This window comes from Quercus lobata, chromosome 9 (genome assembly GCF_001633185.2).
Source record: "Quercus lobata isolate SW786 chromosome 9, ValleyOak3.0 Primary Assembly, whole genome shotgun sequence".
NCBI classification, from domain to species: domain Eukaryota; kingdom Viridiplantae; phylum Streptophyta; class Magnoliopsida; order Fagales; family Fagaceae; genus Quercus; species Quercus lobata.
This window is the reverse complement of record NC_044912.1, coordinates 32,791,280-32,863,368: the sequence shown is the minus strand read 5'-3', so window position 1 is coordinate 32,863,368 and position 72,089 is coordinate 32,791,280. Positions and strand designations below refer to the sequence as shown.

The window sequence follows — 72,089 nt, the reverse complement described above, 5'->3', positions numbered from 1 at the left end:
ATGGAGGTTGAGAGATTAGCGCAGATTGGCAATGGAGGTTGAGATCTTGGTGCAGATCGGCGATGATGGAGGTTAAGAGCTCGGCGTAGATCGGCGATGATGGAGGTTGAAAGCTTGGCGATGTTGAGATATCAGTGTAGATCAGCACATGTTGGAGATGTTAAGAGATCGAGAGAGTGAGAGAGAGAGCCTTTAGATTGAGAAAGAATGAGACCGTGAGAGAACTGAGAACTAACTAAGCACTGAAGGTTATATATCACGGTCGGGTCGGGTGGATCGGGTTTTGGAAGGGAAGACCTGCCACTCGACCCGTCGGAATAAGTTTAGGATAGCAAGAACCCATCGCCGACCACCAAGTAGTCGGGTCGGATGGTGGACGGTTCGGGTGTGGTCAGTTTGGCCAGGTGGTTTGGGTCTTTGATTTGGTTGGACAGGTGGAACTGCTGGTCGTAGCTTGGGGTTTTGGGCAGGGAGGAAACTAGGATTTTAAGCTAACGGGAGCTGGAGTATTTAAAATAAAATAAATAAATAATAAAATAAAAAAACTCCAAATATACATCTATATAATATTAAAAAATTATAAATACACAAAATCGTTATTTCTAAATACATTAAGATGCAATTATCTACCAATAAAGACAAAAACATAAACAAAATGATGTTTTTTTAATACTATGCTAACCAGAATTTTTTTTTTTTTTTTTTTTTTTTTAAGTTAGAATATTTACAATGGTGGTGCTAAAAATTGTAGTTTTTTGTACATCAAAAAATTACTTTATCTATTTTACCATCTCACTTTACAATACACTCAATATCAAATGTTCTATTTTTTTATCATTTCATTTAAAATAATAAGGAAAAGAAAGAATTTAAATTTTTTTAATTGAAGGATGAGATATAATCTTAATAAAATATTGTATATTATTTTTAACAACTTGCTACAGTTAGTTGGTATTTATACAAGTTTACTATAGTTGCAAAAAATTTAGCTTTAACTTCTCCAACAACACATGATTTTTTGTTCTTTGGCAGTAAAATAATTTTTTTCTTTTTGGCTAAAATACAATCACCATTGTGAATATTTTTATTATTTTTGTTAAGTTTTTGGGTTAGATAGTTGCTATTTAAGTTAGGCTAGCTGGACTGATTGGAGAGAAGGGGGACCCAACTACAAAAATGAAATATAGAATGACTAAAAAAAAAAAATTGGACCTAGGGGGGCTTGGGCCCCACCTAGGTTTGTCCCTAGTTTTAAGGTCAGGGAGGCATTGCGAGATGGTTGGATTTGCTTAGGGATTTTTTTTCCCATTGCTGGTGTGTAGAAAATATATTATTTTAGTGAGATGTATTGCAAAATATTAATATGATGTAGGATGTGCTTTAAAAGTGAGTAATTAAAGTAGAAGATATGACTTTTTGATGGACTAAAAAAAATGTCCAATCTAATTAGGAAAGCTCTAAGAAGCAGAGTACATTTTGAATAGTACTAGATGAATGAAAGTTTGATCATAAGAGCATTCACATCAAGAATCTCAAAAAATTTGGCATTTAGCATCTTAAAAACCTACTTTATTTATTTTAATAACTTACTTTACAATACATCCAACATTAAATGTTTTATATTTTTTACCACTTCATTAAAATATTATTATTTTTAATTATTTTTTATTCTTAATCTCATCTCTTACACTACCCACAATCCCAAAAACCCACTATCATGCCCACACCTACTGCCACCAGCCACCACCACCCACAACCTTAACCCCAACCGCCAAAATCACAAAAAAAAAAAAAAAAAAAAAACCCAAAACCAAAACACAAACCCATCTCTCCCCCTCATCTCTGAACCAAGATCATCAATAAAGTCACACTTCTTTCTTCTCAACTTAGCCAACCCACAATCACCACCAACTACCATCACCCACCCACTTGCCACCACTGTAAACCCTAACCCAAAAAAAACCCACCACTAGTCACCACCACAACAAACCATACCTACCCACCATCAACCACCATAAATCAAAACCCACCCACCCGCCCACCTCACTTGACACCACCATAAACCCCACCCCAAAATTAACCCACCACTAGCCACCATCACCATAAACCATACCCACCCACCATCAACCACCATAAACCAAAACCCACTTACCCACCCACCTGCCACCACCGTGAACCCCAACCCAAAATCAACCCACCAATAGCCACCACCACCACAAACCATACCCACCCACAACCAGCACCCAAAGCCACCTCGATCAACCCACGAACCCAGCCACCAAAATCAAAAACCCATCAAAATCAATCAAACCCACCAAACCCAACCCAGCCACACCAAAATCAACCCATGATCCATGAACCACCGCATCCTAGCCACTCCCAGCATTGCAACTCAGCCACACCTAGCATCATAGAGACGCATGAACTCAAGAGGGAATTTGGCAAAGAGAAACGGAAATGGAAAAGCAAAGAGAAAGTGAAAAAGAGAGGAGACTAAGAGCACGAGAGAGAGAGAGAGAGAGAGAGAGAGAGAGAGAGTGTGTGTGTGTGTGTGTGTGTGTGTGAAAGAACGAAAGGAAAAAAAAAATAGTAGCAGCTTGCTTAAGTAGGGTGTTAGTAATAGGACCTTACTATTGCAAGTTGCTAAAATTTTTAAAAGTTGGCACCCTTGATAAAGATGAGTTTTTGGTGTTTTTGTTGCTATTTTTAAGATTTAGCATTTATCACATCTTTGGTGTGAATACTCTAACTGTTAAATATTGGATAGTATTGGATGGATGGGGAGTTGGATAAACTGTTAAATATTTGATGAATGGGAGATGGATAACTGGTAAATAGAATCAATTCTTTTGTGAACATAATTTTTGTTCCATTGAAGAAGTGGTTGACTGTGAGCATTGAATATATAGTCACTTCACTTTCACCTCAGTTCACTACTTTTTTTTTCTTAAAACTTGTAAAAAATATATTAATAAAACCTAAATTAATATAAAAATTATATTAGCAATTTGTGCATCTCAAAAAAACAAGAATAGTTTAAACAAAATGAAATATAAAAAGTTTAATGAAGAATATGTAATTATTTAAATATTAAAGAAATACACAAAAATTTTATTCTTCTTAGCCCTCAAAATATATTGAATCGGCCCAGACTAGATCCCAATAAGGGTTCATGCTTCAATACCATATCGACAAACTACCATATTGCACAGTGGTTGATGTAAATGTTAGACATTTTTTTTTTTAGAGAATAAATGTTTGAATTCCATATTGCACAATGGTTGATGTAAATGATAGTATTTTTTATAGAGAGAATGTGAATGTTAGAACTAGAACATTTTTTTTTTTTGGGGGCAAAAGAACTAGATCATTTCAAACGCTTAGGCCTTGTTTGGTTGCTGAGTGGTAGGTAACTCATCACTCATCACTCGTCACCCTATCACTCATTTTTCATAAATTAAAAATTCCCAAAACACTCCCACCCTTGTTTGGCAACTAAACCCAGTTCAGTTTTTTGCCTACAAACTCAAAAAAAAAAACTCACCTTTTTGTGGAACCCACTGGTTAACTACAATGCAGTGCACACAGAACAGTTACCCGCGGAGAGCCCTTCATTTTTTGCTTTGCACTTTCATCCCTCAAACACATTTCCCTTTCACACTTCAGCTCTCAAACCCCAAACCCGCCAACCACCCATGACCTCAGCTCCTTCATCGTCACCCAACTACGCCTCCGCCATAGGGCCCATGTATGTCAGCTTCCCCTTTTCTCGTCCCTGACACCGAACCCAGCTTCCTTAATACTACTTGCAGAGAACCTAACTTCCCCCTACACCTCTGTCCTCCGCAACACCTCCGCCCCTGAAACCGAGCCTCGTCCCTGAAACCGAGCCCAGACATCCACAATCACTCCTTTGCTCCTAAAGGCTGATCAGCGGTGGGTAAAGGCATGACGAATCCACTTCATCACTCATCACTTGCAACACCACTGTATGTCAATTTTTCCCCCATTTCATCTGCAATTTTAGGAAATATCAAAATAAATTTGTGAAAATCTACCATGGTGTTGAATACATTTATTACGGATTTATTGTTGCAAGATTGTTTATGTGTCTTTGAAGGGGTATATGCACTTGTGAACTCATTGGTAGAGGTGAACAAATTCTGTGTTTTGAATGAGAAACTCACTTTCAGGGGTGTAGTTAGGAATAATTACTTGGGGGGGGGGGGGTGCCGGGTTGTAGTAGAAATATACTAAATATAATTCATAAGTCTATTGAATACAAAATTATCAACTTTCATATATCGTCCTATTCTTGTACATTAATAAACATGAAAAACTGTCTAGTTCAATGTAGACATACAAAAAAGAACATTCACATCAAATCATGCCTGGCGATGATTTTTCAGGGAATAAAATTCATCCATTATCATCTCTACAGTGAAATTCCCTGCAATTCCCTTCTCTATATAAACTATCATATTATCTGCCAAAAGCTCTTCCTCCATTCTATTGTGAAGTCTTGTTTTTAACAGCTTTATAACTAACTTGGGAGAGAGATATAATAAATCATCATATAAAATTCCTTCTTACATGAATTATAATATAAATACACCTTTAGTTAAGTAATGACCTTTTAGGATAAAAAAAATAAATAAATAAACAAATCAATCAAAAATATAAACAAACAACATAAACAAAATACACAGACTCATGGCCCTCACCTCAATTGCCTTCCATAGATTTTTTTTTTTTTTCATTTATAATTTACTTACTTTACTACCTAGTTACACAATCCAAGCCCCACCCTGCCCCAGCTGAACAGACAAACAACATAAAAGCCAAAATTCATAGAGCCAGTGGAGTCAGTAGGTCAAGAATAAAGAATACAATAACAATAAACACAAAAAAAAAAAAAGTCAAATAAGCATAAATTGCTTTGCTGGCAAAGGGATATTCACATATTCACATACAAATATTTGATATTTCTATTCTGCTATTTAGACTTCAGTATTTAGTACAGTTGTGGAGAAAAAAAGAGAGAAGTGAGATGAGAATGAGATACCTTGAGGAATTGAGATTGAGATGAGGGCTTGAGAGGTGATGAACAAATCAGCGGGCTAGTGGAGTTTGCGACGTCACGACAAGCAGACGAGGTCTAAGGAGATTGTTTCTAAGGAGAGGCATCAGGCATGACACTATGGAGACGTGAATTGAGAACGAAAGGGAAAAAAAACAAGGCATAGGCATGACAATCAGATTGTTTTCTCCTATTTTCTAACGGTGAGGATTAAAATTTGAAGATGCCTTTGTTTTGTTTGATTAGGCATTTTAGATTTGGGGTTGGGTTGGGTTGGAAGTTTGTTTAGTTTAAAGGAGAAAAATTTTGTTTTATTAGGGATTTGGGGCTGGATGTGGGCCAAGGTTCTTCTTTTATTTGAAATTGCATTGGACTCGAACTCTAGAAGAATGGTTGAAATAATTTGGGGGCCCGGATATTTAGTTTTGGGGGGGCCCATGTCAATTTTTTATATACATACCCTAATGGACATTAGAAAAATTTTGGGGGGGCCATGGAGCCAAGTGGCTCCGCCCCTGCTCACTATAGAGAACTCTAGATGGCAATTATGAGAAAACTCAAGGACATGCTCACGGTCTCAAGGGAAACTGTAGATGGAATTCTTTTTTCTTTTTTTTTAGTCCATGAATGGCATCTGGTTAGGGTCCATTGATGAAAGTTGGATAGTTGATGTGTGTTAGAGTTTGGATGGGAAATTTCAAGGGGAAGTATTGATGATGGATTTCTAGTTCTAGGGGATGAAGTTAGTTTCAATTGGGCATCTCTAATTGTCCATCAAATCTAACTCTACTTCTATTCACTCTGCTTTTGTTTGAGTTGGTTCGAATTTCTATATTATGTGTTCTGTTCTGCTTTATGGGTCATAATCTATATTATCATATGGATTCTATTATGATATTGTTATGAGAGATAAATATATATATATATATATATATATTTTAAGCACTCTTTGTTTTTGTTTTTGTTTTTTAAAATATTAGTGCTCTCATCTCATGCATTGTTATTCATCATTTCATGTTGAAGATTTAATAAGCAATTTCAATTTTACTAATGCGAACAAAATCAGAAGATAACAAGATGTCTATCTAGTTTACTCCTTGTAGCTATGTTTAAGTGATTTCATCTACAAATAATCTCAACAATATCTATAAAAGATAAAATTGGATGAGTCCCAGTCAACTAAGATGGGACGACACAAACCCTATCTCAAATGACCTTACCATAGTTTCATCATCATCCAAACCATTAATTTATGGTCGCTCAACCCAACAGAATTTGTGAGTACTGGACCCTTGATTGATCATGCAAGTTATTGGTTGTCTTTGACAAAGAATAAAAAATTGTGTTAGTAATAATCAATTATATATCAACCAACTTTCATCTTAATGGAATTGTGAAGGTGGTTTTCATTTAGTACCAGGGCAATCCAAACAAAGGTCTTCAACAAATAGTTATAGCTCCACTTCTACTCAACATATGTGCGACATGGACCATTGTGTGCTTAGGACATCTTTATCTCCCCGTAATTTCTGAAGGAGGTTTTATGGATGTCAACATTGGTCGCTGGTATGTATCAAAATTATTTGCTCTTCTAACAATTTTGTATGTGAACTTCTGAATCTATCTAATTTCATTGTCGTTTATATGGTATGAATTTTGTTGCAGGACTCCAATCAGGCTTGTAAGTTCTTTAGGTGGTTGGACAAGGGCCCATGCCCTTGTGGCCGTGCAACAGCCCCAATTGTGTGGGAAAGGTTTACGAGACTGGCAGTTGAGGCGGAAGCTGCCAAAAATGAGAGGGATAATGTGCGATGAATGGAAACAAAAGCACTAGAGCGGGAACAGATAGCCAAGCATAGTGCTGAAAAGTCTAGAGTCGCAGTCTGAACTGCTGAGGAGAAAGTGCACAAGTATAGGATTGCTTTGATTACGCCATGGCTTATAATTGGGTTGTATTTTGTTTTTACACCCATGTTTGGAGGCAATGGACAGAGGCAATTGTGCCTACCATGAGTTTGTATACTTATATAAGAAAACATATGTAAGCCCTATTATTTGCTGCCAGACATGTTTTATGTAGCTACAATGGACAATGTTTTGTTCTGTTGTTTTATGTTGGTTGGTACACATTGATTAACTAAGAATACCGCTGTTTTGTAAGGACAAAACTTGTGTTCATTGCCTGCATCATTTATATAATCTGTTTTAGCAAAGTGAAGTAAGGGAAAAACTTTTGTTCACAGGAACTATTCATAATGGTTAAATACTTTATCCAACAGCTTGGTTGCATAGTTCATACATATGCACCTCATATATATTTTGTTCCAAAATTTATGAAATAACACCACAGCAATACCTAAGATAAATTTCATACAACATAATCCTCTTATATATTTAGGTTTCAAAATATTTGAAATAACACCACAACATTACCTAATATAAATTTCATGCAACATAATCCTCATATATATTTAGGTTCCAAAATATTTGAAATAACGCTATAACATTACCTACGAAAAATTCCATATAACATAATCCTCCTATATATATGTTATTCCAAACTATTTGAAATAATGCTACAACATTACGTAAGATAAATTCCATACAACATAATAATGTGGTGAATCAATGCCGATGGGCCATGTAATCAGCCCATATAAGGTCAGTGATATTATCCCTAAACTGGGTCATGAGTCTTTTTGCTGCATCTGACATTTCTGCCACATGCCTTTGGGTTGCAGTACTATTGGATGCTCTGGTGTTACCACTAGCTTGGCTTCGGGTGGAAGTTCCTTCAACCCTCGAGGGTGCCCAAGTGTGGAATAGTTCATCACCTCGGTCATTAATGCGTAAGAAATTGTGAAGAGCACAACATGCAACAATCACATAATGCTGCCTAATACGCTTGAAGTTTGGCATTAAATTGAGAATGGGAAAAAGAGCCTTCAGCACTCCAAACCATCCGCAATGATGAGTGCCTATAATTGTACAACTCTTTCTTTGTTGTTGGTTGTCTATTGCTTGAACAAAACTCCTAAACATGGTACCTAGTTGACTTGTGCGGTGGAAGGAAACTAGTGCCAATAGGGAAGCCTGAATCCACAAAGTAGTATAACGTAACCTTACATGTGAACAACAATAAATGTTGTGGTATTCGTAACAATAATCATAACAAGTACAAATAATGGATAAAAAGAAGAGGAATTATGGTACCCATTGGTGGCCATGGGAATCCCGTGAGTCATTAGCAATACCCTCCCACCCAGCATAAACATAAGTGAACTATATGTCCATGTTACACACACATAACACATTCATGGTTATGGTAGACTTGCGGCTCCTATACACTTAAGTCGCATTTGAAGGGGGTGAGCACTGACATGGGTGCCATCAATTGCCCCAACACATTTCTATACATAAGAAATAGTAAAGCATAATAAAATAAGACACATCAACAAATGGAGCTACACAATTAATTAAGTTTGGACCTAACTCAATACTAAGTATGGGAATAATATTACTTCGAACCATGGCCAGTACTTGTTCACTTGAAGATGTTCAAGGAGGCCAACTATATTTGGATCAGGTTTAATTAGGTGTATCGCATATGAGTGAACCACTCGCAATACCCTGCAGAAGTGGCACGAGATTGTTTTAGTTGAGTGTTGATAATGCCTCAAAATGTATACTTGTTATATATTTATGTGGGTATCTCCTTATTACTATGCTTAATTTGAATAATTAAGCCATGATTTGCATTAGTCCCTATTATTTATCTTTACATAATTTCTTGAATAAGATGTCATTCATTGTGTGTAATTTTCTACTTTCAGGAAATCATGTGAGAAAGACGAGTTTACAAGAATTTGTGAGAGAATGAAGGCCAAACTAGAATTAAAGTGGAGAAAAAGGACCATGCTTAAATTTCTAAGGAGGTGCAGCTGGAGTGCTTGGATCGTCTACCATGATTGGAAGCTTCAAATAAGGAAAGAAATCAAAGAGGCAGAATCTGAAAAGGAAAAATCTGATTTGAGCACTGATCAGTATTTTGGGTGTATCTCTCTCCTCAAAAATAAAATTGACACAAGGGTAGATACGTTGGAATCGTGACTTAAATATCTACAATTTTCCAGTTTTGAGTTTTTCGAAATTCTCAATTTTCGAAGGCCAAAATTAACTCACAAGTTACAGTTGTAAACCTGGACAGAAATTAAAATAGTAAAAGTTTTATTTTCTTTGAGACACTTTTGACGTTAGGGTTTGGAAGGGAGGCTATGTAGAATGAATTTTGGAGAGAAAACCTTGTATTTTCCTTTCTCTAATAGCAGCCTAAACTCTTTGCTAGGGCTAGGGGTTATGTTTCTTCTATACGGTATGAATATTCAATGTGATTCTTTCTAGGATTTTATCAACAATATATTTGATTATTCAATTAGATTTCTTTTGATGTATTAGTTCTTTTGTGCTTTCAATAAGTTCAATCATGTTTTTCTTATTGTTTAGATGAATTTCTAATAGTTTCAAATAAAAATCAGGTTTTAAAGTGAATGGGTTTTGCTGAAAATTTTTCTAACCGCATTATTAATCTAGGTTGTCATGCGTTCTTGAATTGTCTCAGTTCAACCGAATCATAAGTATTTAATTGTATAAGAACAATCAATTATAAAATATATAATTTCATAGATCACAAAGAATTTCATATCGATATAGGGAAACACCCCGATGCCCTAGTATTTACATTATTGATTTAAATTAGTTTTTATTATTATTGTTGTTAACAATCACCAAGCAAAAGTATTTTTCTTCTTTACCCAAATTTTTGTTTAATTATATTGTCTTTGAATCTATCCTGCTCCTTGTGGTTCGACCTCGATACTTCGAGAATTATATTAGTACGATCTCCTATACTTGGGAGTGAGCAAGTGTTGAAACCTGTTTGCAACACATCTTGTTGATTATGTATTTTGTCCGCCCCTGATTTGCGTGACAGACTCTGAAAAACCCAAAATTATCATTTTATCTCCATGGGATCATGAAAACATATATAATGGTATGGTGTAACCCGTTCGGACACCAAAGCGCTCAAAGTGCATTTTTCAGCCAAAATGCCCTTAGTCAACCCTGGGTTGACCAAAGGTCAAACAAGGTCAAAATCCTCACAAAACAACAATTTTCATAGTTTTATATCAAACCCAAGCTCCTTGAAGATTTTTAGCAACTTTGACTAGTTTGACCTAGAGTTGACTCTTAGTGGGCCCCAAAAACCCTAGTTTTGATCTGGCCGTTAGAATGAGTTGAAACTAATGCCATTGTAAATATTATCAAATTCTCATTCCAACGACTATTCATGGGTCAAAATCGGAGTTAAAATGGTTGAGATATTAAGAAAACTGTGAAAAACGCATCAACACACTTCTCGAGGTCATAACTTTTGATCCAACTGTTGAAATTTTAATTTTTTTAGCTTTTTGAAAACTAAACATCTAGAGTTTCCTAAGGACACCAAGATCATCTCAATTTGAGTCTAGGAAGACCTCCAAATGCGTATCTGAAGTCAAAACTGAAAAAGTGCAACATGACGAATTTGCCGATGTCATGATGACATCAGCACAATGGCCCCTATAGGGCGCTGACCTGACCTGGCAGCCCTACAAGGTGCGCCAAGCCCCGAAAAGCATGCCAAAGGTTAAAAATAGCCCATGGCACCTAAGATTGGACTAGAACTAAAAATTTGGGTTTTTGGGAGCTGTTTTGGGCATTTTTTCTCTCTTTTTCCACCATATTTCTCTCCCAAAAAACACGAAACACATAAAAGTCTTGATTCTTCTCTCTTCACCAAAAATATAAGGTATTGTTTTTATAACCCAATCTTCTTCTCCTTGGATCTACATCTTGGATTTAGGGTTTAGGAGTGTGGATATAGCTTTCTAGCTACTATCAACACCCCTAACCTTCTAAATCTTTTTCTAGCATTGATCTTGCTCTTTTTTTTGCTTGAATAACATGATTTATCGCTTTCTTGAGCATGTTTCTTGCTTATTTTGTGTTTCTAGCTTAAATCCCTTTGCTTTTATGCCTTATATCATGTTTCATGCTTAGATTTACATCCTTACATGTTCATATATTTAGATCTACATGATTTATTCTTATGCCATGCTTTCTTATGCTTTGTTCCTCTTTTTGTTCTTGGTTGATGTTAGGGTTACATGCTCATATGCTTGTATGATGTTGTTGGCTATGCCTTGCTTGAATCTATGTGTCCATGTGTTTATTTCCATGCTATATGGTTAGATCCTTGTCTTCACATGCTTATATGCTTGGATTCATGTTCTTCCATGTCTATATGCTAAGCTTCTATGTGTTTACATGCATGTTTTTATGCCTATATGTCTAGATCTATGTTTTCAGATGCTTGTGTGCTCGGATCTATGTTCCCTACATGCTTTATGATATATTCCATGTGCTTGTGCACTCCATGCCATGTTTACGTGCCTAGACCTAGGCTATGTTTGTCATGCCATGTGCTATTGTAGCCCTTTTGTCATTTTGTCTTTCTTTCTTGAATTTTATTGGTTCAGACCTGATCTAGACCCTATGGTCTTTGTCATTGTCTGTACACCTTGGCCCATATCAGAGGGTTTGGATCACCCCTATTTGCATGTCTATGCTTGCTTGCTTCTATGCTTTATGCTTGTGTTAGCCTTTCTAGTTCTAGGCTTTACCATGCTTGATTCCCGTAGCAGGTTTATGGTTATGTGGTTATATCCGACACCTATGAGGCATTGTTTGGATGTAACCATTTGGGATGCACCACCATGATGCCGGTTGCTTCGGGCATACCTTTCCCCTTTTTCGCTCCGTGTGATGATACACTTGCCATGCTTACTTGTGCCACCGTTGGCTTTCTATGCATCTTTACACGCTTGCTTACATGTTAATGCATGAGTCTTGCTTCCTAGTTTGTTGTCCATACTTCAACACAATGAAGTTATGGACATTTTATCCAAACCTACATTTGTCCCTCATGGACACCACCTTTTGTTTTTTTGCTTGCTTGTTTGCTTGCTTTCTTGCCTTGTCGGCTTTCTTGTTTGTCCGTTTATCTTGTTGCTTGTCATGTCTCCTACCACATGTTATGCTTGCCATGTCTATCATGCTTATCTGCTTTATACCGCTTTCATATGCCCTTTGCATCTTTTCCTTCCATTGCTTGTCTGTTGGTTTCTTGTCTTTGCCTTTGCATGTACACATATAGAACGAGGACACAAGGACCTAGGGCACTGTCTCCCAGGCGTAAGCAAAAAGGGTGAAGACGCAAGAATGTAGATATAAGTCAAGCAGCAATGTCAGTAGTTGGATCACCCCTATTTGCATGTCTATGCTTGCTTGCTTCTATGCTTTATGCTTGTGTTAGCCTTTCTAGTTCTAGGCTTTACCATGCTTGATTCCCGTAGCAGGTTTATGGTTATGTGGTTATATCCGACACCTATGAGGCATTGTTTGGATGTAACCATTTGGGATGCACCACCATGATGCCGGTTGCTTCGGGCATACCTTTCCCCTTTTTCGCTCCGTGTGATGATACACTTGCCATGCTTACTTGTGCCACCGTTGGCTTTCTATGCATCTTTACACGCTTGCTTACATGTTAATGCATGAGTCTTGCTTCCTAGTTTGTTGTCCATACTTCAACACAATGAAGTTATGGACATTTTATCCAAACCTACATTTGTCCCTCATGGACACCACCTTTTGTTTTTTTGCTTGCTTGTTTGCTTGCTTTCTTGCCTTGTCGGCTTTCTTGTTTGTCCGTTTATCTTGTTGCTTGTCATGTCTCCTACCACATGTTATGCTTGCCATGTCTATCATGCTTATCTGCTTTATACCGCTTTCATATGCCCTTTGCATCTTTTCCTTCCATTGCTTGTCTGTTGGTTTCTTGTCTTTGCCTTTGCATGTACACATATAGAACGAGGACACAAGGACCTAGGGCACTGTCTCCCAGGCGTAAGCAAAAAGGGTGAAGACGCAAGAATGTAGATATAAGTCAAGCAGCAATGTCAGTAGTTTTAGGGGTCTAGCCTCTCCCATTTGGTTATGTACACTTTTAAACTCCCTTCCTTCCTCCCTCCTTTCACTCTTAGACGGGTTGTATTAGGTATATCATGTCGTGTACCATTCGTCCTCATCTCTAGAGTATGGCTTCCCCTGTTTACTTTCTCGCATCTATATTTTGGGCCATGCTCTAGAGATGTAGGCATTTATGTTCTTGCTCTGTGTGTTAGCATTATGCATGATGTATGTATATATATATCGGCTCACCCTTTCTAGTGTAATTGTCATAGTCCATGTCATCTAAGGTGAAGCGATGCCTAATTTTGATCACAAAAGTAAAGTGACATGTCGCTGGATTTTCGCAGTGGAAATTTGGTACTTTGCCCGAATGCCTTAGGAAAGTTTAGATTGGGACCACACCCATTTAAAAGCCAAACCTCAAAGCCCCCATGCATGCAAAGCCTCGAAAGCCAATGCCAAAATCATGTTTTTTATTGCTAATCTCCAAAAATTAAGATTTTATCAAAACAAAGGATTGTCCTTGGACAGACGTTGTGGGGTGCCTAACACCTTCACCACACGTAACCAAATTTTCGAACTCAAGAATCAAGATTTTTTACCATCCACATTAAATTAGAAAAAATGCCCTTTTTTCTTAGCCTAGGATTGGTAATAAAATCAACTAAAAATAGGTGACCAATCACACCCTAGAAAAACCTAATGATTGGTGGTGACTTCACTTACCTTTGGCCCAGATTCCTACCATAACACCAAAGGTAGACCTACCTTCCTCCATCGAGAGAGAGAGCACTCGGAGCTCCACGCGAACCACACCAAGTGCACCAACCAATTGAAAAGGGCCTTCAATAGGCCCCACGTGCGCAGGAGCATTGCCATGGCGGGTGGTCGAACGAAGGCCCATGACAGCGATTTTCTACCCCGATCGAGGGCGGGCGTCGACACATCTCATTCGAGTTTTGTGACCAAGTATGTACAAAAACATGGCTACCGCCTGCGTGCTATCTACATCACCCTACCCATCTCTCAAATAACCATGGTCGTGCAATTCATCCATTAAATGAAGCAGCAACAGGCATGTCATGGGAAACATATCAAAGCACTTCTTCAGATTACAGTCTTCGAGTTGTTCCATGTTTCCATTCCCCATCAAGATACTTATACGCATGAGCTGTTTATCATAATGTCGTTGCAAATAGGCAAACATCTCCTCGACCAAAGGATTCACAAAATCAAATTCTACTTCATCTTCGCTATCACACTCTGAGTCCAAGCTATCCTCGTCAGTATCTTCACAGGCAGCATCGACATTAACGTCATTGAAGTATGAACCATCAAAGTCATAATGCAGGAATGTGTCTAACTATTCAGCCCCTAACGCCATGGTCACCTACACACTGCAATAACACACTCTTCAACTATGTGATGTACACATTATGCAAAAACAAAAATAACTCAACTCAACAAAGTTCACATCAACCTGTGTGTTGTCTATATTATTTAACCATGCATACGAGAAATCCTCATAACATTTCCCAATAATAACATCAAATTGTTCAACATAGCATCCCATTATATCTAAAAATAAAAAATCGCAAGCTGTTCAAAATAGCATCCCATTATATCTAAAAATAAAAAACCACAAACTGTTCAACATAACATCCCATTCAAGCTAAAAAAAAAGGAACCCACAAACATCCATAGTTTAGAAAAGGAAAACCACACATTACACTGCCACACTGCAATAATGTCTACACTAACAAGAGAAATACATATACTATGACTACAACATAATAAAATATGAAACATGACTCAATCCTCTGAGTTAACAATATCATCCATCCATGCCTTCCTCTTATGATCCAACATGCCCATAAACACCATCCTATTATCCTTTTGTTGGAGAGCCTTTGAGATTTTCACATATGCCTTGTTCCCTAGGTCCTCATACTAATTAAGCACCTCAATAGTTTTCCCTAGAGAACAAGGATCACCTTCAGTTGCTAATTGAGCGAATCCTTCAGAGGTGCCACTTGACTTGCCCTTCTTACCGCTAAACCTTTCCCTTGTCATTGCAGTGTACTCCTTTAGAGCCATAGTCATCTCACTTATTCTATTTTCTTTCTTCGACACCTTCTTACCCTTGGCGCTTACATTTTGCATGGGACGTTTGCCAGCAGCTTAGGTTTGGCCATCAACTTCTGTTTCCTTCGCAGTCTGAGGTTTACTCTCCAAGTTGGGAGTATAACAATCATCATCAAGATGGGTGGCAGCACCATCATTGGCAAGCTTTTCCTCCAGGGCACGCTCTTCATCGTTGGTTAAGGTAGGTGTGTTTGAAGATATCTGAAAGTGCCCAGTTGCAGTACTTGGGGCAAACAACTGCTTGAGCTTGTCATGGTCTGGGCATCATTTCTTCCGCAAGTTTGTTGCGCTCTGATTTGCCTACAACAACATAAGTATGGGAACAATAATAAGGCATACGACTCGAATAATCATTCCATGATGAAAATAGAATAACCATCTGTTTTATGTTGTGTGCATTACATAGTGGGTATAAACCATACAATCAAATAGAAAAATTCCTAGGATGATTCATGAATTTGAAATAGATCCATAGGAGTAAGGAGTTACTATTGAAAGATCTAAAACTGGAAATAAATCTTATAAATTTTATGAATCTGGAATCATAGTCTAAAAAAGAAAATGTAATCATGATCTAAAAAAAAAAACATATCCATTAGAAACATAGTATAAAAAAAAATGGATTGATTGATTCGTTCTAATTCATTGATTAAATATTCTGGTATAAATATTGTAATGTAATAAAGAATAAATATTGGAAAAAGACGTGACTTCACAAAAATTAATATATATATATATATATATATATATATATCTATTTTGTTAACAGTTTTCACACAAAAAAATGCACCCCTCCCCCCCTCCCTTGCCCTTAGTAATCACAAGAATGGCAATGCATACACAATTAACATCAAACGTGAAATGCTTTAAGTAACATACCGCCACCACGTGTGCTCAAACCTCGTCTGGACCAGTAACTGTTTGGGTGGTCTCATCCTAACTCAATCCCATTTGTTTCAGTAGCTGACTCCACCTGCGTTGTTTCTGCCAGAGCCTATTATGCTTTTGGAAAACTTTATTAGACGTTAAATTTTTACCTGTTCGGTTATTAAGTTCTTGTGTCATTTTTTGCCACATTGGGCCCTTAAACACACCATTCTCCATATTACCATTTATTTGTTCCTCCAATATATTCTCAACAAATATATGTTCTACATGGGGAGACCATAGTTTGTCATCTGCATCTTGTGATTCATGTGCCATCTAATTCAAATATCTCACATGGTAAGTAGAACAATATATGCAAATGATAGGTAAATAAATGAATATGATACGCTGTTCAGTTTCTGCTGCCAAGTAAGTTACATGATTTTAAATGAACAACTAGTACATAATGTTCATACACCATAGTAACAAAAATGCCACTAGCAGATGGCTAAACATATACATTGTGACCATGTAACACACAAAAAGCCAAAAGGCTGAAGCATTGATTTACTACCTTACTAGTCACTAATACCCATTAATTAGTACATACGAAAATAGATGCTAACAATACCATACCGGTGTACAGACCATAGAGGGAACAAAATAAGTTAGCATAAACAAAAGGCATGCACTACAATGCTTCAACAATATAAATTTGTCTCTTACTAAGATGGACCACCCTCATGAGTTAGCAGGGCCCATTGGATACCCACACCTAGACCTTGCATACCTATGAACTCCCCTTACTTCGTAATACCACTTTTGGAGACAGAACCAGTTCACAACTTGCCTCTTGCCCAATACAAGTGTTGAGAGTTTGGGTGATCACATCCCACACCAGGTCACGAGGAACACCTTGCGCAAAATTACCAAGCAAGAATTCCCCAAACATAATATCACATAGTTCATCAACACAATCATCATCCCACGTTCTCAAATCCCCAGCCATCTTACACCAATCCAAGACCATGTAAGTAACACTTTTAAACAACAAAATCCAAGGTTATGTATGTAATGCTAATTTAGGTAACAAGTATATGGGATCCAATTATGATTGTGTGCAAATCATGCCTTGTTCTCCCAAATCCTAGTAAGTGAAGAGTGAAGAAAAAAAAAAAAAAACCACAGGGAACCCATTTCAATGGCAATATTAGTATAATGCAACTCTCACCAAAAGCCACAAAAAATTATCATAAAATCACACAACCATTATCCCAAATGCTTACATCATACCCTTCCCTTCGACATAAAAACATTGTATATAGAACCACAAAACAAAAGACAAGGTAAAATGCAAAAAATCTCCAATAACTATGACCCATGGATCTAAGTAGTAAGGGAAAATTTTGTATTAAACATGTGCATCTTATTTGTATTAAAGAAATGAGGGAGTTGTAAAACCCATTCCAATCATAACTATGACCCACAGATCTGGCCAAACATTCATAGCACAGAACGGAGAAAATGGAAAACAAAATAAAATGAATCCCAGCACCACAGATGAAGGAAAAAGGAGAGTGGGTACCTGTTCAACTAAAAAGGGTCTGTCTTGAGAGATTAATTAGCGTTTAGTGGGAGCAACGGTGCCTTGTAGCAGACTAAAGCAGCAGAGTTGATGAAGTGGTGGAGCTGAAGATGTTTAAAGGCCGGAGCTGGAGCTTCAAGGGTTGGGAAGGGTGATCAAGATTGGATGTTGGAGCTTGTTTCGTCGTCTAGTGTTGCCATGGGTCTGGGAGAGGAGAAGAGAAGATTTTGTTTTTGCTTTAGGTGGTCTGATGAGAGAGTGAAGAGAGTTGGTTGAGATGGGGTGCATGTGACAGTTGGGGGGAGTGAATGTTGAGCAGGTGATGTGACCAGTCACTGCTGTGGGGCCCACGCTGGTGAGAGTATTTACAACTTTGCCATAAGAACTCAGTTTTGGTGTTTTGAAAACAAGTTTTTCTCATCACTCAGTTTTGTAACTCCTATCTCAAAAAAGTGGGAAATGAGTTAAGGAAATTGGAAGAGGAAATATTGCCAAACAACATTTGGTTGCATGGGGCCCACTTGTTTTGATAAATGAGTTAAAAAAATTGAGATATAAGTGATGAAAACAACCCTGTCCAAAAACCACCTTAGAAACCGTCAAATTTTCTATTTGAAATAAATAATACAACAACAAAAATTGGATTAAGTATCCTCTAAAATTCTCAAGTATCATATTTATCTATTATAAAATGAGTTGATTAGATTTTTTTCCCATTGTTAATAATAATTTAAATAAATACCAAAATAATACTAAACAATATATATGTATATATATATTAGAGAAATAAACACACACACACACACAAGGGAGAGGAAAATGGGTTCTAACACAAAGGTACACCACAGCTCTGCTCAAAAGCCATGGTAACTTTTAAGGGAGAGTGAGGCAAATTATACTACACACAACACACTCTCTTAAGCAAAATTTGGTTAAAAGCTATGACATTAAAATCTAATTCATTCATTTCATAATAAATATATAAAATTCCAAAATTTCAATATTAGAGTCATCTTAAAAATTTTAAAAGATGCTATTGGGTTATCATAGCTTGACCTCAGTTAATTAATGCAACTACCCAAGTTGATTGATTAAGTTCAATTGCATGCAAATCGTAAAGGCACCAACAAATCACCAAATAAACTAAGTACAGTGGAAAATAAATTAGACATGGTGGTTTATTGACAAATGGGGAAAACCTCTTGCAAGGCAAAAATCTCACCGGATGAATTTAAGGTCACCACTCCCAAGAATCCACTAATCAATAATCAAGCAATTACAAGTATAAGGAATCTTACCAACTACCCTAGCCTATCCCGAAATACCAACCTACAGTTGAACTTTAGTTCCAATACCCAATTGGACTTGATCTTGTAGTAGTCTTCTTTCGCTTGATGCACAAAATCTCCAATCTATGATTACCCCCTTTCACAGATTAAAGTATGTGCTTAACTCCAGCAACTTGAATGACATTGTTGGCTGCAAAGTTCTTCACTTCATCAACAATGAAAATTTGGAAGCACTTGGTAACAAAACCCTATGACGTACAAACGTAGTAGCTTCTTACAGAGAAAATAAATCTCTTGGTCTCTGTATCCGTATGTGATGGCTTTTAAAATAAGCCTTATGTATGTCTAGGGTTGTGAGAAGAAACCCTAAACAAATCCATAAGCTTGGGCCAAAATTCAAATCTGGAAAACTGAAGATCATAGATCTCGATAGATCAAGCTTCTATCAAGCTATCTATCACGCTGCCCATTAAGTCTTGATAGTAGGCATTTGTTGAGCTATCTATCGAGACTTAATGAATGGCTTTTCTTCATTTGTTTCTTAGACCAATCTTCATGACTTTCAATATGAACACTTGATATGCTTTGAACAACATATTTCTTGATGTATCAAACCCATCTTAGATCTATCCAATTACAAGTAAAATGCATTCTGTCAAAGGATTAGCCAATTATATAAAATATGACTCTAACAATTTCCCCCTTTGGCAATCCGTGACAAAACCACAAGCATAATTATGAGAGAAGTATAATACAATAACTTCATAACTATTACAAAAGTCAAAAAGCTAAAAGTACATAAGCCTAACTAATACAATGAGCTTTTGGAAAACTTTGCAAGAAAAGAGATCATGGCATGATAGACTTGCAACCTGTCTTATCTGAAACACTTAAACAAGATTCTTCAAGGCATCAAGTGTGAAACATGGACAAGTTGTATAAAAGAAGAAACATGTGTATAAAGACAAAAATGAAACAACACATGTGAGACAAATGTGAAAAAAAAAAACATACATCATATATATATATATATATATATATCAAAGAATACAATGTATATAAAAGTGGTCACAAGACCATAGTACATGAAGTGAGAAAAGATACAACAAAACCTTACTACATCCCTCAAAGCACTCTCCCCCTAACTGGTCTAACCCTATGCTAGCTCTCCCCCTAACAAAAAGATCTACTATCATATACAAAACTACTCCCCATTTTTGTCAAAAGTGATAAAGGGTGAATCACTAAGAGGGTGTCATCTCATCCTTATACTTAGAGCTAGAAGCATCCTCATCATCATCATCTCCACCATCCGTAGAAGAATCATCAACAGGCCCGGGAGAAGGTGAAGGAGCAAAACCGCCAAGACAAGACTGTCAGTGAGCTATGCAACTGATCCTAGTGTTCATTTGACACATCTCATCAAAAATGTGGTTAAGACGACTACCAAAATCAACACGCATGTGCTGAAGCTGGTCCATGATGGTAGTAAGGGACGCCTCCACTCTAAAAGAAGAAGAAGATGGAGTAAAAGATGAAGACAGACGAGGGGTAAGGGTAGCATCATCCTCCACATGAGGCCGCTTGGCCGCTAGTTGCGCGTCGCTCCTCCTAATAGATTCCTTACTAATGGCACCCATGACATAGAAAGGAGAAGAGAGAGGAATAATGATGTGCACGTGTGAAAGAATGCATGTGATAGCTGAAGGGAAGATGAGCTTATCATGTGTAGTAGTGTCTCGATAGCTATCTATCATAGATACTATCACATGTGAGGGAAAATCTATAGAAAGATCTTTCAAGAGAGAAAGAAGAAATCGAGCATAAGGCTTGATGATAGTGTTATAGTGAGATTGTGGAGTGAGTACAAATGTTATCACCATATTAAGGATTCGCGGACCCTTAGCAAACTTGGTTGTGGAGAAATTAAGAGTATCTCCTCACACCATGGCTTTCTCACAAAAGAGTGAGGCCAACTCGTCACTTGGTATGTTATGTAGACGAGGGTGACTAGGATAGTCTGGATAAGCTACTGTAGGGACATATAGTATCTTCGAAATGAAATCTGGAGTAACTACGATACGTGTACCTTAGAATACCGTAGTAAACTTAGGTATAGAAATATCGATGGCATGCATGTTGCAGTAAAACTCCTGTATTAACACACCAGGACACCTCCTGGGTATCTCACATAGAGATGCCCAACCTCAAGAGCTAAACGCACCCGGTAAAGGAGTGTCTAGAAAGTCAAACAAAATGACCTTGGGTTTCGAATAAATCGCCCGGCCAGAAAAGTTCTCAAAGAAGTCATCCATGCCTTCTCATCATAGAACCAAACAGAATAAGGAGGGAAGGAAGCAGAAGAAGAAGAGGAAGAACCACGACGTCTTATCGAGTTCTTAGAAAGGACAGATTTTTTAGGTGCCATGAGAAGGAAACTAAAACAAGAGAGAGAGAGAGAGAGAGAGAGAGAGAGAGAGGACACAGTAGGAGCAGGAGGCATAGTTTAGAAGAAAAAGACTACGTACAATGCATGATAATGCATGAACATGTTACGTGCTAAAAAAATTGCATCATGGGTAAAAAAACCTAATCCAAACTACTGCACCCATAGCGTATAATCAAGCACATAACCTAGAATGCATGAAAACATGATTATAATGACAAAGAATGCAATGCACAAGCATGTGAGATCATATTAATAAAACCCATCCTAAAAATTTTCATAGAAACTCAAAAACTCCAAAATTTTCAAAAACCCAAAAGTTAGGTCACAAAATGCATGCAATGCATGAATAAAGAAGAAAAGATGAGATTTAGAGCACTTACCAAGGAATGGATGCTTGGACAAGGCCGAAAACTTGAAGGGAAGAGGGATTTTTGTGAAAAGAAGAGGTTTGGATCAAGAGAGAAGAGAGAAGTTTCGAGATAGTTGAGTTTGAAAAGAATCGAATCAGACCTCAGATATATATAGAAAAACATAGCTTGATAGATCGAGAAGGTATCGAGCTTCTATCGAGAACAAAAACTCGATAGATCGAGAGGTGTCGAGCATCTATCGAGCAGAAAGAGATTCCAAAAAATTGGCTCAATGGATCTGGCTATCTATTGAGAGGTATCAAGAACAAACCCAATAATCTCAGTAGAAGAGGCATGTGTCAAGGAGCTATTGAGCATCTATCAAGAAGGTATTGAGCTGCTATTGAGAAGCCTGAAATAGAGTTTTCAAGGAGGAGATGCAGTATAAGATGAATGCAAACAAGATAGACACCAAATCAAACAAACAAAGAGCATGTTAAGCATGCCAACACATATTCAACTCTAGATGCAAAGCATTCCCAGATCAAAAATACACTAAACTAGTCTAATTAATTTTATTGTAAAAACATGTTTAGACAGTTTAGAGAGTATATACTACCACATGTATTCCTTGTGATGGCCAAATCACATTGTACCTATACAATAGTATCAAGAGTAGCAAAGAGTATGCATGTTTTGTGTGAAACTTTTGCAACAAAGCATAAGAACATCATTATATGAAGAGAAATTATATAAAAGGATCAAATACATTCACACACAGTCATAACTATTTCATGGGGACCATCACCTTCGAAGTACATCATATAACTCCCACATCTCTTAGAAACATGCTTGCAACCATATTAAAAGCATTTGGATTCTTTTTACTTTTTATGTTCTTTGCATATTTTTTCTTTTAAGCATAAATTGACGAAACATGTATGGGTATATAAGAAAGAGGAAAATACCCAACAATGTAAGCCAAACATCTTGTTTTTGCTATGCAAGTGCTACACTTTACCAAGCACAACTTTTATGAATTGCACATAGATGTAATATGATTGATGAGTTTTAGTGGTGAGATGGTTATTTATGCCTTTCTCTTAGGATTTTCTAGTCCTTCCCATCAAAAAGAGTGATTTAAGGTATGAAAGATAAAAGATTAACCAATCATACAAATCACATAAATGAGCCATAAAGCTCACATTGCTTAGTTGTGCATGAAGATATTCATCTAAGCTACAAAAGATACAAAGTTAAGAATTTTATTTCAAAGGCCATCCAAAGTATACAAGTACCAGTATACACAGACACACACTGTTTTTGTATTTTTCAAAATTTTCCCTTAAAAAAAAAAAAAAAAAAAACTGAAAACAAAGTAAAGACAAAAAAACAAACAAACAAACAAACATAGCATCAAAACTAGACTGACTTAAGCCATAACACGAACCATGCATGAGATCAAAAAAGTGAAGAAATCGCTTGAAATTTTTTCCTTTCAGATGGGAGACCTAGATGGGGATCCTTTCTTTTGCATGAACTGTTGTTTAAATGGATAAGGAGAAGAGTTGAAACCATTGAAGTTTGAGAGAAGTATGAATGCCTTAAGAAGTTCTCCAAGATAGGCTAAAGAAAGTTGGAGTTGATTTTGGTTCCCAAGAGATGACACACTATTGCTTTGTTGAGTGGCTAACCAGTTATAGCAATTTGAATGAGTATACCCAGATGCTCTACAATAGTGACAAAAGTGGGCTTCTTTGGTAGAGACTTCTTGTTGTTGGAGCAATGATTATTTTGCTTAGTCTCTTTCTTACCAACCTTATGGGGTACTCCTAGAATGGATTTTCCCTTATCACTTTTATCCTCACTCACATTTTTAGTTTTAGAATCAGTTACCTCAGAGTTATCATTATTATCAGGGGGAACAAAAATAACTCTATTTAAAGCATTAGAAGAGGTACTACAAGAGGAGAGAGAATGATCATACCCGAGACCTGTTTTGTCGAATGCAGACTTCTAGAAGTTAAGCATTTCATCCAGCTTGGCACTTGAAGTCATTTCCAATTGTGCTCTTACCTGAAAGAGTTCAGCATCTAGTTTCTTAATCTTTTCAACAAGAATGTTGTTCTCAAATCTCAGTGCTCCAATGTTCTGATTAGCTTCATCAACCTTGGTGGAGAGTTCCTCATGTTCCAACTCCACTTCACTAAGCTTTCTTGCAGCCAACCTGTAGAGCTTCTCATGCTTCTCAGAGACCTTGTACAACTTAGAGTAAGTAGTGTGGATGTCATATTGTTCATCCATCTTCTCAAACTTTGATTCTATGAGCTCTTCTTCCTCATCAATTAGGCCTACTACTTCCTCAGGGGACTCAATAGTGGTTGTGAAAGCACTCACTATCCCATCTTGGTCACTTTCATCAAAATTAGCTTTTGATTAAGTATCACTCAAGGTTGCTTTTGCCAATGGATTTGAGATATGTGGGACACTCTTGTTTCATGTGTCCAAATCCTTGACATCTATAGCAATTTGGTCCAGCAGGAACACTGTTGCCTTGACCAGCATCCTTGAATTCTCTCATGACTTTTGTCTTAGGACTTGAATTGAAAGAATGCAGACTGTTTGTGATCCATGTGTGACGGCTTTTAAAATAAGCCTTATATATGTCTAGGGTTGTGAGAAAAGAAACCCTAAACAAATCCATAAGCCTGGGCTGAAATTCAAATTTGGAAAACTGAAAATCGCAGATGTCGATAGATCGAGCTTTTGTCGAGCTATCTATCACGCTGCCCATTAAGTCTCGATAGTAGGCATCTGTCGAGCTATTTGTCGAGACTTAATGAATTGCTTTTCTTCACTTGTTTCTTGGACTAATTTTCATGGTTTTCAATATGAACACTTGCTATGCTTTGAACAACGTATTTCTTGATGTATTAAACCCATCTTAGATCTACCCAATTACAAGTAAAGTGCATTTTGTCAAAGGATTAACCAATTACATAAAATATGACCCTAACAAATCCAAATCCAAAAAATATAATGCTTAATTTATATACATCTCCCTATGGTAACCCACCTTTAATATGCTTGCATGCTATTGGTATTTTAGTGGAATAATATAAAGTTGAAATATATTTTATGTTCCAAAAATTAAGTTTATTTTTCTATTTTTTTCCACAAAATTTAAGAATAATAAAATTTTGAGTATCTAACCTATCCTATAAATTCTTACTCCTCGTTCGAAGGCACTTACATGAGAAGGGAAAACTTTACCTCTAATTTATCTTCGTGCCGATTGATAAAACTATTAAGAGCATTCACATCAAGGATCTCAAAAAATATAGTATTTAGCAATTCAAAAACCTACTTTATCAAATTTAACAACTCACTTTACAATTCACCCCACATCAAAGATTCTATTTTTTTACCATTTCATTTATAACAATATAAACAAATCATTAAAATAATAAAAAACAATCACCACAAAAACCAACCACCAAAACCAATCACCAAGAAATCATTAAAAAATAATAACAAGTTGCTACAATGAGCTCTCATTTATGATAGCTCATTGTAGCAGGATGGCAAATTTTTTAAGATATGACATCTTTGATGGAGCATGATTTTTGTGGTTTAAGATGCTAAAAATAGCTTTTGAGTGGGTTTGACACCCTTGTTGTGAATGCTCTAATGTGTACTTTTAGTCATTTGGAATATTTAATAAGTCATATAATTTGCTTAAATAATTCATATGAATAGTCTTATAATGTAACGAGTTGGAGGAGATTACTCCAAGCCTAATGAATAACAGATCAATTTTTAATTTCAAATACAATTGCTGGCATAAGCTTAATTGCTGTACTTATGGTTAGCTCTTGGCTATATTTTTTAATCAAGAAAAGAAAGCTTGTTAAGCTTAAAGAACAATTTTTTCAACAAAATGGAGGGTTGATTTTGCAACAACAACTCTCCAATAAAGAAGGATCTAGTGAAACAACCAAAATTTACACTGCTAAAGAGCTAAACAAGGCCACTAAAAATTATGATGCGAGTAGGATTATGGGCCAAGAAGGTTATGGAACAGTTTATAACGGAGTTCTACTAGATCATAGGATTGTTGAAATCAAGAAGTTCAAAACAATTGATAAAAACCAAATTGAGCAATTCATTAACAAAATAGTCATTCTCTCCCAAATTAACCATAGGAATGTGGTCCAATTATTGGAGTGTTATTTAGAGACTGAAGTTCCCTTCTTAGTTTATGATTTTGTCCCTAATGGCACCCTTTTCAATCACATCTATCATGAAAGCAATGCATCCACCGTATCATGGGAAACTCATCTAAGGATAGCTGTGGAAACAACAATTGCATTGTCAAATTTGCACTCTGCAGCTCTAGTACCTATAATTCATAGAGATATCAAATCTACAAATATATTGCTCAATCAGGATTTCATTGCAAAAATCTCTAATTTTGGAACTTCAAGGTTGGTTCCACTAGATCAAATGCAAATAGCCCTTGCAGTGCAAGGAACTCTTGGATATTTGGATCCTGGATACATACAAACAAATCAATTGACGAAGAAAAGTGATGTTTATAGCTTTGGAACATGGTACTCATGGAGCTACTAACAGGACATAAGACAATTTCACTTGCAAGGCCTAAAGAGCAAAGAAGTCTAGCCATGTATTTTCTTTGCGCATTGAAAGAGGATTGATTGTCTGAAATTCTTGAAAATGGTATAATGCATGAGGGAAATGTGAAGCAAGTCAAGGAATTTGCGAAGCTTGCAACAAAGTGCTTGAGAGTAAAAGGGGATGAGAGGCCTACTATGAAGGAAGTAGCAATTAAATTAGATGGCCTAAGAAAGATGGAGAAGCATATTGTTGAATCAAACATAATGGAAGAGACTGGACACTTTTTTTTTTTTTTTGAGAAACAAGACGGTGATTTTTATTAAGAAGAAGGCAAATCTACCTGATACATTTCAAAAAAATGGGATGGAACACCCTCCATCCAAACAGAAAAACCCGTGACATGACATGCATGCCTAGTAAGGTTATGAGCTACAATATTTCCTTCTCTAATAACATGCTGAAATTTTACATGATTAAGCCATTCTACCAAGTCATGTGTCTCTTTTATTAGGAAGCCGAAGGGAGCAAAGTTTGACACCTGATCTGTGAGGCTTTTGATGACTATGGTGGAGTCGCCTTCAAAAATAATCCTGTCAAGACTGAGTTCTGTAGCAAGTTCTATTGCCTGTGTGGTTGCCAAAGCTTCCATCTCCACCATGGAGCTGGCAAGCTGAACATTCCGAGCTAAAGAAACCATTGCGAGACCTTGGCTGTCATAGATTAGCACCCCAAGACCTACTTTGCAACATCTTAGAAAATTGTTGCATCGAAATTGGCTTTGTACCAGTCCGAAGGTGGTGGTGACCACCTTGCATGTGGTCTGACTGTAGGTGCTGCTACTATTTTCTTTGGCTGTAAAGACCGATACTCCATCAAAGCCTCAAATAGTCACTACAATTTGAGATTTAGAGGGAAGCCAGGTGGAGTTGTTCTGACTTTGTTTCTTCGGTACCAAATCATCCAAATTTACATAGCGAACAACTAACTCAAAGATATGGAGGAGTAGTTAGGGAAAATCTTGGAAAACTTTTTGGTATCTAAAGCTCCATTGAGGGTCTTCATTCCACACCTATGCAAGGGTCGGGCAAGACCATAAAGCATGGATAACATCTTCATCATGTTGGGCACAAAGAGAACAGTTTGGATCATCCACCACACAATGGTGTTTTAGATTATTCAGAGTTGGGATGGCATTTTTTCAAGCTCTCTAGAGGAAGTTTCTGATCTTACATAGCACTGATAAGCTCTAGATTCTCTTCTAAAGTGATTTCATCATCTTGGCTTGGGTAGAGGTCTGTGAGGTTACCATTGTAGCTTCAGTTTTGAGAAAATAGTAACTTGACTTGATAGTGTACTGGCCAGACTGAACATATGGCCAAAAAAGAGAGTCTTCTGAGGTGGTTCGAGTCAGTGGAATTTGTGCTATTTGATCAGCTTCCATCTTGTTGAAAAGGTTAGGCAGCAAATGTAGATCCCATTGGCGAGTCGAGGGATTAATTAGAGAACTCACCATGGCATTTCGTAGTTCAGCCATGAGGGGACTTTGGAGGCTTGGGCTTCGCAATGAAGGCAGTCACTTATCACCCTAAAGCTTGATTGATTCTCCATTGCCCACTCTCCATTTCATTCCTCACCTTATGACCTCCCTACCTTTCAAAATACTCCTCCAAGCATATGACCCTCCATGACCCTCCTTAGCTTCCATAATAGAACAGTTTGAAAGAACTTGAACTTGAACACTTTGTAAAACAAAGAATGTGTAATGTGCAGCAACCTCCACATTTGTTTGGCTAAGAGGGCATCATTGAATAATGATAATTCATTGAAATTCATGCCACCTTCGGATTTTGGTTCACACATTTCCTCCCACTTAATCCAATGAATTTTCCTACGATCTCCTCTTTGTCTCCACCAAAAGCCACGAATGAGTTTTTCTATTTCATGACAAAGGCCAAGTGGTAGCTTGAAGCAACACATGGCATATGTTGGGATAGCTTGGACCACTGCCTTAATTAAAACTTCTCGCCCCGCTTGTGATAGTAGGCTTTCTTCCCATCCTTGAAGCTTCCTCCAAACCCTCTCTTTAATGTAATAAAAACTCGCCTTTTTATGCTTTCCCACAAGTGATGGCATTCCTAAATACTTATCATATTGCAAAATTTCCGGAACCCCCAAAGCTTCTTTGATTTCAATCCTCATAGCTGGAGTGGTAGATTTGCTAAAGAAGATTGATGTTTTGCCTCTATTTATTTGCTGCCCGAACATGCTTTCATAGGATGCAAGAAGATCAAGCACCTTTTGACATTCATATCTATTGGACCTGTAAAACAATAACCTATCATCTGCAAAAAGCAAATGGATTAGTTTTGGGCTTCTTCTACTCAATGCTAATCCATGTATGGAGCCCTCACTTGTTGCCTTCAAGATTAAATTATTAAGGCCTTCTATACACAACAAAAATAGAAAGGGCGATAAAGGATTGCCTTGGTGAATTCCCCTTGTAGGTATAATCAACCCCTTTGGCTCACCATTCACCAACACCAAGTATGAGTCTGTTTTAACACAAACCATCATAAGGGCTATCCATCTATCATTAAACCCCAAATTTCTCATCACTTCCTCCAAGAAACACCACTCCACTCTATTATACGCCTTACTCATGTCTAGTTTTAACGCCACTTAACCAGATTTCTTAGAATTGTGATTATTCATGCTATGCAATGTTTCAAAGTCCATTAGAATATTATCTGAGATTAATCGGTATTTTGTGAAGGCACTTTGGTGTTCGGTTATGATTAAGGGTAGGATTTTTTTTAACCTATTTGCAAGGACCTTTGAAAATTTTTTATAAAGGACATTACAAAGACTAATGGGGTGGTAATTAGTGATGGCCATGGGATTTTTTATTTTTATTTTTGTGATTAAGGTTATGAAAGTATGGTTTAGGGGATGGGGTAGTGTGGCTAAATTTAAGTATGACAATATGGTTTTGGTGACATTATTACCTACAAAACTCCAATAATTTTGGTAGAAAAGAGGGGGCATACCATCGGGGCTAAGAGCTTTTAATGAAGCCATCTGTTTTAGTGCAACTTCTACCTCCCATTCCATGAAATCTTGTGACAATTGTGCATTCATATCATTGGTAACCACCTTCACCATTGAATTCAAGCCCAAACTCGAATTGGATGATTCAAAGAGTTGTTGATAGAATGTTGTGAAAGCTTCAACAATTCCCTCGGGTTGGTTGATCCATGCACCCGAAGAATCTTGGACACCCAAAATTTTGTTCCTTTGATGCTTTTGATTAGCCCTATTATGGAAATACCTTGAGTTTTTGTCACCATCAATCAGCCAAAATGCCTTTGCCCACTGCCTCCACATCAGATTTTCTTTCACCAACAATTCATTAATCTCCTTTTTCAAGCCCCTCACTTGAATATTACTCCCATTTTGCATTGCTTCTTGTTCGGCCTGAAGCAACCACTTCTTTTTTTCATCTAATTGTCTCCTAACATGGCCAAAGTTCTTGCAACTCCACTGTGATAGCTCACTCCCACACTTTTCAATCTTTTTGATCACTTATCTTTTGGCCTCAGAAGGGAATGAGCCTCTCCACACTGCTTCAATCACCCTTCCACACCCCTTATCAGACATCCACATTTCTTCAAAACAGAATGGCCTTGAACTTGGTGGGGGGTCTATACCACTTAGAGCAATCCATAGAAGGGAATGATTCCAGGTAGTACATGTGAGGTGAACAACCTTGGTGCCAGCAAAGTGGTTGAGCCAATCTGTTGTGCATAAGGCTCTATCTAGTCTTTCCCAGATTGAATAACTCGAAGTGTAATGTTTACTCCAAGTGAACCTTGAACCCGAGTACCCTAGATCCACAAAACCACATGCATCTATTGCCTCACAGAACTATTGCATTTGATTGTGACTTCGTTTATTGCCCCCCAATTTTTCTTCACCTCTCACCAACTCGTTAAAATCTCCCGCACACAGCCACGGACTTTGAAATTTCCTTTTTAAAGTATGTAGCAAATTCCAAGACTCAATCCGCTTTTGAGTGTCCGATTCACCATAGAATCCTGTGAATTGCCACTCAGTCTCTTTGTTCTTATTTATAATTGTATCAATATAGTTCTTATCAAACCCCTCCATTGAAATATCAATTGCTGATCTCCAAAAAAGAACTAAACCTCCTCCCCTACTTGTTCTTGGTGGTACAAACATGTTTTAGAACTGAATTTTCCTTTTCATATCTTTTAGCCTTGCTTCATCTGCCCATGTTTTGCCCGCACCATCTCAGCAAGCTCATTCACTGTACATAGGTTCCCAAGCTCACGACAGTTCCAGACTAAGCAACTCATTATGTTTGGCGGGGCTGAGCATCAGCCTCCACCGTTGAAAAAAGTTTGTCACTCTCATCTTTTGAAACCCACCTGTTCTTGCTAGGTAACTTCATATGAACATCCCCACTCCTCTTCCCACAAAATTTCCTCCCCTCTTCTGTATTGCCCAAGGACTTTTGAGTAATTCTGTGCTTGCCGTGCTCCTTGATTCTCAGCTGAGGTGGCGTGCTGAATATGGAAAGGAATATCCCCATTAAATTCTGCCTCTTTATTTTGCCTTGACTCAAAATAAGTGTCATAAACAAATCTCGTTACTCCCTCATCAACCCCTTTAATTGGAATTTCAAATAGTTCTGACGTTGGATTCTGATTTGGAATGGAATTCACGACACCATTAACTTCCTCAATTAAATTAGGAGCATTAATAGAAGCTTTAATAGGGTCAGATATGATTGAGATAGAGTCCATGTTTGTCTTTACCTCTAATTCAGCGTGTAATGCTTCAACCACATTGAAATCCTTCTGCAGCATGCAATCAATACCCTCATCACTGCTTCTACTCGTTACCAAGGTTGATTGAGGCATCCGCCAGACCACCATTCCTTGCTTGCCCCTCTACTGCACCTGGTTGTGAGTTGGTGACCTGAACCGAGGCATGAACTCCAGTTTTCTTTCGCTCATAATACCTAGGGACATAGATTACATCCTTACCTGCTGATGTATACGGGCTGCCTTCAAAGTTGAGTCAAATTGTTGCTGCTCCGGTGTAAGTGTACCCTTGCTATCAATCCATAACTCAAAGTTCTTATCACTATAATTCAAACGTCCACACCAAAAATAGATGTTAGGCAACCGCTCATACTTGAACTTAACCCAAACTTTTTCTCCATTCTCCATTGTAATTAACCTTCCTCGGCAGAGGGGAAGAGAGATATCTATAAGGACTTGGACTCGTATGAAAAAACCACCATCATCATCCACTGCCCCCACTGATTTTTGCACCTCGCCAACTATATCACAAATTTCTTCAGCCACTCTTCTGTTCATGTAGCGAACTGGAATATCGTGAACTTGAACCCAGAATAGGGTAGTTTTGAAAATCAATTCACGTACCGAGACATCAGAATTGTATCTTTGCAGCATGACTAAATGCTTGTCAAAACTCCACGGTTGGTTTTGCCAGATCCTATCCACATCACCGAGATTGTCAAAAACAAATAATACTCTCTGCCCCTTGTGATTTCGAATTTTAAAACCATTGGTGGATCTCCATAGCTGTTTGAAAGTCCTTGCCATTGCTTCCATATTCAGGAATTGAGGGGTTAAAAATTTTGCTGCTAAAAGGAATTCCCCTGATCGTTGGTCTCGTTGAAGAACAAAACCTGTAGTCTCCCTCTCTGACAGAGAAAAATTGCTCCACTTGGCAGCCAAGTCCCCATGATACAATTTTGAGAGGAAGACAGCCTAATTTGTGTTTCCCTTAACCCCCAAAGAAAAAACCCCACAAGCTCTAATGACAAACTTGTTACCTTCGAGAATAAAACTCTCCTTCTTGGAAGGGACAAAAACACTTCTACTGCCGTAAGAAGGAAGAGAAAGCTCACTCACCTAGCAACAGAGAGACTGGAAAAGCCGAAGAGACTGGACACTTGATTGGTGAATGTGGTGAGACATCTGGCGATTACAAATATGGTGGTCAATTCGATCATAGTATTGAAACGATTGGGATTGATAGCATGAAATCCCATGTATTAGTGAGCTTTAATAACAGTCGTCGTTTCATTGTCATTTTTTTTTTTTTTTTTTTGGGGGTAACCTTAGCGTTCTCTTTATTGTTTGTCCATGCAGGAAGCTGGTTGTGGTGGATGCCAAGCTTGAATCATTTCTTTTAATGAACTTTTATGCATTGTGAAAATGACATCACGTACCCACTCGTCGCACATTCTTTGTTGGAACTTTAAGTTCTTTAGTTCTTGTTCTTGTTCTTGTTCTTTTTATGATTATGTTTTTGTTTCATTTTATTTTTATTCACAAAATGGCTTTGTGGTTTACCACTTTACCCTTGAGAACAAGATATTAGGTTTCTCAATTAAATTCAGACATATGTATGCATTGGCCATTAAATCACGAATAGTGTATATTATTCAATAAAAATTAAAATCAATAAAACTATGTATATGGATTTAATTGAGAAACCTAATGTATTGCACTTGAAAATTAATATTATACCTAAGATTTACCCTTTTTTTTTTGGAGAAAATACCTAAACTTTAGCAAATACTTAGGATCTGTTTGGATAGAACTTATTTTGCTGAAACTGAAAACTGAAAACTGAAAACATTGTAGTAAAATAATTTTTAAATGTGTGAATAGTACCGTGAGACCCATTTTTAATGAAAAAATTGATAAAAAATGAAATCTGTGGGTCCGTGAACAGTGCACAAATGCACTGTTCATGGAAAACTGGTCAAATGTTGCAGCTACTGTTCATGTATAGTACATGAACAGTAGCCGCTTGTGAGGGAGAAAATGCGTGGAAAAAAAAAAAAAGAAAAAAAAAGGAGAAAACAAATAAACGCAATGCAGCAGACGCAATATTTCTATCCAAACATTACCTTAATTCCCATGTGGTATTGTTTTGTGTGTAAACCGTTAATTATATGACACTTAACCCTTGAGGTTTTTTAGTGTAACATAAAACGTCATGTTATATTGTTTTATATGAAAATACATCTCTAAATTTTCATGGAAACCTATTTGAGAATAGCCATAGAAATAACATGCGTATTTTTGTATGCGCACTTTGCAGCTTCTGTACCTATAATTAATAGGAATATCAAGTATAAACCATATAGAAGTTTTTTGTTACACTCAAAAACTCTAGGGGTAATGTAATTGAGTTAAAAAAATAAAAAATAATAATAATAATAATTTAAATGGTATACCTCATGCTCCTGCCAAATGCTATTTTTTGAAACATGCAGTTTTTTTAATTGTTGTGATGTAAAAGTTGTTCTCAGTAACACGTATGCACTTTTTGTAAGGAATGTAGGGGTTTCCCTCAGCCACAGGTGCATGGGGTATCATATCCCATTGCATATCTAGCCATGCTAGCTAGAGGTGTAATGACCTAAAGCACAAACTCCCACAATTTTGTTCTCCCCTAAAGCACACATCAGTAGGGAAAAATACTTCTACACATTAAAGGGAGTTCACTTCTTATAAGCACATTTCCATGTGCTTCCCCTAGTGATGTGGGATTTCATGGATTGTAGGTCCCCTATTTGGTCTCTATAATCCACCCCCCTTATGAGCACACGCGTCCTTGTGTGTAGGGCCCGCACTGTACGTTTTTAGACTCCTTAAAACTAGATTGTTTAACCTAATTAATTAATCAAGTGAATACTTAGGTTTATTATTCAGATCTAGGTTAAAACAAAACAATCATATCATGTAAAGCAACGGAAATATAAAGAACACAATGATATGATGACCTAGGAAAACCAACCCGGTAAAAAACTTGGGGAGGATTTAACCTAGCTATCCTCAAGGTAAAAAGCAAATTCACTATGAAAGAATTGAAGTTTTTACAATAGAACTTAGATCACTAACATTCTATTACTAGCTCGAGTAGAAAACTTACCACCATGACCCCATGATAGCTCCGAGTCCACGGACTACTTCTCACTTGGATTCACAGCAAACACCAATACTCCTGCTTGTATATCTTTAAGCTCTTTATGCAGCAACCGAACTGATCATCAAGTTCTTGACATAATCTTGATTTTTGATAACCCTAAGTATATGTAAAGGCAAACACCTCTAGATCTCACAAGAGATTCACATACACAGCATAAACAACCACATCAAAACGTGACTAGGGTTTTTTCCTTTTATACTTAAGGCAAAACATAAAACCTTACACATTAAACGGGCTTGGGCTGAGTTGGAAAATTCTGCAGAAAAAAAATATACACGATCTTTGATCGATTGAGTCTAATTCTCAATTAATCGAGCAAGGCAGATTTACACAGTAAATCCTGCAATACACTCAATTTCAACTTTATACATAAACATACTTTGAGCAAGTCTAAAACAAGACTAAACGTTTTGATCATGATTTGCCAACATTAAAAAATGAAGTTCTAATACATTTAAACCTAAGGTCTTAGAACCCAACACACACTTTTGACTGGAGCATGGCTCTGATACTATATGTAATGACCCCTCTCCAACTGTTTAGATGTTGTACGCGTTAGGGCTCATACCACTCATATTTTTGCTTTCCCCCCAAAGCACACAACAATGGGGGAAACGGTCTCCACACATTAAAGGAAGGTAGAACATGGCTTTGATATCATTTGTAATGACCACACTTCAACTATGTAGATATTGTTCACTTTAGGGCCCATACCCCTTACCATTTTGTTCTCCCCCAAAAGCACACAGTAATGGGGGAAAAATGCATCAACACATTAAAGGGAGGTCACTCCTAGACAATGTGGGATTCCATGAATTGTAGGCCTCCTTTTTGAGCCCACACCCCTCATAGTTTTTTTTTTCCCCCGAAGCACACAGTAATGGGGGAAAAGGCCTCTACACATTAAAGGAAGGTAGAGCATGGCTTTGATACCATTTGTAACGACCACACTCTAACTATGTAGATATTACTCACTTTGGGGCCCATACCTCTTACTGTTTTGTTCTCCCCCCAAAGCACACAGTAGTGGGGGGAAAAGGCATCAATACATTAAAGGGAGGTCACTCCTAGATGATGTGGGATTCCATGAATTGTAGACCTCCCTTTTGGGTCTCTACAACAACACAACTACAATCATTGTACTTTGATACATTATACAGGGAAGTTATTCAAATTTCACTAGGAGTCCACCTTTAGTGAAATTTGAATACCCAATGAATTTTCCCTTTCTGAGCAGTGCTCCATTGATTTACATTCCATTTTCCTTTGATCCCATACTGCCAACAAGTGTTCATTTGGGTCTTGTATTCCATAGTATCTATAAAACCATGAAATGCACCATTTTTTTAAAAAAATATGTACCTTATTTATGGTACACATTGTGTGATTTATAATGTTCTAAAAATATTTTAGTAGGTTTCATTTAGGTTAATTGGTTAAAGTTTCCTTTTGTCAAACAAGGGGTTTGGAGTTCAAACCTCACCTATATTAAAACTTTTTGGTGTCTTAGCTTAATAATAAAAACAATTATCATGAAATGGTCATCATAAATTAAAATTCCAACCTATCTATTAAACAAAATATTCTAACATATGTGCTCTAGTCCACCCCTAGTGAAATTTGAATACCCAATAAATTTTCCCTTTCTAAAGCAGCGTCATTGATTTACAAGCCAAGACAAGCAAATTTTCCTTTGATCCCATGCTGCCAACAAGTGTTCCTTTGGGTTGTGTATCCCATAGTATCTATAACAAGGGAGTCAATACTATATCGGAGGCTGTACTCGTTTGGCTAGCGGTACGATATATTTCGGATCCCGGTCAATACCGGTGTACCGTTTTGGGTTTACCGCTATTTTTTTATATTTATAAATAAATAAAATATATATATGTGTGTGTGTGTGTGTGTGTGTGTGTGTGTGTGTATTGTGTGTGTGTGTGTATTATAATAAACCATATTATTAGAACACATTTTACCTTAAACTTCAAACATTTTTCTGTACCGGCCGGTACGCTCGGTACCGACTGGTATTGACTGGTACATGGCCGATACAGCCGGTATTTTTTACGGTACAAAACAGGGGGGTTATGTGAACCGGTTTACTTGCCGGTACGGTATATTCCAGCGGCACTGATCGGTACGGTACAGAATTGACTCCCTTGATCTATAAAAGCATGAAATGTACCATTTTTTAAAAAATAAAATAAATGTACCTTATTTATGGTACACAATGTGTGATTTACAATGTTTAAAAAAAATTTTAGTATGTTTCATTTAGGTTAACCGATTAAAGTTTCCTCTCGTCAAATAAGAGATTTGGAGTTCAACCATTACATATATTAAAAACCTGTTTGTGTCAGCCTAATAATAAGAACAATAATCATGAAGTGGACATTATAAATTAAAATTCCAACCTATCTATCAAACAAAATATTCTAACATATGTGCTCTAGTGGTACTATAAAAATTCTTCACCTTCTTTTAAGAGATTGCACCTTTTTAAATTTTTAAACAATTTTGGATTTTTTTTTTGAAAATATAAACAATTTAGAATAGAATACGAATTATGGTTTTATATATATATATATATCCAATTTTTTGCATTACCTATTCATTTGTGGAACTATGCCTTCAAAAGAGATCAAGTGGCTTGGTCCACGATTGAGATCAATTATTTTATTTATTTTTAAGTTAAAAGGAATTACATTAAAAATTAACTAGCCAAAACAAATATGGTAGTGGCAAAACGGCTTAAGAAGTACAGACCATCAGCATCAAACATAACAAAAGACAAAATATCAGAGAAGGGGTGACCATTGAAGACAACAAAATCGTTGAGATCAAGTTTAGGTATTGCACTATATGTGCAATTATTTTTTTAAAATAATTAAAATTAAGAGTTAAAAAAATAAACTTTTTAAATCTAATTATCAAAAAGAAATTCAAAACAGTTAAAAGAGTGATAAGTACAAAGATATTTACTAGTATTAATGTGCTTGATTTAATTTCAATTCTCTGCTAGGCCCAAAACGTTGAGATCAAGTTTAGGTATTGCACTATATGTGCAATTATTTTTTTAAAATAATTAAAATTAAGAGTTAAAAAAATAAACTTTTTAAATCTAATTATCAAAAAGAAATTCAAAACAGTTAAAAGAGTGATAAGTACAAAGATATTTACTAGTATTAATGTGCTTGATTTAATTTCAATTCTCTGCTAGGCCCAAAACGTTGAGATCAAGTTTAGGTATTGCACTATATGTGCAATTATTTTTTTAAAATAATTAAAATTAAGAGTTAAAAAAATAAACTTTTTAAATCTAATTATCAAAAAGAAATTCAAAACAGTTAAAAGAGTGATAAGTACAAAGATATTTACTAGTATTAATGTGCTTGATTTAATTTCAATTCTCTGCTAGGCCCAAAAGGTCTGATCAAGGATTTATTAATAGTTGCCATTGGCCTCAGTAGCCTATTGGCACCCAAATACCCGTATGACCTGATGCTCGAGTAGTTCTAGCCCCCGCAATCACCTAGCAAAAAAAAAAAAAAAAGACTTATTAATAGTTTAATACGGCTGGATTGGGATCCGGTGCATTTCACCCATTCCCTCTCACAATTTTTTTTAAAAAAAAATTTTTATACTTTTTTACTTCTACTCATTTTTATATTTAATTATTGAGGTATAAAGTTATTTTTTACTATTTTAAATCTTAAAAATGGCACTCATGCCAATTGCATTAAGTACAAACCTTAAGCATTGCACTAGTCTCAATCCAGCCCAAGAGCAGATTGTTGAATTATCAGCCACTACTTTTCACTCAACCGGCCCCACTTGATAAGATAGCAACGACTCAGTTTTGTTTTTGTAACTTTCTAAGGTATTGCATTCCACGAGGAGCAGTTATTTGCTGAAAGACTGACACAGTCCGATGGTTGAATTATCAGCCACTATTTTTCACTCAACCGGCCCCATTATATAAGATAGCAATCACTCAGTTTTGTTTTTTAATTTCTTGGACACTATCCCATTACAAATTGGGTTTGATTAATGTGCTTTCGTATATTAATCCTTTATTTAGAAAAAAAATTTATAAGAAATTGAAAAAATTGTTAAAATAATTAATTATTTTTTTATAAAAAAAATTAACCGACACTCTTAAAACAATGATTAATAATTTATTTAAAGATAATTTTTATAAAAAAAAATTAATATTTTAACTGTTTTTTTTATTTCCTATAAAAATAGCGTTAAAACTTTTTTAAAATAAATTATTAATTATTTTTCTAAAAACATCCATTAGCAAGATTTTTTTTATAATTTTTTTTAAATAGTTTATTAATACATGTTTAAGGACATATGTTAATAAATTTTTTATAAATTATAGAAATATTAAGAATTTATTTGAGATCCATTTATTTTATTGAAATTGAAAAATTTTTATTAAAAATATTGTCATAAGATTTATAAATAATAATAAAAATAAATTGAATATAAATTGACAAAATTAATTATGTGAAACACGAATTTTATTTAATTTTTTTTTTTTAAATTTTGTGCACGTTTAACGAATCTGCACATATCAAAATTATTATTTTTTTAAATAAGTAGTGAAATAGTACATGTATACAAACCACTCGAAATGTGTGGCGCTAAAGTTTGAGCACATCCAAAGATTCCAAACACAAAATAGAATTAAAATCTAGTTTTGCTGAGAAACAAAGTTGTAGCCATGGGCATACATGGGATGCTCTTAGTCGTCCAGATATCACTGTTAGGGCTGATAATATCATCAATAATGGTGGCAGCAGCAGCATCTCTAGCCAAGTTTGACTGCCCCAACAAGTGTGGAGATGTAGAAATTCCATACCCATTTGGCTTGAAGAAAGGCTGCTCGCTGAATGAGGACTTTCTCATCACTTGTGACAATGAAGTAGCAAAAACAGGTGATGTTACTGTTAAGAACATATCCATTGAGAATCATCAGTTGCGTGTCTTGCACTTTGTAGCCCGAGACTGTTACCACCAACATCGCAGTCAGGAGTACAATGAGCCCTTCGTCTGGCCTTCGACGTTCATAATTTCTCAGAGCAGAAATAAATTCACAGTTGTTGGCTGTGACACTTACGCAATCCTTCATGGTGTACACAACGGAGAATATTACTCAAGTGGGTGCTTGACTGTGTGCAAAAGCCTTCACAGTGTGAGGAATGGGTCATGCTCTGGTTGTGGGTGTTGCCAGGTAGCAATTCCCGCTGGATTAAGAAATATATCAATGGAGGTAGATAGCTTTAACAATCACACAAATGTATCGGACTTCAATCCCTGCAGCTCTGCTTTTATTGTGGAAAAAGGCGAGTTCAATTTCTCCTCTAATTATCTCAGAAATATGTCAAAGGAAATGCTCCCTATAGTGCTTGACTGGACAATTGGGAAAGAGACATGTGAAGAAGCAGCTCGAAACAAAACAAATTTCGCATGTAAGAGGAATAGTGAATGCCGTGATCACTTCTCTACGAAGTTAGGATACCAATGCAGTTGCAAGCCGGGTTATCGAGGGAATCCATATCTATATAATGGTTGTCAAGGTATGACTATTGACATATGATAAATTTAATCATTAAATCATGCAAGTCTACCGGTTTAAATGAATGTGTTTGCTTATGGTTTGAGTACTATTGAGTTCTTATTCTTGACTTGATTTGCAGACATTAATGAGTGTGAGCATTCAGCTCATAATAATTGCATAAAAGCAAAAAACTGTGTCAACACAAAAGGAAACTACACATGTCGTTGTCCGAAGTGGTACCATGGGGACGGAAGAAAAGGTGGTGAAGGTTGTATTCCGGAGCCCTTCCTAATGTTAAAGATTGCCGGTGGTAAGTATATTTCTGGAAATTTATTTCTAATTCTTAGGTTGCTCAATAACTTTTCTTTATTTTATCTTTTCTTCCTTGAAAGCTTATTATAAAATTTGAAACATTTTAATATGCATTATAAAATTTTCAAATTGCAATCTATTGTGAAAAAAGTCCCCAAAAAAATTATCCAACCTCCCCTTCACCCAAGAAAATTATCTTACGAAGCATTTCCTCCCATCATCCTCAGTTGTCCTAATAAATTATAAAAACCCACTTCATCCTTAAAAAAAGTATTTTAAAAAATTGTATAAACATTCATTTAAAATATTAATGTTTCATTTTTACCTCTAAGACCGTAGTGTTGGCCTCTCTGTTTCCAAATCTCGATTACATCCTTGCTTAAAATTGTTTGGATTATATAAGGATTTCTTATCTGATTTTCTTTTGAATCTTTGGTGTTAGTCTTGACTGTTTGGACAATAATTTTTATACGGACTAATATATATAATTCGTCCCTAAAATTAGTTTAAATTAGATTTTTCTCCTCTAAATTAGAAAGTTATGGTTTCATCCTTCAAAAGTTTAAAGGATATGAATTTTGTCTTTTCCATCAGATATTAAATTTATTTTAGGTCCTTTTAACTTTTTAATATGTGATGGCAACGTTTCAAGTTTCTACAGCCATAATTTACCGGAAAAGTTTAGAATCACATAATTTTTTACAATTTTTTACTACAATTGTGACATAGTATAGTGTAATTGATAAAAAAAAAAAAAAAAAATGGTTGGTCGATATGTAAGTGATAGTTAACCACTCATAATCTGTCACGTCAAAGCTGTGACAAAAAAATTGTAAAATAATTTGTGATCCCAGAATTACTCTAATTTACACAGCCAGACATTTGGTCCAAGTGAGGTTTGAGTTGTATTAGGATCATTTCTAACCAAATTCTCAACCAAAAAAAACAGCCATAAGTACAATTTCTTTAATGACAAATAGAGAAAAAAAAAATGAAATTTATACTTTTTAAACTTTTAGCTAAGACAATCGATAATTTAATATGGTATCAGAGTAGAAGATCCTAATTTCGATTCCTATCTTTCATTCTACCTCCCATTTAAAATGTTAAATTCACACTTGTTGGACTCTTATTTATTTAGGGGAAGTTTACACCCACAAGTGAGAGGGAGTGTTAAAATTATAGTTAAGTGATTAAATTCATCATTTCCTAATAGCTTAAATTTTTGAGATAATCGGTAATTTAAAAGCATCAAACAATGAAATCAAACTTCATGCTCACTTATGTGGTATGAACCTCACCTCTCATTTTCCTTTCCTCTCCCCCTCTAGGCTCCCCCACTATCCATCTATACCAAAAAAAAAAAAAAAAAAAGAGAGAGAGAGAGAGAGAGTATATTTTAGCATCTTTCATTATTCTTAATTAATAATCCCAAATTAGGTTTAATACCATATCCCAAATCCCAATAGGGCTTCATGCTTCAATTCCATACTGACCAACCAACATGCTGCAAAAAATGGTTGATGTAAATGTTAGAACTTAGATCATTTCAGACGCTTGGAAACCTTTACTTTACTATAATGTAGCAACACAAGAAATTGATTAGTATCCTTTAAAATCTTTAGGTATAAAATATAGTTCAAAATGTGTGTAAAACACCCTTAAATGTTTAGACCCCCAAATTACAAATTACCAATTCAAACTTATCAACAAACAATGTACGTGCGGAAAATGTAAATAAGCTAAAACAGAATTGATAACATAATCTAAACCAAATAAAATCACATTCATAGCAGAAATTAAAAGGCAAAGATTAAGGGAAGAAAGATGCAAACACAAAAACAATATAGCGATGTGTTATCGAAGAGGAAATCGAAATTCTCGACGTAAAACTTCTCCACCGTCTTCCAAGCGGTCAATAATCCACTAAAGAATCAAGTTGGGATACATGAACAACAGAAGACCCTCAAAGTCTAATCTACCCAATGTACCTAAGCCCTCCAAGCTCCTACTCCAACGAGGTCATGCCGAACCTATTTCTTCTTTAACTTACTAGATCCCGCTATAACCCATAGCATCAACCAATATGAATTGGTCCCTTCCTAACTGCTTCCCAAAGTACCAAAAAACTTTCTCACAGATATGGGTATGGTGAGAAAATGATTTGGTTAATGAACCTCTCAAGGATGTAACAATGGAGAAAGTGAGAGTTGAAGAATTTGAAGAGTCACTATGTAAAGATTGTGGATAAGTCATTCTTGTTTTTTTTTAGGGTTTCTCTTTGGAAGCTCTCTATATTTCGTGGGTATAAAGGGTATTTATACTAGAGTGTGTATGGAATGCAAAGAATAGGTTTTTCGCAAACAGAGTAGATTAGCGACTTAGCCTCGCGACTTGACTGAGTCGCAAGTTCAAGCCACGAGCTAATTGAATGGTCAATCTGGACTTTTTGCCCTATAGTGCTATAATTGGCATAACGGTTCAGCTTTTCTGCATGCTTCACTGGTGTGCATCATCTGGCAGCTTGCTAGTTACGAGCCACCCGTGAGATCCAATTACGAGTCCTTACTTCAGTGCACATTCTTAAGTATTTCTTCACACTCTCTCACACACTACCCTTACATAATTCCCACATAAATACAAAGTTTCTAAGTGCTGAAATACAAGTTTAAGTTACCCAATGTACCTAAGTCCTTCAAGCTCCTACTCCAACGAGGTTACGTCGAACTTATTTCTTCTTTAACTTACTGGATTCCGCTATAACTTATAGCATCAACCAATATGAATTGGTTCCTTCCTAATTGCTTCCCAAAGCACTAAAAAGCCTTCTCGTAGATATGGGTATGGTGAGAAAAGGATTTGGCTAATGAATCTTTCAAGGATGTAACAATGAAGAGGGTGAGAGTTGAGGAATTTGAAGAGTCACTATGTAAAGATTATGAATGAGTCAATCTTGTTTTTCTCTTGGGTTTCTCTCTCAAAATTCTCTCTGGAAGCTCTCTATATTTCGTGGGTATAAGGGTTATTTATATTGGAATATGTATGGAATGCGAAGAGTCAGTTTTTCCCAAACAAAGTAGACTAACGATTTGGCCTTGTGACTTAATTGAGTCGCGAGTCCAAGCCGCGAGCTAACTAAATGGCCAATTTGGACTTTTTTTCTTGTAGTGTTATAGCTAGCATGGCGGTTCAGTTTTTCTGCATGCTTCGCTCGTGTGCATCATCTGACAGTTTGCCAGTCGCAAGCCACCCGCGAGATCCAGTCGCGAGTTCTTGCTTCAGTGCACATTCTTGAGCATTTCTTCACACTCTTTCACACACTACTCTTACATGATTCCCACCTAAATACAGGGTTTCTAAGTGCTAAAATACAAGTAAATTGACACAGAATAAAGCCAACAAAATAGTTGATTAAATTCAACCTTACAAATTATATAATAAATTGATTAGATTTTGTCACATTATTATTAATTTAAATAAATACCAAAATATTACTAGATAATATTTGGTTAAATGCTATGACATGATATAATCTAATTAACTTGTTTCATAGTAAATATCTAAAAATTAAAAATTCTATAGTAAATTTATCTTAAAAACTCTAAAGATCCTAATCCAAAAAATAGAATGATCAATCATATATATATCCCCATGATAACCAACCTTAATTTGCTAGCATGGTGCTAATATACTAGTGGAATAACATTTTTAAGATTAAATATGTTTTAATTAAGTTCCCCAAATTAAGTTTATTTTTCAATTTCTGTCCAAAAAATTTAAGAATAATAGAAATTAATGTAAGTATTTAGCCTTTTCTATAAATTCTTACTACTATTCATTCCAAAACACTTACATGAGATGAAGAAAGAACAAAGTATACCCCCAAAATAGTTTGGTGGAAAATTACTCCAACTAATCACTTGACAATTGATAAAACTATCTATGTTACTTTTAATCATGTGACATATTTAATGAGTCATAAGACTTATTTACATAACATACTTTGATAATTTTATGAGTTGCCATGTAATAAGTTAGAGGAGATCCTCTCAAATTGATTTGGAGGAAGATCATGTCCAAAATTGATACTTTTGATTTGTAACAAAATTAATAAGAGACCCACTTCTTAATTCCATATGCAGTTGCTGTCATAAGCTTAATTGCTATACTAGTGATTAGCTTTTGGCTGTACTTTTTAATCAAGAAAAGAAGGCTCATCAAGCTCAAAGAAAAATTTTTCCGACAAAATGGAGGATTGATTTTGCAACAACAACTCTCTACCATGGAAGGATATAGTGAAACAACCAAAATTTACACTGCTAAAGACCTAAAGAAAGCCACCAACAACTATGATGCAAGCAGGATCATTGGCCAAGGGGGTTATGGAGTCGTTTATAAAGGATTTTTACAAAATAATAAGGTTGTTGCAATCAAGAAGTCTAAAACAGTAGATCAAGAACAAATTGAGCAATTCATTACCGAAGTGGTTGTTCTCATCCAAGTTAACCATAGAAATGTGGTCCAATTATTAGGGTGTTGTTTAGAGACACGAGTTCCATTATTAGTTTATGAATTTGTCCCTAATAGTACTCTCTTCAAGCACATACATCATGCATCCACCATATCATGGGAAACCCGTCTAAGGATAGCTATAGAAATAGCAGATGCACTATCTTATCTACACTCTGCAGCTTCTATACCTATAATTCATAGAGATATCAAGTCCACAAACATATTGCTTGATGATGATTTCACTGCAAAAGTCTCTGACTTTGGAACTTCAAGGTTGGTTCCACGAGGTCAAAAGCAATTACCTACTGTAGTACAAGGTACTCTTGGATATTTGGATCCTGAATACATGCAGACAAATCAATTTACAGAAAAAAGTGATGTTTATAGTTTTGGAGTGGTACTTGTGGAGCTATTAACAGGACAAAAGGTACTTTCGCTTTTAAGGCCTATGGAGCAAAGAAGTCTAGCTATGTATTTGCTTTGCGCATTGAAAGAGGATCGGTTGTTTGAAATTCTTGAAAAGCGTATTATGGATGAGGGAAACACGGAGCAACTCAAGGAATTTGCAAAGCTTGCAGCGAAGTGCTTAGAAGTAAAAGGGGACGAGAGGCCTACTATGAAGGAAGTAGCAATTGAGTTATATGGATTGAGACAGATGAAGCATTTGTGGGATAATGATGAATCAAATTTTATGGAAGAGACCGGACCCGTGATTGGTGAATGTTGAATGGTAAGACATATTAAAAATATGGTGGTTAACTCTATCATTGTAATCCCATCTCTTTGTAAGCTTTGATAACGAAATATGAACATCTCCCACGATGTCATGTCCTAGTCGTGCGCCTATTGTTGTTATTTTTGATAACTTTAGCGACTTCTTAGCATTCTCTTTATTGTCAGTTCATTCAGCAAAGCTGTTTCTGGTAGATGCCAAGCTTATATTATTCGCTTTGCTTTTTTTTTTTTTTGCTAACCTATTATACGCTTTGCTGAACATATTGGATGGTGAAATGACATACTAACACATTGCATATTTTTCGTTGGACCTTATAGTTCTATTGTCTTGCACTTTGTTGTTTTTATTTTTAGAAAAATACCCAAAACCCGATGATGAAAATGACATATTTTGTCAAATTTTAGGTACAATCTAGTGCAGTACAATAGGTTGTGAAAGTTTTCGGACTCTAAAATTATTGAAGAGGAAAAGTGTTTGAGCATTTGACCGAGTTAACGAGCACAAATTTTTCAGGAAAAAAAAAAAAAAAACTAAAAATTTAAAAGGTTTTATGTGTCTATAATTTGTAATGGGCTGGTGTCCAACAAATCAAAAAGAAAAAAAAAAATGAAGGTAGTAAAGGACTATCCTTGTGAGGTTGAAATTTGAATCACTTTACTCTGTGTGTGTGTGTGTATATATATATATATATATATATATATATATATGCTGATAATGTGTCACAAGTACAATGATTGTAGCATGAAAACATGCAATTGGATTTGATACGCCACGCACATAGGCAATGCCCCTAGCTTTTTCAATTTTCTATTATCTAGAGTATTCAAATCATAAAAATAGTACAAATTATAGAAAAATGTAGTTATTGTCCTCTCCTCATATTTTAGAATTTAGGCCTTTAATCCCTCAATTCTTTTGAATTAGTCTAGAACACAAGTTTTATACATTGTGCAATTGTTTGGTTTTTGGATAGCTCATATATATATATATATATATATATATATTTATATATAGCTTGGCCCCCTAGAAAAATTTTCTAGTTCTGCCACTGCCTATGCACATCGTTGAGGGGAAATCCCACCACTACTTGCAAACAGTGCATACGTTAGTTTTTCAAATTAAATCAATTTTTCTCTTTTCCTAAAAAAGTAAACAACCCCACCAGGTGAATTTAAGGTCACCACTCCCAAAAATCCACTAATCAATAATCAAGCAATTACAAATATGAGAAATCTTACCATTACCCTATCCTATCCCAAAACACCAACCTTTAGTTGAACTTTCGTTTCAATATCCAATTGAACTTGATATTGTAATAGTCTTATTTCATTTTTTGTACAAATCTCCAATTTGTGACTAACTCCTTTACACAGATCCCAATACATGGCTAACTTTAACAACTTAAATGATTGTTGTTGGCTGCAAAGTTCTTCACTTCATCAACAATGAAGATCAGAATGCACTTGGTTACAAAACCCTAAGGTGTACAAATGCAATAGCTTCACAGAAAGTATATGAGTTCTAGGTCTCTATTTCTGTACTTGATGACTTTTAAAATAAGCCTTATATATGACTAGGGTTGTGAAAAAAGAAACCCTAATCATCCAAGTCATCATGGCCGAATTTTAGATCTAGAAATTTTGAAATCGTAGATCTCGATAAATCGAGCTTGTGTCAAACTTCTCCATTAAACTTTGATAGTAGAATCTGTTAAGCTTCTGTCGAGACTTATTGAAATAGCTTTTCTTCACTTGTTTCTTAAATCAACCTTCATTTCTTTAATGATCCCATTTGATATGTTTGAACAACATACTTCTTTATATATTAAACCCAACTTAAATTTACCCAATTACAAGTAAAGTGCGTTTTGTCAAAAGATTAGCCAATTACATAGAAAATATGACCCTAATCCCCCTTTGGCAATCCGTGACAAAACCACAAGCATAATTATGAGAGAAGTATAAAACAACAATCCCCATAACTATTACACACACACACAAACACACACACACACACACACACACAAAAAAAAAAAAAAAAAATTCTAACTAATACAATGAACTCTTGAAAAAACTTTGCAAAAAGAGAGATTATGGCATGAAAGACTTGCAACTTGTCTTAGTTGAAACACTTAAACAAAATCCACTAAGGCATCAAGTGTGAAATATAAACAAATTATATAAACTAAGAAACATGTGTATAAAAAGAGAAAAGAAACAACACGTGTGATAAGGTGAAAAAAATACATCATCATCGTATATAAAAAAATACAAAGTATGTAAAAATTTAACAAGGCCAAGGTATATGTAATGAGAACTATACATCAAAAACCTCACTACATATCTCAAAAACACTATCCCCTATCACTAGTCCAGCTCTCCCCTTAACAACATGACTACTCTCTCATAACCAAAACTACTCCTCATTTTTTTCACGAACGACAAATGATAAATCATTGAGAAACAATCATCTCATCATCATGAGTAGAGCCAAAAGCATCATCACTCTCATCATCTCCCCCATCAAAAGACTCCTCAGAAGGATCGGGTGAGGGAGGAGCAAAACCACCATGACACGATTGACGATGAGCGATACGGCCAATCCTGGTGTTCATCTAACACATCTCATCAGAAAGATAGTCAAGATGACTACCAAAATCAGCACGTATGTGCTAAAGCTAATCCATGATGGCAACGAGAGATGCCTCTACCCTAGAAGAAGAAGATGGAGCATACGAGGAAGAGGGTCGAGAGGAATATGCAGCATCCTCAACAGCTCAGAAAGTAGCCTCCTCTTGTTAGGTGAGGTGAACTTCTCACGAGGCCACTTGGCCTTAAAGGCCATCTGTGTATCACTCCTCCATATAAATCCTTGACTAATAACACCTATGATAGAGAAGAGAGGGGCAGAAGGAATAAGGATGTGCATGTGTGTGAAAATGTGTGTGATAGCTGAAGGAAAGATTAGCTTCTCGCGTGTAGCAATGTCTTGATGGATATCTATCATAGATACTATCATGTGTGAAGGAAAGTGTTATAGTGATCACGAGACTCAATGATAGTGTTATAGTGAGACCGTGGAGTGAGAACAAAGGTCATCACCATATTAAGGATCCTTAGACCCTTAGCGAAGTCATGTGTGAAGAAATTTAGAAGATCACCTCACACCATGGCTATTTCACAGAATCGTGAAGCTAACTAGTCTCAAGAGATGGAGTGGAGACGAGGATGACTAGGGTGGTTCGGATGAACTACCTTAGGGACATGGAGTACCTTGAAAATGAGCTTCGGGTTAACTACAATATGTGTTCCTTAGAATACCATAGTAAACTAAGGAATATAGGTATCAATAGTGTGTATGTTGGAATAGACCTCCTATATAAACACGCTAGAACACCTTAAGGGTTTCTCGCAGAGTGATTCCCAACCCCGAGTGCTAAACAAACGGGTAGATGAGTGTCTAGAAAATCAGACAGAATGACTTGGCATTCCAAATTAATCGCTTGGTCACTAAAGTTCTTATTAAAATCCTTTTGGAATTTCAAATCATGGAACCGATCTCTAATTGGAGGAGAAGGAAGAGAAGAAGCAGATGAAAAACCATGACGAGATATCGAGTTCTTCAAAGGAGCAGATTTCTTGGGTGCCATAGTCAGAAACTAAGGAAGGTGAGAAAAGAAAAAACACAATAGAAATGATGCCCAAGAAAGATAAAGAAGAAACAAACAATGCATGGGAATGCATGAGCATGTAACGTGCAAAAAAAAATTGCATCATGGGTAAAAACCCAATCCAAGCTATAGCACTCACAAAATATAATCAGTCACACAATCCTAGAATGCATGAACATGTGAATAAAATGCTAGAGAATGCAATGCATGATCATGTGATATCATCTCAACAAAACCCAACCCAAAAGATTTATCAAAAACACAAAAAACCCAAAATTTTCCCAAAACCTAAAACCTAGGTCATAGGATGCATGAAATGCATGAAGGATGAGAAAAAGAAGAGATTTAGAACACATACCAATGAATTGAATCTTGGTATAGGCCAAATCCTTGAGGGGAAGAAGGATTTTGGTGAAAGAATAGGTTTTGGATCGAGAGAGAAGAGAGATAGATCGAGATATTTGAGTTAGAACAAAACTGGGTTGACCCTCGAGTATATTAACAACGTCCTTGGCCAACCTTGGCATGCTTTGCAACCTAGGCGTCCCACATCGAAAGAAAACCCCCCCACTTTCTGCCTTATAAGCTGTGAAGTAAAGGGAGTAGTGTACCACCAAGTCTCTTGTGATCACAGAGATGCTTGGTGGTACACTACTCCCTTTGCTTCACAGCTTATAAGGCAGAAAGTGGGAGGGGGGGTTTCTTTCGATGTGGGACGCCTAGGTTGCAAAGTATGCCAAGGTCGGCCAAGGACGTTGTTAAGCATGCCGAGGATGTTGCAAAGCATGCCGAGGATGTTGCAAGCATGCCTAGGACGTTGTCAAGCATGCCTTAGGTACCCACAATAAAAGGGCCCTTTTTGGTGTGTGTTCCTTGGATGGACGGATCTTTGGGCTAAGGGCTTTTTTTGCCTTGTAGCTTTTTTACACCGCACCCTTTGGAATCTCACATCAAAGGAAAACTCCTCCACTTTCTACCTTATAAGCTGTGAAGTAAAGGGAGTAGTGTACCACCAAGCATCTCTGTGATCACAAGAGACTTGGTGGTACACTACTCCCTTTACTTCACAGCTTATAAGGCAGAAAATGGAGGGGGGGGTTTCTTTCGATGTGGGACACCTAGGTTGCAAAGCATGTCGAGGACGTTGCAAAGCATGCCGAGGACGTTGCAAAGCATGCTGAGGACGACTGAGGACGTTGCAAGCATGCCTAGGACGTTGCCAAGCATGCCTTAGGTACCCACAATTATTATTTTAATGACCACGTCAATATTTAGTGTGCCAATAATACACTTTATCTGTCACGTAGACAATTTTCATTGGTGAGATGACGATAAGAACCAAAATAGAATACGTTTTTCATTCTAGGGACTAAAAACAGTAAAATAAAAAAGTATGTATCAAAATGAGAACGAGACCAAAATGTAGGGATAAAAAAGGTATTTTTGTCTACTTTTTTTATATTTAGCTTGGCCTCCTTAGAAAATTTTTCTCACTCCACTATTGATTGTACGAATATATTACATTTAGTATGGTAACTTTAAAATCACGATATCACATGATGTTATTACTTGTCTATTTGTCATTATCTTTTTCTCTAAACTTTTAGATTTTGTCTTTTATGTATAGCTTTTTAAAACTTAATATTTTTTCATTTTTTCAAAATACAAATATACTTTTACATACTTTTAGCAAAAAATTGAATAAGTTAACGTCAAACTAATACTACAAATTTGAGGTATTACGTAGTTTTTTTTTTTAAGTGAAAGATAGAACTTTATTGTATTTGAAAAACTGAGGTATACAATATTGTTAGAAATCCGATTTCCCTCAGCCAAGTTCGTGGGAGTAGCAAAACCCATTGCATGTCTCACCATGCTACAGGCAGCTACATTGACTTTACTCGTGATACGTGCTTCATCATACAGTTTACCGAAACAATTCTTCACCCTCATTTAGAAGATTGCACCATTAATTAGTTGTTAAGCAAATTTGGAAATAGATTACGAATTATGGCTTCTTATTATATCCAAATTTTTTGCATCACCTATTCAAATGTGATTCAAATGTGGATTTGTAACAACTGTGCCTTGAATTGGAGACTTCGCCTCCATTTGGATTGCGCTGAAATTCAGTTTCAGCGTGTTTGTGTCTAATACAGTGGGTCTTGTGCACTGTTCACGGGTCCCATAAGTTGTTCAATTAATTCAGCAAATTTTTCTTCAAAATTGGGTTTCAAGATACTATTCACACATTTAAAAATTATTTTGCTACAATATTTTCAATTTTCAGCAATAAGCGATATTCAAATAAACCCTTCCATTCCTCTCATACCTCCAACTCCCTGGAAGTAGTTTATTTCCTATGGGAATTTGATTGGTGTGGATTGCTCAGTCCTATAGACGAGGACTTGATCACACATAAAGCAAATACATCATGTTCTTCTTTTTCTTTTTTATTGAAAAGGATAGAATGTTATTGGTGTGGCTTGCTCAGTCCTATAGACAAGGACTTGATCACACATAAAGCAAATACTTCATGTTCTTCTTTTTCTTTTCTTTTTTTCTTTTTCTTTTTTATTGAAAACGATAGAATGTTATTGGTGTGGCTTGCTCAGTCCTATAGACAAGGACTTGACACAAAAAGTAAATACTTCATGTTCTTCTTTTTCTTTTTCTTTTTTATTGAAAACGATAGAATGTTATTGATAAGAAAACAATAGATGAATATCCAATAGGAGCAAAAAAGTTCTCAGCACGAGGAGAGTCAGTGGCGGAACCAAGAATTGAAGGAGTTGTCACCATCCAAGATAAACTGACCTCAATGTGAATTGTAAAAAGCCAAGGCCGCTAACTCAAACAAGCTGCAAATATGGGGGGAGAGTGAATAGTAATATTCTGAATCGATCAACTCTTTTTTTCTTTTTCTTTTTTTGAGATTTGAATCGATCAACTCTAGATAATGTGTTGCACACTCACTGACTTTGATTGCAACAAATACAGAGACACAATGAGCCATTGAATTCTTTCTTGTTGTTTAGTGCTTTGCCACTTTTACTTTTGCCTGGGCCCACTTAATCGGATAGCAACCACTAAACAACAAAATAAGGCTTCCATCACAAATAAAATATCAAAAAGAACAAAAAATTTCACAATAGTTTGGTGGCCGACTGTTAATAGTAATCAGCTAGCCGCTATCTATTAAAGCCTCTTTAGCTTGGAACAGTAGACCACTTTACTTTTTCTTTTGAGACTTTCTTTGTACTTATCAAACGATTGGATTCAGTGCATACGAGCACTGAAACTGTTGAGAAGTTTATCACAAGCATCACAACAGATGAATGCTACTTTGCACTGTGAACTACTTCAATGTAAACTGCTCAAAGCCCCTAGCACTAGGTTCACACGTGTACATTCTTATCCTTTTTTGCACATAAAAATTGTTTGGTGTGTTGTTTGGGCAAATAATATAACATTGAGTAGACACTTGAATCCAAATTAAGACACCATGCTACAGGCCGCTATGCGTTCATTGTACCTGTGAGTTTTGACAGTAAAGTGATTCAAGATTCAACTTAAACAAGGATAGTCATAGCATCTTCGATTGTTGGGTTGTGTCCCTTGGTCCCTTCTATAAAGATGGAGGACAAATTTTTGGTTTCCTACTCCCGCTACAGGATATAATATTTTCCAAAGGTGCAGGACTGCTAGAAAGTTTCAGCACATCCAAACACAAAATAGAAAATAAAAGACTATTTTTGCTGAGAAACAGAGTTGGAGGAGATGGGCTTACATGGGATGCTCGTCCGGATATCACTGATAAGGCTGATAATATCACCAGTACTGGTGGCAGCAGCATCTCTAGTCAAGCCGGCTGATGGCTGCCCCAACAAGTGTGGAGATGTAGAAATTCCATATCCATTTGGCTTGACCAAAGTTTGTTCCCTGGATGACACATTTCTCATCAATTGCAGCAATAAAGTAGCAAAAACAGGTACCCTCACTGTTACAAACATATCCATTGAGGCTCACGACTTGCATATCATGCAATTTGTTGCCCGAGACTGTTACAAATAGACAGGTGAAGTAGAGGAACAGATTAATGCCTCCCTCTCTACAGCCATGTACACCATTTCCAAGTTCAAAAATAAGTTCACCGTTGTTGGATGTGACACTTCTGCATACCTTCATGGGTTCCAGAAAGGAGAACGGTACACGATCGGGTGCACGTCTGTATGTAATAGCCTTCGCAATGTGGTCGATGGGTCATGCTCTGGTGTTGGGTGTTGCGAGGTAGCAATTCCTGATGGATCAGATTCTATATCAGTAGAAGTAAAAAGTTTTAACAACCATACAAATGTGTCAAACTTCAATCCCTGCGGCTATGCTTTTGTTGTGGAACAAGGAAAGTTCTATTTCTCCCATCATTACCTCCGTAACCTATCAAATGACAAGCTCCCTATGGTGCTTAAATGGGCAGTTGGGAATGAGACATGTCAAGAAGCAGCTAAAAAAAAAAAGAAAATCGTATGTAAGGGAAATAGCGAATGCACAGACTACCCTACCGTTTCAGGATACCGATGCAACTGCAAGTCGGGTTACAGAGGGAACCCATACCTTTCCCATGGTTGCCAAGGTTTGTATTACTCCATAAGTTTGGTTTGGATGTATGTGTCTGCTCTCATGATTATAGTACTATGGGGTTCTTATTTTTGACTTGATTCGCAGACATTGACAAGTGTGAGAATCCAACTCTCAATGATTGCACAAAAGCAAAACATTGTGTCAACACAAAAGGGGGTTATACATGTGGTTGTTCAAAGTGGTACCATGGGGATGGAAGAAAAAATGGTGAAGGTTGTATTGCGGATCCCCTACTTGTGCTTAAGATTGCCTTTGGTAAGTATATTTATGGAAATTTACTTCTATTGCCTGAGTTGCCCGCTGTGTTGTAATTTTCTTTCCTTGAAATAAAGGTTTTTAGTTCATAAATTAAAAAAAAAAATATATATATATATATATATATTATGTCCAAAATTTTATATATAGACTAAAAAGAAAACTATTTTGTCCCTAAAATTGGTTCAAATTGGATTTTTGTCTAAATTTAAAAAGTTGCAATTTCATCCTTCAAAATTTTAAAGGATATAAATTAACTTTAATTCCATTTGGCATTAAATTTAAAATAAACCTAGAAACACATCTAATTTCACTAGTGATCAATTTAGAGTATTGGACAATTTCTACCCACTACTTTTTACATTAATAACCCCAATCTACATTTAGTGATACATCCCAAATTCCCAATAGGTTTCATGCTTCAATAAATCTACGGACAAATCCAAACTACACTACCACATTTGCACAATTCTTGATGTAAATATTAGAACTTAGGACATTTCAAACGCTGAAAACCATTAAATTTACTATTTGAACTGTTCATTTTGAAATGTTTTGTGCAAAAGTAGAAGTTCTAACATCAATTATTATGATTTGGGGCTAGTGAAAGCACGTTATTTATATGAACAAGAAAATAAAACATTCACAAAATACAACAATATTTAATGTGGTTCAGCCAACTTCATGCCTACATCCACAACCAATACCAACTAAAATATTTACTATCAATAATATGTATTAGGACAACATTAATTAACACTCACATAACTCACACAAACAACACTCACAAAATGCACAAACCCAAAACTCTAATATACCTAGCTCTCTCACACTTACAAAATAAACAAATTCTCAACACGTACCATAAGCAAGGTTGTTAGACCGAGTATAAATTTAGCAAGGTTGTTAGAACTAGGGATCAGTAGGTCAAATACTGATACAATAACCAATAGGCTATGCGCCTTTGATGTGTCACTCTTGGCTTTAATATTTTATTTATTTACAGTTTAGATTATATTTTTCCAATTTATTATATTACCCCCTCTCAATCTATTATTATTTGATAATTTTATTAGGGATTGAAGATTATGCTTTTTATATGTGAATATACAATTTATATTTATGTTGAAAATGATTTTATTTTAGATAATTTTTTTATTTGAAAGATTACTAAACACAATTTTTTTAAACTTGTTTATGCTTTATTATTTTCTATTAACCTTATAAAAATGGTGAAAATTCATTTGAAAGTTGTTTAATTTTTTAGACATATTTTTAGTTAAAATTTGCTAATGTTTTCAATTTTAATACCTTTATTTGTATTTTGTTATTATTAAATTAATTATGACATCATCACAGTTCGACCTTGGTTGAACCTCGGTCCAACCTTAAAAATCTTGAACCTCTCTCTTTTCTGGTTCATTAAATGGTCCGGGTCTGAAAACCATGACCACAAGTAATCTTTCAACTCCAAATAATCTACTAATTTCTTTTCAAAGAAACTCACTTATGTTCTTCTAGGAGCTTTTCTCCTCTCCCCATGTGGGAGGAACCATGGACAAAACCAACCAAACACTTTACAACAATGGCTATTTATATAGCATCAAACCTTTTCTTCTACTTCAAGGAAATTCAAACCAAAACTAATTAGGAATTTAAGGCAATATTTAACAAAATAAATAAGTAACAGGTACCAACAAATTTTTTTTTTTTTTTGAAATAGTGTCCTCTGAAATTATTAAGTATTGTATCTATCCATTATAAAATGAGTTTATTAGATTTTGTCACGTTATTAATAATTTAAATAAATATCAATATAATGCTAGACAATTTTTGGTTAAATGTTGGTGGCATGAAAATTCTAATTTACTCATTTCATAATAAGTATTTAAAATTTCATAACTCCAATAGAAAAGTTACCCCTAAAAATCCTATCCAAAAATGGTAATGTGTGTGTGTGCGCACGCACGCATGTGGCTATCTTCCTGTGATAAGCCACCTCAACCAACTAGCATGCTATTAGTATCCTAGTAGAATTAAAAAAATTTAGATTGAATTATATCTGAAGTTCCAAAAATTAATTTTGTTTTTAATTTTTCTCCATCAAATTTAAGAATAATAGAAATTTAAATATTTACCTTATTCTATAACGCATTCCAAGAAACTTACATGAGAAGAATTAGTACTTTTGATTTGCAACAGAATGAATAATGGATCAACTTCTTAATTTTATATATGCAGTTGCTGGAATAAGTTTAATTGCTATAGTTGTGGTTTGCTCTTGGTTGTACTTTGTAATCAAGAAAAGAAGGCTAGTCAAGCTTAAAGAAAAATATTTTCAACAAAATGGGGGATTGATTTTGCAACAACAACTATCTAGTGAAGAAGGATCTAGTAAAACATTCAAAACCTTCACTGCTAAAGAGCTAAAAAAGGCTACTAGCTACTATGATAAGAGCAAGATCATTGGCAGAGGAGGTTATGGCATAGTTTATAAAGGATTCTTACCAGATAATAGGATTGTTGCAATTAAGAAGTCCAAAACCGTAGATGAAAACCAAATAGAGCAGTTCATTAACGAAGTGGTTGTTCTCTCCCAAATCAACCACAGGAATGTAGTCAAATTATTAGGTTGTTGTTTAGAGACACAAGTTCCTTTATTAGTCTATGAATATGTCCCTAATGGTGCCCTCTTCAATCACATACATAAAGAAAGCATCACATCCACCATATCATTATCATGGAATACTCGTTTGAGGATAGCTGTAGAAATAGCAGATGCACTATCATATTTGCACTCCGCAGCTTCTATACCTATAATTCATAGAGATGTCAAGTCTACAAACATACTGCTCGATGATGATTTTATTGCAAAAGTCTCTGACTTTGGAACTTCAAGGTTGGTTCCACGAGATCAAAAGCAATTAGTTACTGTAGTGCAAGGAACTCTTGGATATTTGGATCCTGAATACATGCTAACAAATCAATTGACGGAGAAAAGTGATGTTTATAGCTTTGGAGTGGTCCTTGTGGAGCTACTAACAGGACAGAAGGCACTTTCATTTGCTAGGCCTGAAGAACAGAGTAGTCTAGCTATGTATTTTCTTTACGCATTGAAAGAGGATAAATTGTTTGAAATTCTTGCAAATGGTATAGCGGATGAGGATAATATGGAGCAAGTCAAGGAATTTATGAAGCTTGCAACAAAGTGCTTAAAGGTAAAAGGGGATGAGAGGCCTACTATGAAGGAAGTTGCAAGTGAGTTAGATGGACTGAGAAAGATGGAGAAGCATCCGTGGGATAATGTTGAATCGAATTGAACGGAGGAGACCGGGCCCTTGATTGGTGAATGTTGAACGGTGAGACATCTGGCGATTAAAAATATCGTGATCAACTCTATCATAGTATAATGAAACTATTGGGACTGATAGCATGTAATCATATGTATAATCAGTGAGCTTTGAGAGGCAGATGAACATCTTCCACGATGTCATGCAACTATCTTTTATTATCGTTTTTTGATAACCTTAGCGTTCTCTTTATTATTGGTCCATGTAGAAATCTGGTACTGGTATATGCCATCATGCCAAGCTTTGCATTATTTCCGTTGTTGAACATCCCTGATCCTTACATGGTAAAAATGACATACCAACACACTCAATGCAATCACATGATACAAGAAATTATGTGGTTTGGCAATTTGCCTATGTTACAAACTTGCAGTGATTTCACTATTTTCAAGAAAAAAACATACAAGATGTAGTAATATAGTTTTTCTCTCTCAAAACAAAACAACGAACCCTAATTTGAAACAACAGCATATATATCGCACACAAAGGATTCTCAATGGCCAAAAAAATTCCACCATGCATGGACTAAGCCTTAGAAAATCTCTTATTAAAAACTAAAACATTTTTATATCAGGTCGAGTTATAATCTAGATCAAACTCAAACTAGGTTCCATATATCCCAACACCTTTTTAAGTTCTTTTATCTTGTTTTGATTCTTTTTCTTTTTAAAAATATCCAAAATTCACCCTTAAAACATGGAACTTTTTTAGATTTTGAGTGTAATACGTAGGGCAAAATTAAGCATATATTACATTCTTCAATCAAATTCAAACACGTTGTTGCATCATAAAGCAAAATAGTGTTCAATTTTCAAGGAAAATTAAATTCAATATAACTATGTGTTTAAATATAACTGGGGAATCTAATGTACTATACTTAAAGTACAGTACTTAAGGGCCCATTTGGTATCGTTGTTCTAGTAACGTTGTTTGTATTTTTTGGAAATATGTGTAGGTGAATAATTATGTGGAAATACGTATAATATTGTTTAAAAACTAAAAAATGTTGCTTAAAATGTCATACCAAACAGCCCCTAAGTTTTATCCAACACTTTAACTCTAATGTTTTACTATTTTATAGGTAACTTGTTAATGCAACACTTAACCCCTAAGGTTTTTTAGTGTAATATAAAACCAAGTTTTATGCTATTTGAGTATTAAAAGTTAGGACTTGTTCATTTAATTTTATTTTGAACACGAACCAAGCTTAAGTTTATTACCAAACAAGGTTACATGTTTATGCCTAGTTCATTTTATAGGTAACTCATTAATTATGCAACACTTAACCCTTAAGGTTTTTTAGTGTAATATAAAATTAGTTTGAATATGAGTCGAGTATTAAAAGTTAAGACTTATTCATTTTATTGTATTTTGAACAACCATGCTCAAGTTTATTACCAAACAAGATTATATGTTTATGCCTAGTTCGTTTTATTGTCAAATAAGCTTGAATTGTTCACAAGTTACTTAATTAATTTATTCTTTTCTTATATATAGTTAAAACATGACAAAATTGTTTTACCCCCTTACAAATCCATGAACTTCTACTATGAATATATTGTTTATATTATCAATAAATTACAAATAATAATTTGATATTACATGAAGCTATTTACAAACTTATATAACACAATCTTAAGTCTATATAAATATATGAATAAAATGCAAACTACATCTTCTAAGTTTGACTAAAATTCATTTTATTCATCTAACATTATTTTTATTCAATTGAGTTCTCTAAATTTCAAATTTATTCAATTCAGGCATTTTGTCCAATTCTATTTAAAAAATTGCAATTAAGCATACAATTAACTAATGAAAAAAAAAATTCATACATAAAAAATCTATAAACTATTTTTATTAATTTTATAGATGTTTTCCATGTAAGAAAAAAATATTAAATGGTAATTTTTTAACAAGACTTAAAAAATTCAATTGAATGAAAGTAAAATTAAAGAATTGAAATGAATTTCAGTCAAACTTAGGGAGTATAATTTGTACTTGCCTAAATATATTTATAGACAACTATACATATGAAAATATAATATTATACATAGTTAAATCTAGTCTCATGCTTACAAGCTTGTTCACATTCACATTATTATATTTGAGTTTGGCTTGTAATTTTTATTTATTATTATTTTTTAATGTTTTGGAATTTTGATATCTTGTAGAAGTAAAACATGTGTGTTTATTTTAATTAGATTTTCAAGTAGTAGACTAGAGCCTAGACTCCTTTGTGTTTGTTCTATTTTATTTTGGTTAGCAATGTTGGCATTTGAATAAATTTATAACTATTTGAACAAGTATCAATTTATTGAGCACTTTCTTGATATAGGTTGTGATTTTGGGTTTGGCTTACCTCTAATACTTTTTTAAGTAAAATCTCTTTTTGTTTTAATGAGAAACTGCTACGTCACTCACTAACTAAATAAAATGTAGAGATTAAAACATACTACCACTTGCCATTATATATTTAAAATAAAATGACATGTCCAGTTAAAAAAGTACTAGAAGTAAGTCAAATCCGGTGATTTCAAAGTAATGCATTTTACAACAAGTAAATTACTACATGACTTACCAAATGACAAATACATGTTTAAAAAATAATCATGTGAGAAAATACATGTCAACTCGACCCTACTCAACTAACCCAACTTGTTTTTAACCTATTTAGAAACTATTTATAGGAAAAAAAAACAACAACACTTTTTTTTTTTATAGGTTTCTTCATTTTCAATAAAACTTGCATCAAAATTTCTCTAAAATCATTTATTAACAAATACCCTAACCAATCTATTAATCGGACTCTTTATTATTTTGTATGTATGATCTGCCCATATGAGAGGAATGTTCCATGAAAAAATCCAGCCACATCAAAGTCTCAACCATTGTTTCTTAAAAAAAAAAAAAAAAATCTCAACTCTCAATCATTAAAAAGTTAAAACGACATGTCATTTTAGCTCACACGTGATAAACATGATCCATCATCCTTGGTGCCCAAAACGCACGCTTGACAGTCAGAGACACTACAGTCTACAGACTCTACACACCGAAGAGGAAAATCGTGGCATCCCATTTCCACCACCAACACAAGAGTAAATTAACACTGTTGAATTTGAAGGAACGAAATTGAAAAATCTTTGCCCCATTTCGTGGTTTCATTGCCAGAGAGGTGTGTATAAATATTCATAATCATATCTGTAATCTGTGTTGATTTTTTCAATGACATTTGGGCTGTGGTTTTTGGGTTTTTCTTCTTGGCTGTTAAAATTGAATTCATATTATTTGGGAAGATGTTTTTTGTTTATATGGGTGGTAAATTATCCGAACTTAGTACTTTCTGTGATAGTTTATAGTTATGCATGGTAGGTGTTTGTGAAAATGTTTGTGCTGGTCTGTAGTGATAACTGTACAGTCAAAGCAATATTATTTTCTTTGGTTTTATTGCAAAATTAACTTGAAGAAAGAAAGAAAATTGAGTTTAATTTTATCTTCATTGCTGAATGATATCTTGGAACCATCATAAACCCCAAAAAAAAAAAAATTTGAACTAGTATAAAAATTATTTGTGCAGAATATTTGTACCCTTTTTATAGCTCCAGTTTACAACGGGTTTTGTAAACTACAGGAATAAATTTAAGGGATCAACTATTATGTACTAGGTAAACTTATAGTTATGGAGCTAGCTAGAGTCTTAGGATCACATTATTTATTCATTGCATTCTAACTACATACCGACACCTTTTATTATTGAAATGTCTGTTGGCATTGCATGGAAAATGTAGACAACCCCTACTTTCTTTCTCTGCCACACGGCTACATTTGTGTCGAGTTATGGTTGTTGATTTACCAACTTTGAATTACTATTGTATATTGTCTTATGTTTGTGTTGGGTTGGCTGTTATTTATTTATATTTGGGCATTAAACACTATTGTTTATGTTGTTCTGTTGATTTTCTGAAATCAAACAATGGAAACATGGTGGTTGTTTTGTCTGAATTTGATTGGTTTATGAATATTCAAATTTAAGGTCCAGAATATAATGCTAAGAAGTAGCTTTCATTTTCCTTAACTGACTTTGCGCTCGTGTTTCTATAAAGTTTAAACGAATGTAATCTGTTTGTTGTGTCATTGGAAATTAATTTCTTCTTCAATTGTAGCAGAGGCTAGACTTATTTTAAATCAGTTATACTTTTCAATTGCTTCGGAAGTAGTTTTGTCACATTGTGGAGAAAGAGAGAGAGAGAGAGAGAGAAAACTTTCAATCACAATAAAAACATGAGTTATGATAGTGTTCATAGTGAATTGAAGATATCAATACTAACCATGTGTCTTTTCCCACAGCTCATCATCCCAAATAGCCTAGTCAAAACTTGCATATGATATTGATAGTTGATGGGGAATTATATGTTGCTGGCTTGAACGTGTTATTCTCTTAAGTGGTTTAGAATGATTCTTTCTGTTTGAGAGACCAATAATGTGTTGCTTCAGCTATAGCTTTGCATTTCAGTGTAGGATTGCTTCCCAATCTATATAATAATAGAGTATTTTAGTGTTTGGGATGTGAGTCCTTTTTCTACAAATAATTAGCAATATCAAAATCTCAACTTGTTATTCTATAATGATTTAAGATATTTCCTCTATTCTGTTGTAATGCACATAATGGTGAAAAAATGTCCCAGTGAGGGTCATTCAACAGTGATATTCAATATGATTTATTTTATTTTCTGTGTCAGGTAAATTGTGATTCTCTGTTCAGTTCAACAATATGATTAGAATTTGCAACCACCGCAACAAATTATTTTTTAAAGGGATGATGTTTGTTAGGATGTACAGTTCTAGTGAACTAACAACAGAGGTTTTAGATCCAAGGAAAAGAATTTGTGAAATTATGATATCTTGCCCAGCATTAGCTCTTGATACTGCTCTTAACCAAAGTGGAATAAGAGTTTCTCCAGATGTAGTTGAGGATGTACTCAAGAGATTCGAGAATGCTGGTATGTTGGCATATCGATTCTTTGAATGGGCTGGAAAACAACGAAATTACGTGCACAGTGTCAGGGCTTATCACAGCATGATTGAGTCTCTGGCAAAGATTAGGCAATATCAGATCATGTGGGATCTTGTGAATTCTATGAGGAACAAGAGCATGCTTAATGTTGAGACATTTTGCATTATAATGAGAAAGTATTCCCGGGCTCAGAAGGTGGAGGAGGCAATTTACACATTTAACATCATGGAGAAATATGATACCACCCCAAATCTAGCAGCATTCAATGGTCTTCTAAGTGCTTTGTGCAAGTCCAGGAATGTGAGGAAGGCTCAGGAGATCTTTGACAGTATGAAGGATAGGTTTGTTCCTGACCCAAAGACTTACAGTATATTGCTTGAGGGATGGGGAAAGTCTCCAAATCTGCCCAGGGCAAGGGAGATTTTCCGAGAAATGGTTGACATGGGTTGCAATCCTGATATAGTGACCTATGGCATTATGGTTGACATCCTTTGCAAGGCAGGGAGAGTTGATGAAGCTCTTGGAATTGTTAAGAACATGGATACTAGGACATTCAAGCCAACATCTTTCATTTATAGCGTTTTGGTTCATACGTATGGGATAGAAAACCGGATTGAAGATGCTGTAGATACATTCTTAGAGATGGAAAGAAATGGAATCAAGCCTGATGTGGCAGTGTATAATGCCTTGATTAGTGCTTTCTGTAAAACAAACAAGTTAAAGAATGTGTATAGGGTCTTAAATGACATGGATTCCAAGGGTGTTACACCGAATTCAAGGACCTGCAACATTATTCTAAACAGCTTGATTCTCCGTGGAGAGACTGATGAGGCATTTAGAATCTTTCGCAGGATGATCAAGGTATGTGAACCAGATGCAGACACGTATACAATGATGATAAAGATGTTTTGTGAAAGGGACGAGCTAGAGATGGCTCTTAAAGTGTGGAAGTATATGAGGTTGAAGCGGTTTATCCCAAGCATGCACACATTTTCAGTCCTTATAAATGGATTGTGTGAGAAGGGGAATGTTTCCAAAGCTTGTGTCTTATTGGAAGAGATGATAGAGAAGGGTATTCGACCATCGGGTGTGACATTTGGGAGGTTGCGACAGTTGCTTCTAAAGGAAGGAAGAGAAGATGTACTCAAATTTCTTCAAGAGAAAATGAATCTCCTAGTCAAGGAGCCTTTATGTGATTGAGAAGCCATGGCTAGCAACATATCAACACTAGAGCTGCTTATATTGTTGATTAGCAAGTGCGTGATTTGGAGTTGTAATCCTGGATACTGCATGGTGTAATAAGAGCAAAGATCATCCTTTGCAGGTCAGTTATCTTCCCTTTTTATTCAAGCCACGCTCTGGATTTTTTAATCAATTTCATTAGATTCCTTATTTAAATGCTTTTTTTTTTCTTTAATTTAAAAATTGACTTGAAGTTCGTTTTGTGTAATCTATGTTTTGAGTAATGAAATTTATCCGTACTAACAATATATGCTTCCTTGAGCAGATCTTTGTAGATGGCACCAAGTAATTACAGAAATCTAATCAATTTGAAAGGGGCAGTCAGTCATATCTTCAACTAGGCCGCTAGAAGTACAGCAGCTTCTGAAAAATGTTCGGAAAGAGAGAAAATGAATTTCAAACTGCCTTTGGGTTGGTTCTTGACAAAAGGAAGGTGACAAGTAACTCACACAAACTTGGTGTGTATTTGTATGAACTATGTAAATCCATACTTTTGATGAAACAATCAAATGAAATAAACGAGTAGATAGCCTTAACTAAGCACTATCATATTTTTCTTGTCTATAATGCCTCTGGAACTGTCTCCCCATATGTAATCAAACAAATGGAGTTGATTTTTCATATTTGCTGCCTCTATTTTCAATTGAAATTAGGTACCAAATTGATTTCTTCATGCGAAATGAAATGAGGAAAATTCATTGAGGAATATGTAACTTTCAAAATAGGGAAAATGAAATTATGGACTATGATGACGCCACATTCATGGGTATTGAGCTATAAATCTGGTGGCAAGGCCTAATTGAAAATTAACACAAGGAGAGCCTGAATATCAATAGGAAACTAGTAAGTTAGAGCTTCTGCTTGTCTCCCACAACCACCCCCCCACCCAAAAAAAAAAAAAAAAAAAAAAAAAACACCATGTTGAAACACTTAGTTGGCAATGAATTAACAAAATAGTATTGATGACAATTATATTATTAGGATTAGGATACAAGATCTTACAGTGGCGTGTTTTAATTGCGAAAAAAAAAAAAAATGATGTTTAATTCCTTCTATAGCATAGCAATTTAATGAGATATCAAAATAAATTGTTTTATTAGTAAGAATTTATTAAAGAAAAAGAAAGGGATTCGGGGACACCAAAGGTAGATAGACTATGTATCCATTTGGCAAGAAGCTTAGCCTTTGCTTGCCCTAAAACTTGATTCTTGTCACCCTCTAACCATAAACTTACTTCACATAAACGTATCTAAAAGCATCTAAAAAATAAGAATGATTGTTTGTACTGTTCAAATCCAAGCTACAACTCAACTCATTGATTATGTCAAACACAAGTTCATCCAACCACTATGTAGCAAGTTAAATGAGTATCCACATACACTTTTAGTTATTTGACTTGCTTAATAGTCATGTTACTTATTTAAATAATTTAATAAATTATGTAATTACCACATGTACATGGTCTTATGAATTGCCAAATGATTGATTGCAGGAGATTCTTTCAACCTGGTTTGGAGTAAAAGTTTTTTTTTGTGAAAAAAAAAAAAAAAAAAAAAAAGTGGTTTTTGTTTTTCCCTTCCTCAAATCGCTTATTAAATTTAAGGCAAAAATACATTGTTGGTCCCTAAAGTTTACTTAATGAGTATTATTAGTCCTTGAAGTTTCAAATGAGTGATTTTAGTTCCTAAAGTTTTAAAAGTGAGAAATATTGGTCTCTCCATTAAGATCTGTTAATTTGTTGTCCATGTGTCTAACGAAATAATGATATGTCAGTTTTTTAAAGTTGTGGCAGCTTAGTTGTTAGGTCTAATTAATTCTAGTCATTTTAAAATAAAAAATAAAAAATAAAAAATTCACGACCACAATAACCATCACCACCGTCATCCCTCCCATACTCTTGCATTTCTCAACATACCAGCAAAAGAACCGACAACCCAAGACCACATCGCCCATATATATAGGTCTAGAGTCTTTAGATCAATCAGCTATTTTGTTTGAGTTTTGAAATTACTTAATTAGAAAAATAGAAAAGTGAGCTTGAAGAAAAGTTATGGGCTTATATGGTTATGACTGTCATTGTTGTACCTTACTAATCTTTGTGCCAATCACTTCTCATTTTTGGTCAATTTGATTTGAAAGCCACAAAGATAGTGCCTTTGATTGAAATTTTGCATTGGGTGTGATAGTATGGGTTTTGTTCTTCCTCTGCAGTGGATCCGAGTCCACTCCTGAACCATCTCCTCCAACTTCAACCCAATGAGGATCAACTCTTCCTTCCAAGATTTTCACCAAAGATCTTGTTAACAGTGATACTGGATCTGAGTCATCTACCTCAATGGCAAGCCTTTTTGTTTGTTATGACTTATGAACAATGTGGCCATTCTGGTGTTGTGAGAAACGGTGACATTTAGGAGACGGTACTAGTGTAGACTGTTGATAGCTTCAACATGATTGATTTTATATAAATATATATATATATATATATATTTTTTTTTTAAATAGGACTAGGATTGTGATTAGACCTACGACTAAGTTGTCATGTCATAAAAAATCTCTAGAGCTGCCACACCTGCACCTGACTCGTTTTAACACGCCGATTCGCCACTTCTTTTCTTTTTCTTTTTCTCGTCGCTGATTCACGCCGATTGGCAGCCGATTTGGGCTGAAACCAGCCAAAATCCACAGAAATCTTCCATAGCTGGCCGAGAAACTGGCTGAAACAACCCCAGTTTGGTCTAATTCTATCTAAATAAGAAGATGAAGAAGAAAGATCTACTACCAAAAGATTTGTAAGAAAAAAAAAATCCCAACACATTTGTTTATTTATTATAAAACCCCCAAATTTGAATATCTGTATTTTGATTTTTTAATCACAATATTAAATTCAACAATTTATATCATTTGTCTTAATAATAGCCAAATAATTTAGTAATTGTATCAAATTAAATTGATCCCAAAGGTTTTTTTTTTTTTAATCTACTATTGCTCTTAAATTGGTAAATGTTTAACATTATATGAAAAATATATGCTTAGCAATATGTAGAAAATATAAATAAAAATTTATTTAAAAATTTATTAATAAACGTATCCTACCGCACCTGCACCCGTACCCTACTTTTTCAAAAATTTCCGAGTCGCCGCACCCACACCCTCACGCGAACCTAAATCTGCACTTGTGCTTCTTAGTAGACAACAAATTAAAAGAACTTAACAAAGGGACCAATAATGCTTAAATTTTAAACTTTAGGGACTAAAAATGCTCATTTGAAACTTTAGGAACTAATTGCACTCAGCATATAAACTTTAAGGACCAACTATGTAATTTTATATTTTAATGCTATTGCTTGGGATATGTGCCCCTAATTTGTTATCCAATGACCAATCTCATGGTGCAATACAGAGTGGTGGACTAGGAATGCTAGCAACAAGAGCATTCTCATCAAGAATGCTATAAAATATAGCACTTAGCATATCAAAAAGTTACATTATTCATTTTAAAAACTCACTTTATAATACACCCAACATCAAAGGCTCTATTATTTTACCACTTTATTTAAATAATCTTTTTTTATTCTTTCTTTATGTTTTCAATTAACTACCATGTACCTGTTTGATTAAACAATTTTTTTTTTTTTAACATCTTGCTACAATGGCCTGCTAGAAGATGTCAAAATTTATAGCATATAGCACTTTTAGAGTCTGTTTAGATAGAACTTATTTTGCTGAAATTGAAAACTGAAAACTGAAAACACTGTAGCAAAATAATTTTTAAATGTGTGAATAGTGCCGTGGGATCCATTTTTAATGAAAAAGTTGATAAAAAATGAAATTTGTGGGTCCGTGAACAGTGCACGGATGAACATAGCCGCTTGGGGGGGGGAACGCGTGAAAAAAAAAAAAAAAAAAAAAAAAAAGGAAAACGCAGAAATGCAACGCTCTATCCAAACATTACCTTAATGTAGTGTGCTTTTCCAGAATTAGATGTTAAAAAATAGCATATATAGCATTTGAAACCTTTGATGAGAATGCTCTAAGCTACTGAAGTTGAAAAGGAACGGTTCAACATGAGAATGGGTTAAGTTCACAACATATTTTTAATGAAAAAGAGACTGTTAATTTAAATAAAGTTGATGAGTAAGATAATAAGGTTTACACAAATTAAGATGACAATAACGATAGTTTTATGCTTAAAGACAATGCTCCTTATATACTAAAGAAGTGGATTTCATTCCTTATGTTAGGCAAAAAAGTGACTATTTACCAATTTAATGTGTTTTGCTCTTTACCTTTTTAGTTATATTTTGATTGAACTATATATTTCATGTTGATCAAGGTTGTGAATATTTTGTAAAGTGCAAGAAAACTTCTTCTTTTTTAATGATGATCTTTTTTTTAATTTTCAAATTTACTAGAGGGACCAGAATTGAGACCAATGACCAAGAGCCAAGTTGAATGGGATTTAGGTTGAGATGACAAGGTCAAGTGTTTAACCCTTTCTAATAGAGCATTCACATTGAGAATGGCATATGCCATATGTAAGGAAAATTTAGCATAAAAGCCCAAAACCCCCTATACATCCGGACTTGTAAAAACCAACTATTGCACAAAAAAAATTTGCAATAGTGCTACAATGCAATTCTAAAGGTAAAATTGCACTATAGCTCAATTCTAATAAAAAAAAATTAAAAAAAAAACTAATATTTTATTTCCTTACTTTATCAATTTCTCTCTCACCGGGATTTTGGGTTTTGGGTTTTTGTTTTTATTTGGGTTTTGAGATATATTATTTTATTGTGTAAAAATATTATTTTAATGTGTTGTATTGTAAAATAAAAGTTGGAATACTGAGAATATTATAAAATAGTATGGTATAATTGATAAAGTAACTTTTTATGATAGTAAAATAAGATAATATAGAATTTTGAAATGTGAATGCCATAAGAGAAGTCGCCGGGTCGGCCACGGGAAGAAGCTGGTGCAAAATCTTGAAAAAATTATCCAATTTGAGTATCTGACATGCTAAAGTCTAATCCACATTAAATTAGCACCCACTATTGTCTGTTTCCCGTGAAAAAATAGGAAAATTATGGTGTACTCTCAAAATACCATAAATGCGTACTCCCTCCTCTCACATGAATGGTGGGTCATACTAGTTAAATTCATGATGGGACCCACCCATTTATGCGAGAGGAAAGAGTATACATTTATGGTACTCCCTAATAATTTTCCAAAAGAATAACCTCAAACTAAAAGCAGCACCATGTTCCAAATTGTTTTCAGATTCTGTAATATGCAGTAGGCAGTATTAAACTTGTGTCTTCTGCTGATACATCCTTGGATCATTCCAACCGCATCTTGCGTCATTTTGAGCTGAAATTAGTCGTATCTTTTAACGAGACAAGCAAGATGCTTCTACCATGCTCCATCCAGGTCCCAAGTATTGATGTTAAGCTGCTTGTCCTTTTTGGTTACTCATGATTTATTGAGAAAATTACACGTACGAATGTGAATTTCAGGTTCATTGGCATATTTTAACCAAGCACTATCATATTTTTCTCATTTATTGATTGAAATGGAAGAGGTGAAGAGCAGCTTCCCATAACTACAAATTGTAGCAATGAATGCACAATTAACTACCTTATCAATGATTAATCTCGCATGAAAAAAAAAAAAAAGAAGCAACTAAGGCCAACTCAAACATCCAGGGTTCACATTCTCCCACCCCTATTGTAGCTATTGAATTATAAAAAATAAAAAATAAAATAAAAAACTCACATGTCAAGCATGCTGGTTACAAAGGTTAATTAAGTTATTAATAAGCCTATAATAAGTAACTCCATTATCAACCTCATCAAACGATCTATACTTCTACTACCAATGGTAAAGTTTTGTCCCAAAATCTCTTGGCAGCAATGAGCCAATAACGATCATTGTTGACAAACATCTCATACAACTCTAAATAATACTCATTTGTCCTTTTGGGCAATGTCTATATGATACTTAAAAACGAAGAGTAACAACAAAGCTCAAATGGCAGCTCATAATAAGTTTATTTCCCCACTCAGAGCCTCTTCGTTTTAGAATCACTTTTCAATAGTATCATCCCAGAAAGCTTGTTGAGCTCATATAGCAATCCAACTGAGAACAGGAAACTGCATCCGAAATAGAAGATCACAAAAAATGTCATTATTATATAAAATCTCAAGACACTTGAAAGATAAAAGTGAGCAATCAATTGATTGGATCCAAAATTATATATTTTCTAATGTTAAAAAAGCCTTGTTTTTTTTTTTTTGATAAGTAATAAGTTATATTGATATAAAAAAGGATCAACCTAGTATACAGGGAGTGAACAAGGGATAAGAAATCAAATACATGTTCCATTGCAAATCAAATACTTACATGTTAAAAAGTCTTGTAAATCTGCCGGTCAAAAAGTTTCTACAGTTCCATTGCAATTGCATTGCCATTGGGCCCAAAAATTATTATTAAAAAAAAAAAAAAATTATAGTTCAATTGAGGATCCTATCCCAAACCACCACTCCAACTTGTTTTAATACAGTATATACATGCCCTAATTTTTTCCAATTCACATACCATAGATATTATATTTATAAGGAACTGATTATCTCTATGTCCAATACATTCATAATGAGTCCTGTTTTTCAATTGCCAGAAAGAAAAATGAATCTTTCTATTATGCATACAAATGCATGTAAATCGCAAAAGTGGGAGCCTTGTTCACTAGTTACAACCTACGACAAACACAACACATATAAATTGTGATTATGACAATCGCCAATCAATACTTTTCCTAGTCATTTAAACATTGATTTTACTTCTTCACAAGGGCTCTTTCATTCTTTTTGAAAATAACTTAAGTCTTCATGATACATTTGTGGCCTTGGTGTCTGTTGATGCCCCATTCCAAACAACTTGACAATCATTAATGGCACTTTACCAGAAAGATTTCTAAAAAATACAGAAGTCATTTCAAACTAACTGGTGTTGCTAATGCTTTCAACTATATCCCTTGTAGCATGCATTCATGTGAACTACAGAAAAAAAGTAATAAAATTCAAATCATTATTATTGCATACCATGTCGTTGTACAAACTCGATGGACTGTGCTAGCAGCAATCAGAGCCACTGCTTCTGCTATTATGACTGCAAAAGAGATGTAAACAATACTGCTTCAAAAAAATAATGATGTAGCAATTTATGAGAAGCCTACAAACACAATCGTTTTACACAATGAAACTTAAATTGGAAGCCTAGAGTTCCAATGTCCCCTTGAATCTTTACTTGATTATTGAAGTTGCAAAAAGCCAAAGTCCTATATGTTTCTGAAGCTATTAAGTACACAAATACAGCATTTTCAATCATAAAATCCCTATAATTTTCACCTTCCTTTTCAGAAGACATCCAGTTGCTAGTGAATGTCAATGTGCAATGCATATTAGAAGAAAGACCATTAATTACAAATCAATATGTTTTTTATTGGTAACTTGAACACACTTGGTGGGTTTTGAATCCATGACTCACCCTCCACCTTGCCCTTACAACAGAAAATTAAGTTGCTATTTGAGATAGAGCTCATTCTTAACTACAAAATCAATATTAAAAAGGGATGACAACACTGGTTGTCAGCCTTTTTCAGCTATGGACAAATTTTAATCCTGCAACATGTATCCTCTATTTGCTTTCCTCTTTTTATAAAGTGGGTCAAACTTGAAAATCCTAATATAAAAGCATTTCATCCTTTAGAAAAATCTTAGTAGTCTATTCAAGAGTAGTATTATTGTCCATGAACACTTTTACTTCTAGGGTGATTCCAGGTCGAATTTGCTCAATTGGATCTGGACGACCACTTTGGACGAACCGGAGTTAGACTAATTTTCTGCTCCCCTATCAGTTGCCCCTTTGTTCAAAGGGTCGTCCAGGATATTGTTGTGATTTTAATAAAATTTTGCTTTTTGCGAGCCATATGTCGCAAGGCTATTGGTTGGCTAGTCATGTCAAATCCATTTCCCCAAAGAATCGCCACGTGTCAATTTTTGAATGGTGAACGTCGCTTCAGTGACCCGGCTGCTGGGGCCTATAAATAGTGCATTCTCATTCATGCCCCTTACTCTCCTCTCATTTTCCCCTCTGCCATCTCATCCAAGAGCCTCTTCTAGGCCTTGTCCTAGTTCTATCAGGTATTTCTTCTTTCTTTTTAGGTTTTCATCTTAAATATGTCTTCATCTAGTAG

The 72,089-nt window shown here is 35.3% G+C and overlaps 4 protein-coding genes and 1 long non-coding RNA gene across 5 annotated transcripts; 4 read left to right on the top strand and 1 right to left on the bottom strand.

Moving 5' to 3' along the window:
- Window positions 1–25,702: 25,702 nt before the first annotated feature.
- Window positions 25,703–26,470, top strand: LOC115961612 (wall-associated receptor kinase-like 1). Its single transcript, XM_031080561.1, has one exon. The coding sequence runs from the start codon at window positions 25,703–25,705 to the stop codon at window positions 26,468–26,470; it is 768 nt and encodes a 255-aa protein (XP_030936421.1).
- Window positions 26,471–39,190: 12,720 nt separating this feature from the next.
- On the top strand, window positions 39,191–45,851 carry LOC115960674 (wall-associated receptor kinase 2-like). The gene is made up of 3 exons (XM_031079634.1): window positions 39,191–40,122; window positions 40,243–40,413; window positions 44,558–45,851. The coding sequence occupies exons 1-3, from the start codon at window positions 39,267–39,269 to the stop codon at window positions 45,652–45,654; spliced, it is 2,124 nt and encodes a 707-aa protein (XP_030935494.1). The 5' UTR covers window positions 39,191–39,266; the 3' UTR covers window positions 45,655–45,851.
- A 6,407-nt stretch (window positions 45,852–52,258) lies between these two features.
- On the bottom strand, window positions 52,259–53,984 carry LOC115959069. Its single transcript, XR_004084752.1, has 3 exons — window positions 53,896–53,984; window positions 53,516–53,633; window positions 52,259–53,275 (listed from the first exon to the last, which is right to left on the bottom strand). It is a non-coding gene; the product is annotated as an uncharacterized LOC115959069 (long non-coding RNA).
- Window positions 53,268–57,776, top strand: LOC115959067 (wall-associated receptor kinase 3-like). Its single transcript, XM_031077366.1, has 3 exons — window positions 53,268–53,966; window positions 54,059–54,229; window positions 56,471–57,776. The coding sequence occupies exons 1-3, from the start codon at window positions 53,453–53,455 to the stop codon at window positions 57,547–57,549; spliced, it is 1,764 nt and encodes a 587-aa protein (XP_030933226.1). The 5' UTR covers window positions 53,268–53,452; the 3' UTR covers window positions 57,550–57,776.
- Window positions 57,777–60,535: 2,759 nt separating this feature from the next.
- On the top strand, window positions 60,536–64,378 carry LOC115959068 (pentatricopeptide repeat-containing protein At1g77360, mitochondrial-like). Its single transcript, XM_031077367.1, has 3 exons — window positions 60,536–60,754; window positions 62,319–63,917; window positions 64,101–64,378. The coding sequence occupies exon 2, from the start codon at window positions 62,351–62,353 to the stop codon at window positions 63,791–63,793; it is 1,443 nt and encodes a 480-aa protein (XP_030933227.1). The 5' UTR covers window positions 60,536–60,754; window positions 62,319–62,350; the 3' UTR covers window positions 63,794–63,917; window positions 64,101–64,378.
- The last annotated feature ends 7,711 nt before the right edge of the window (window positions 64,379–72,089 follow it).

What these genes read in the sequence shown, in the direction of transcription:
- LOC115961612 (XM_031080561.1), top strand. Translation starts at nt 25,703, where the DNA reads ATGGTTAGCTCTTGGCTATATTTTTTAATCAAGAAAAGAAAGCTTGTT.
- LOC115960674 (XM_031079634.1), top strand. Translation starts at nt 39,267, where the DNA reads ATGGGCATACATGGGATGCTCTTAGTCGTCCAGATATCACTGTTAGGG. An exon ending in TCTATATAATGGTTGTCAAG is followed by an intron (nt 40,123 to 40,242) that starts GTATGACTATTG and finishes CTTGATTTGCAG; the next exon opens with ACATTAATGAGTGTGAGCAT. An exon ending in AATGTTAAAGATTGCCGGTG is followed by an intron (nt 40,414 to 44,557) that starts GTAAGTATATTT and finishes TTCCATATGCAG; the next exon opens with TTGCTGTCATAAGCTTAATT.
- LOC115959067 (XM_031077366.1), top strand. Translation starts at nt 53,453, where the DNA reads ATGTACACCATTTCCAAGTTCAAAAATAAGTTCACCGTTGTTGGATGT. An exon ending in CCTTTCCCATGGTTGCCAAG is followed by an intron (nt 53,967 to 54,058) that starts GTTTGTATTACT and finishes CTTGATTCGCAG; the next exon opens with ACATTGACAAGTGTGAGAAT. An exon ending in TGTGCTTAAGATTGCCTTTG is followed by an intron (nt 54,230 to 56,470) that starts GTAAGTATATTT and finishes TTATATATGCAG; the next exon opens with TTGCTGGAATAAGTTTAATT.
- LOC115959068 (XM_031077367.1), top strand. Translation starts at nt 62,351, where the DNA reads ATGATTAGAATTTGCAACCACCGCAACAAATTATTTTTTAAAGGGATG.